General features: G+C 44.2%; 2 protein-coding genes across 2 annotated transcripts; both read left to right on the top strand.

Moving 5' to 3' along the window:
* The first annotated feature begins 7672 nt into the window (after nt 1-7672).
* On the top strand, nt 7673-32256 carry LOC114598792 (calcium-activated chloride channel regulator 2-like). Its single transcript, XM_028732883.2, has 14 exons — nt 7673-8247; nt 12716-12853; nt 14875-15025; nt 16218-16326; nt 17225-17393; nt 18907-19134; nt 19675-19902; nt 21085-21262; nt 21470-21576; nt 23992-24213; nt 24804-25074; nt 25635-25805; nt 27390-27626; nt 28822-32256. The coding sequence occupies exons 1-14, from the start codon at nt 7870-7872 to the stop codon at nt 29247-29249; spliced, it is 3015 nt and encodes a 1004-aa protein (XP_028588716.2). The 5' UTR covers nt 7673-7869; the 3' UTR covers nt 29250-32256.
* A 9132-nt stretch (nt 32257-41388) lies between these two features.
* Nucleotides 41389-60391, top strand: LOC114598789 (calcium-activated chloride channel regulator 1-like). The gene is made up of 14 exons (XM_028732879.2): nt 41389-41563; nt 43080-43220; nt 43970-44120; nt 45101-45212; nt 46436-46604; nt 48581-48802; nt 50209-50433; nt 50624-50801; nt 52334-52440; nt 53323-53547; nt 55105-55375; nt 56347-56514; nt 57405-57650; nt 59632-60391. Exons 1-14 carry the CDS (start codon nt 41402-41404, stop codon nt 60204-60206), a joined length of 2952 nt encoding a protein of 983 aa, XP_028588712.2. The 5' UTR covers nt 41389-41401; the 3' UTR covers nt 60207-60391.
* Nucleotides 60392-60773: the final 382 nt, after the last annotated feature.

Genomic DNA, 60773 nt, shown 5'->3' with positions numbered 1-60773 from the left:
TATAATCAACACAAAAAAACAGCGACAATTTGTTGTTGACAAAGGACAGCTGGACATATAAAGGGCCCCATTACCTTCAGTAGCTTAGGGCCTCATCAAACCTAAATCCGGCCCTGCTTACTCCTCAAATCTTCATAAAGAGCGCAAGCCAGAATCTGCACATGGGCCACTGACTCAATACTGCCATCTCCACAGGGAGATATTCTAGGAAAATGCAGGTTGCCTTTTGCTAGTGTAGGTGCCAGGGTGCTTCTGATCCCCCCCCCCAAAAAAAAACAAGTCTCATCCCAAGTATAGGGTTGCCATGTTTCAAAAAGTAAAATTCCTTTTTTAGGAAACTGCCAAAATTGTCCGGCTTTGGGGAGCAAACCCAAATGGTTGAGCTTTGAGACATCCCATTCCGTAATGGATAATTTTTCTATTTATACCCACACATCTTATTGGGTTGCCCCAGCCACTCTGGGCAGCTTCCAGCATATATAAAAATATAATGAAACGTTAAACATTTTTTTAAAAAACCTTCCCTATACAGGATTGCCTTCAGACAGCTTGGGGGCTCGGATAACTCCATACCCTCCTGACATTTCTCCAATGAAAACAGGGACATTGGATAAGGAAAAGTGAATCAAATCAGAAACCGGGACGGCATCTCTAAATCAGCGATGTCCCTGGAAAATAGGGACACTTGGAGGGTCTGCAACTCCTAGGGGCTGAGGAGACTTGCCCCCCATAAAATATTTGAGGCCCCCCGTGTATGGGCATTTGTGTGCATGGGCATAACCAGGATTTCGAGAAGGTAGAAGATCACACCCTGAAGTTGAGCTTCTTTTGGGAATTCACAGGTAAAAAATACCCCCAAGAAAGAGGACATTACGGAGGCTAGGGGGCAGACCCTCAGTTAATTGAGTACTTTCAATCATGTGTGTACACACTGCATCATATAATTAATTATGCGGGGTGGGGCTTACCTGTCGTCCCCCAATATTTTATTGGCACACCTGGGGGCAAGGCTGCAAAGAGAGAAAAATTGGGCAGGTGGAAGGTATCAAGAGAAAAAGATGTCCTCCTTCCGGTTCCCCACACTTCACCCTTGCAGGGATCCCCACAGTGTCGCCTTCATGCGCTTGCACAAGAAAAGGAGCACATGAGGGGGATGGCAGCTAGGGCTATGTACATGTGTGCATATGTCTGTGTGCACACACACTTGTCCTTGAGATCTATAGCTCTAGCTCAAAATATTCCAAAGCTATTAACTATTCCTGTGCATGATCCTTTAAACATACCTTATTAAACTGCACCTGCTATTCCAGTACAGTCATACCTCATGTTACGTCCGTTTCATGTTACGTTCTTTCAGGATACGTCCCGCGGCGACCTGGAAGTACTGGAAAGGGTTACTTCCGGGTTTCGCCGCTCGTGCTTGCTCAGACTCGCAAAATGACATCACGCGCATGTGCAGGAGCAGTGAATCGCACCCCGCGCGTGCGCAGACGCGGGTTGCATTCCTTTCATGTTGCGAATGGACCTCCGGAATGGATCCTGTTCGCAACCAGAGGTACCACCGTATTGCTCTTTACGCATTAACAACATAATTGCTGGATGTTGATTCAGCTCACTCTGCAAGTTTGCATGTAAAATAATGAAAAACCAGTTAGCTCAGTAGTACCCCAGGTGTGGTCTGGACACCTGCAGTAGACCCAAGTGAGAACATAAGCTGTGCTGGATCAGACCAAGACTCTCCTGTTTCTCATAGTGGCTAGCCAGAGGGGAAGCCCATAAGCACGGCACAACGGCAGTACCCATCCCCTGCTGTTGCTCCCCAGGGACTGGTATTTTGAGGTTGAAGGCAGAGGTCCTCCAACAGCTTCTTTAATCCCTTTGAAAGCCATTTCTGCCGGCAACCATGATCTGCGGCACTCTTTCATATGATCCAAGGGAACCAGTTTCAAGGAGCCAGATGTTTCTTGGAAGTTTCTGTCAAGAGGCAAGCTGCTTGTCAGTCTCCGTTCTGAAACCTAAATTGAGTTGCAGCAGGACACGGAAGGAAAAACGAAAGAAACTAAACAGAGAGGATCGGATTCCAGACAAGAGAATATTTGGGCAAAGGATCAGTCAAAATTTTGCCTCTGTTGCCAAATGTCTGCCGAGTAGGAAACTAAGTTGGCAAGGACTCCCTCAAGAATCACACGGTAAGAGAATTGAATGGTCCACAAACAAACCAGAATATCTGTATTTGGCAAGTCTGAAATCCTATACACATTTACTTGGGATTAGGCTCCATGAACTCAGTGTGACCTTTTTCTTGAATTGGCACGAACAGCATTGCATTTCCAAGCAAGAATGCAGATATAGCAGTGTGCTGATGTCCTAGCAATGCTATGTTAATTTTGGGGCTTAGGAGCCCCAAAAATGCAATGCTGATAAGGCCTCGTTGAGGCAAATGATGTAGGCATATATTCATTTTGGTCTTAAGTTGCCGTCTGCATAACTTTTGTACTGGCAAAATGTTATATACATATATGCAGGTGTTGGTGATCTTTTAAACACTATTCCTACAGGATGCAGATTAACAGCAGGGCAACTAACGTGGATGCTCTTTAGGGTTGCCAAGAGATTTCTATTTCAAGCCTGGATACCCTTGTTCATTATCCAATAGTACTCACCATCCTTGGTACAATTCGAACCTATCTTTTTTTAATATAAATGCCAATTCCATGTGTACCTATTTGGAGATCTGGAGGGCTAATACAGATTTATATGTGTTGATTTTTAGATTTAAGCACAGATGAATGCCGTATTCTCAGATGTGAGCTGACACAACAGAAGAAAATCCTGCTGGATACTGCCCATCTAGTCCAGGATCCTGTTCTCACCAGGGCCAATCAGATGCCGGTGGGAAGCCTGCAAGCTCAACATCAGCACAACAGCATTCTGCTAGTGGCGGATCTTGCAGTCTCAAATTTCAGAAGTGCCCTGTGCAACGGCAGAATTCAGCACCCCTCTGCCTCTCTGGCACTTCATTCTAAATCATAGCTGTGGCGCCCCCCAGTGGCACCCCCAAGGCTTCACACCCGTGTGACCAAACCAGCTTTGACCCCCCCAAAACCTGCCTCTTTAACACTGTCCACCTGCAATTCTCAGCTTGCAAACAAATCCTGCTCATGTTTCTTGCCAAACTTTCCTAATTTCTGCAACCTAATTGTGTGTGTGTGTTTTTTTTTTTGGGGGGGGGGGTAGTTTGTTTGCTAAAGCTCCTGTTTAAGTATTTTAAGAAACAAATTCTTTTAAATACTCTGCATTATAATGTGTCGCGGCATTCTTCAGATCCTTATCAAACTCTGTAAAAATAATCTTCATTCAGGTACGATTTAGGAAACAGGAAACTCCAAAGCAGCTCTTTGTCTGTTGTTTTAATTTTGGCAGCCGTGTTCTCTCGAGAGGATTCTCTGCTTCCAGTGCCTAGCAGAAACTTAATTTTTATATATTATCCGTGCACAGTCTGCAATTTGCTGAACACCGGCTGCTCTGATTCCAGAGGCACCGGTTTCCGTAACTGTTGCATAAAGACGGGGTGCCTGCCAATTTAACTCCCAATGTCACATACTCCCAGAAGCAAATAGCCAGCCACTGGAATTCTTGCCGGCTTCTGCTAAGCAATTTGGTTCCTCCCTAATTTGATCTGATCTCTTTCTTACTATACAAGTTGTTTGCAGTGAAGCTTCATAAAATAATTATATATTTTAATCTCCTCCCTGCCCAAAATTAAGGCTGCAAATGCACACTGAAAAGCAACAACGGCACCCTCAACACAGATAAACGCACTGTATATCACTGACTGAAAGAATCATGTAGTATAATATAAACAGTTGGCCAATCATTATTCATTTGCATATTCAGGAAGGGCTTATGGGCGTTTCTTGCTCTCAATGAACCCATTGCATACCTTAGGGAGAAAAATGGTGCAATGATCTAGCACTCAGCAAAATGCCCCTCAGAATAATTGTTTTACAAATAAAAATACTGTTTGATGTATGTGTTTTTAATCAATGACAGGGAGGATAATAATAATATAGAATATGCAATGCAGTTCTAAAATATTTTCAGAAACATTAATGCTAGAAGAGTGTTTCCTTTTACAGCAAGTAGCAAAGAGATTGCTCATCCTCTCTTCAGTGTCTGGTTCAAGTCTAGACTTGCCAGATGCCAGGGTTTACCTGGGTTTGCTGACAGTTCAGGTTTTGTTCCATGCTGATGAGTTAACGCAAGCACAGAGCAACCCGGAATTCCTGCAACTGCCGAGTCTCTGGAGAGCAACCACCACGTCTGCACTTTTGCCACTCACAGCACCAAGCAGGTGTGGCAGGGAGACTACTGAGAAGGTCCAGCAATGGTCAATGCAAGCTGTGATAGTAACTCAGGAACTATCAGATCCTAGGTCAGGTCAGGCCTGCCTTCAGAATGACCTATTTGCTGGGCATTAGGGACACGGGTGGCGCTGTGGTCTAAACCACAGAGCCTAGGGCTTGCCGATTGGAAGGTCGGCGGTTCGAATCCTCGCAACAGGGTGAGCTCCCGTTGCTCGGTCCCAGCTCCTTCCAACCTAGCAGTTCAAAAGCACATCAAAGTGCAAATAGATAAATAGGTACCACTCCGGAGGGAAGGTAAACGGCATTTTTGTGCACTGCTCCAGTTTCGCTAGAAGTGGCTTAGACATGCTGGCCACCTGACCCAGAAAAACTGCCTGCAGACAAAACACCGGCTCCCTCGTCCAGTAAAGCGAGATGAACGCCGCAACCCCAGAGTCGTTTGTGACTGGACTTAACTGTCAGGGGTCCTTTACCTTTACGTTTCCGTTTACCTGCTGGGCGTTGCTGCTCAACCCAACCCTCCCACAGCCCAACATGGGTGTGTGGATTGTAGCCTTTGTGTTTTGTCAAGGTATAGAGAGCATAAACTTCCCTAGCTAATCTAGGTTTGAAGACCCAAAGGAATAGCAAGCAATGCTAATCATTTACCCAATCTGAAGGTGTTTGACCATAAAATTCTTGCCATCTCCCTGACTGCTGGACCAGTGGAAGCACTGCAAAGTAGACCAGTCACTGGAGCAAATCTGAAAAAGAGACTAGGTTTTTTTTTAAAAAAGTGCATTTAATTATATTGTATTACCTAATAGCCGGGTCCTGGTAGTGTTGGGTTTTCTCAGAAAATGCAGCTCTGCTGTGGCGGACACTCCATGCGCAGCCTGATTCTGTGCATGGCTACTCAAAAGTTAAGTCCCACACTGAGACTTACTCCCAGGTAAGAGCACACAGGATTGCACCTGTAGCTTTTCAAGAGGCATCTGCAACAAAAGAAGAAAGGCCAGGTGGGAGGGCCAGATCAGGAAGGCTGTCAACAATTTTGAGAAAAGTGACTTGGGGACGCAATAAATCTTCTAAACAGTAAGAAATGCCACCGTGTCCTGTTCTTCACCAGTCTCCTGCCTTGACTGCTACAGCAGCCTTCTTGTCACTGAAATCATTCATTTAATTATAACTTCCTGCTTGCTGTCATTTGTAGCACAAACACCTTGTTTATTATTTTCAAAGCCCTTCATTGCCTTGCCCCCAGCCTGTAATCTTCAGCCCTCCAACCTAAACCTCCCCCCCCCCAATCTTGGTTCTTTAGAATCATAGAATTGTAGCACTACCAGCACCATAGCATGGTGATCACAATGTTCTTTGCAGCCGATAAATCTCATTGGGAGGTCTGATCTTTAGAATTGTTTTCATATGTGAAATTATTTTAAATATGTGGAAATCATTTTATAGTTGTTTTATTGTAAGGTAAAGGGACCCCTGACCATTAGGTCCAGTCGTGACCGACTCTGGGGTTGCGGCGCTCATCTCGCTTTATTGGCCGAGGGAGCTGGCGTACAGCTTCCGGGTCATGTGGCCAGCATGACTAAGCTGCTTCTGGCGAACCACAGCAGCGCACGGAAACGCCGTTTACCTTCCCGCTGGAGTGGCACCTATTTATCTACTTGCACTTGACGTGCTTTCGAACTGCTAGGTTGGCAGGAGCAGGGACCAAGCAACAGGAGCTCACTCCATCGTGGGGATTTGAACCGCTGACCTTCTGATTGGCAAGTCCTAGGCTCTGTGGTTTAACCCACAGCGCCACCCGCGTCCCTTGTTTTATTGTAGTGTTTCTTAAATTGCTTTCAGGTGTTTCATATGAAGCAATTCGTAAATGGGCTGCAGTAAATTAACCCCATCACAATGGCTGAAGCTCTCCTGCACCCTTTCTTTCTCTCACACACACAACCTCTCTCCAGGAACACCTCCATCTCTTACTTCAGATCTGCCTCGAAAACCCAACTTTCCAATAAAACCTTTGCCACAGCACTTCAATCGTCAACCCTTACTGGAATCTAACTGAACTTAAACTTCCTCTGCTTCTCTTTACCGCTACCCCAAATTGAATATTAACTTGCAAATTCCTTGGGGGCAGGAATTTCTGTTGCTACTGTTAGCAGGCCCAGTTTTAGCTGGGGCTGCTACCAAACACACACACACACAAAACTATACACACAAAAACAAGGTTACGGCTAAAGAGCCTTGCACAGACTTTTGGTCCTGGGTTTCTATGTGTAGCAACATTCCCCCAGGGGAAAGATGGGGAACCTCTGGAAGAAACCAGCTCCCATCAGTCCCAGCCATAATGGTCTGGAATTATGGGAGTTGTAGTCTTAACAACAAGGGACATGGGTGGCGCTGTGGGTTAAACCACAGAGCCTAGGGCTTGCCAACCAGAAGGTCGGTGGTTCAAATCCCCGTGACCGGGTGAAGTCCCGTTGCTCGGTCCCTGCTCCTGCCAACTTAGCAGTTCGAAAGCACAAAGTGCAAGTAGGTAAATATGTACCGCTCCGGCGGGAAGGTAAACGGTGTTTCGGTGTGCTGCTCTGGTTCGCCAGAAGTGGCTTAGTCATGCTGGCCACATGACCCGGAAGCTGCACGCCGGCTCCCTCGGCCAGTAAAGCAAGATGAGCGCCGCAACTCCAGAGTCGGTCATGACTGGACCTAACGGTCAGGGGTCCTTTTACCTTTACCTAGTCTTAACATCTGGAAGGCTGCCAGCTCTTCAAACCTGCTCTATGGCACACAATACTCCCGGAGGAGCTAAAACTGCTACCTGTATGAACCCACACCAAAGGGTCAGCGTACAGCTCCTTTTTTTGTAGTGACCCCCACAAAGCTCTGCAATACCACACTCAGGAATAGCATGTTCCTCCACGACTTTTGAAGTGGCATCTCAGGGTCTTTAAGGGCATTTGGCTACTTTGGTTATGCTCAGATTTTTAACATAGAATCATAGAACGGTAGAGTTGGAAGGGACCCCAAGAGTCATCTAGTCCAGCCCCCTGCAATGCAGAAATCCACGACAGATGGCCATCCAACCTCTGCTGAAAAACCTCCAAGGAAGGAAAGTCCACAATCTATACATATATATGTATTATACTGCCACTCATGCTATGTTTATGCATTCTGATGGTAAAAGCCACCTGGGACAAGCCGCCCAAAAGGCCGATTCAACTTGTTTAAATATAAGTAAATCTGCTCGACGTGGTATTACAGCTGCCAAGGTGCCAGGAAGATGCGCGTTCTGTCTTCCACCCTCGCTAGGGGACTATCTGCTTTAAGGCCGTCCAGTCAGAGGGCACATACCCGATCTATCAGCTTCCCTTGCGCCCATGCACGACTTTTCTCCGGGAGAGGCGAGCGCAACTTGGGATGAGGGCTGCGATTTCAGAAGAAGTTGCGTCCCGTCTGAAAGGGAGGACAACTCTCCATTTCCCCCGATCTCGTGAAGCAGCTGAAGTGAGAGAAGATGAAGAAATCCGAAGCGCCCGCGGGGGAGGGAAGACAAAAACAAAACAAAACCACAAAACACAAATCCCGTCTCCATACGACGCGCCTCGTTTTTGCAATCTCCAGATCGTTGCGCGCAACTGCAACGAAACCTGCCGCGCGTTGTTGTCTTGCGAAGGAAGCGCTGCGGACTTCCGACGTGCTCCTCCAGAAAAGGATGGCCAGGAAAAGCGACGCGGGGGCCGGCCCCGTGGGGCTGAGCGTGGGTCTCGCCCTCCTGCAGCTCCTCGGAGGGGGGGTCACCGCAGCGACGCTGAAGGGCAGCGCTTACCAGGGGCTGCTGGTCGCCATTCACCCCTCCGTCCCCCAAGAGGCGAAAATCGTCTCCAGCCTTAAGGTAAAAGATGAAGGGAGGAGGCAACCAGTGCTGTTGCCAATGGACCCTTCGCGCATCTGGTGATGGGAAGCGGACCCCAGGGGGAAGGGACCCCGCAAGGTCATCCAGTCCAACCCCGCAATGCAGGCATCGCAGCTAAGTCCTGATGGCTCTGCCTGCCTACGATTGTCATTTTACCACTTTGGCATCGCGCACACCTTCCGCGTTGTGGTTATGTATCGCCACCTGGATTGCCTTTGCGCCTTGGTGCTTCAGATTTTTCCTGCCCCTGCCCCTCTTAGTTTACCAGCGGGCACGACTGAGCACATTGAAGATGCTCCTATCGTGTCCCTGCTCTTCTGAACTCCGCGCGAGTCTTCAGTTGCAAGGGTGCAAATATTTTTTGTTTGCAAAACACAGCTCTAATGCTATAAAAATGTGGCAGGTTGTTTGTGCCAATTTCGCGACTCTCAACGGTTTAATGCGTTCAGGGGGATTTTTCTATGTGAAATCCACCAGTTGCACGTCCCCCCCCCCTTAAGGAGTTGGTCACGGTGCTCGTGGTGTTGCACAGACCTCCCTTTGCGCCTTTACGCAAAATGTACTGATGCATCTGTTCTTTAAAATTCTGTTCCGTGGCTGCACGTCGAGGCATCTTCCACAAACATGCGGTGTTCCTGAACACATTTGTTCCTCTGCACCTTTTGCAAAGTATTTTTCTCATTTCCATGCTCAGCAAGAGCTACAGCTACTCTCGTATTGATCAGATCCAAAGCATTCACGGAGAAAAGTGCGGAATCCCAAGGATGCTCGCTGTGATCTGAAGGTGCACGTTGAAAGAACAAAGGTCGTTAGGTCCACTGCCTGCTTGTTTGCATCCTTTTATTCAGCTGGTATTGGAGGGAGAAGTATCTTCCTTCATCTATGCACTGTTGTGTCACCGTCAACCTCTCTTATTCTGCCTAATGCTCCTTTAGCGAGTATATACACCAGGCACTACAGAACTGCCCTGTTGGCTTCCGCTGATGCTGACTTTGGGCGCAATCGCATAGTTCGTAAACGGGTACTTTAGTCTCAATAAATGCAGTTGGAACCTAAGACAGAAGGCAGCCTGCCTCTCCAAAGGACGGCTGCTGCTCAAGATCAAGCATTTGAGGGGGGGGGGGGCTCAGTGCCGGATTTACGTATAAACTAAACAAGCTATAGGTTAGGGGGGGGGGCCCAATTAGGTCTGTAAATTACCATATAGCATATATTCAACACAAAAAAACTGTAATAATTTGTTGTTGACAAAGGACAGCTGGACATATAAAAGGCCCCATTACCTTCAGTAAGGGATGCGGGTGGCGCTGTGGGTTAAACCACAGAGCCTAGGACTTGCCGATCAGAAGGTCAGCGGTTCGAATCCCCGTGACGGGGTGAGCTCCCGTTGCTCGGTCCCTGCTCCTGCCAACCTAGCAGTTCGAAAGCACATCAAAGTGCAAGTAGATAAATGGATACCGCTCTGGCGGGAAGGTAAACGACATTTCTGTGCGCTGCTCTGGTTCTCCAGAAGTGGCTTAGTCATACGCCGGCTCCCTCGGCCAGTAAAGCGAGATGAGCGCCGCAACCCCAGAGTTGGCCACGACTGGACCTAATAGTTAGGGGTACGTTTACCTTTACCTTCAGTAGCTTAGGGCCTCATCAAACCTAAATCTGGCCCTGGGGGCACTACTGACTTCCCCCGGCATGCTCTATCTCTAGGCAGATCTGGCTGCCATCCTAACCCTAGTTACCCGTAGGGCGACGAACCATTTCTGCCTGTCAAACAGCTGCCAAAAACTGAACGGTAATCTTAAATCCAGATATATATATATTTAATAGTAAAAAATAATTTTTGGGATCCTGATCCCCTATAGTTATGGATTTAAAATCTGAAAGTGTTCCCCCTCTTTTTTGCTGTACATCTGGACTGGATCTGCTCTCTGCTTCCAGCGGTCAGGAATTAAGGGAGTTTCTGTGGCAGACTTCACTGCAGCACACCCTGAAAATTATGAAGTTGCACCTCTTTCAGAATTCACCAGATCTTCTGGATCTGGGTGAGAAAGGTCATTGGATATACCTGCCCAGGGCTCTGCAAATTACGTGTTACTTCTCATGGCTTGTTCGCTCAGCTCCTACAACTTCCTGCTCCACTCCTCTCTCCTGGCTCCTCCCCCCCCCCCCCCCCGATGTAACTGGTTCCAGACAGGCAGGGACTTGTAACCCTACTTACATTTTCAGGAAGTCATAGACTATGATCCTTGGAAGCTGATAAATCTATTGTCAGTGAGATGAGAAATGCAAAGTTGTTCCCCCACATATCCCCTGTGCCCATGGGAATAGCCTCCTCCTAACTGGAGAAATGGTGCTTTTATGCCAATCTCTTCTAGCATTGCTGTTTAGCAACTATAGCAATCCACATAAATATATAAATTAAATAAAATAATAATTTTATTATTTATACTCCACTCATATGGCTGGGTTGCCCCGGCCACTCTGGGCGGCTACCAGAAAAAACACACAATCAAACATTAAAAACTTTTCAAGACAGGGCTCCCTTCAGATATCTTCTAAAAGTTGTGTAGTTCTTTATCTCCTTGACATCTGAAGGGAGAGTGTTCCACAAGGAGGGCTCCACTGCCGAGAAAGCCCTCTCCTTGGTTCCCTCTAGCTTCAATTTTTGCAGTGAGGGAACCACCGGAAAGCTCTCAGAGCTGGACCTCAGTGTCCGGACAGAACAATGGGGGGTGGAGACGCTCCTTCAGGTATACTGGGCCAAGGCCATTTAGGGCTTTAAAGGTCAGCATCAACACTTTGAATTGTGCTCAGAAACATACTGGGAGCCAATTAAGGTCTTTCAAGACCGGAGTTATGTGGTCTCGGCGGCAGCTCACAGTCACCAGTCTAGCTGCCACATTCTGGATTAGTTGTAGTTTCAGAGTCACCTTCAAGGATAGCCCCATGTAGAGCGCATTGCAGTAGTCCAAGCGGGAAATAACCAGAGTATGCACTACTCTGGCAAGACAGTCTGCGGGCAGGTAGGGTCTCAGCCTGTGTACCAGATGGAGCTGGTAGACAGCTGCTCTAGACACAGAATTGACCTGCACCTCCATGGACAGCTGTGAGTCCAAAATGACTCCCAGGCTGTGCACCTGGTCCTTCAGGGGTACAGTTACCCCATTAAGGACCATGGAGTCCCCCACAACTGCTTGTCCCCTGCCCCCCCAAACAGTACTTCTGTATTGTTGAGATTCATCCCCAATCCATTATCCTCCATCCATCCTCCAACCGCCTCCAGACAATGTATCAAGGAAAGGCTACGAAGGAGTAGTTAAGAATGCAGTCCTGAACACACTTACTAAGAAGTCAACCCCATCGGATCAAGTCCGCCTTTGGAGTAAACATATGCATAGGGTCACATTGTACAGAATGCTTCTAGAATTAGCCATATTTATTGTGAGGAGAACAGATTTGTGTTTCCTTGGCTCAAGAATGCGTGTGAGGTGAATCCAAATGTTTCATGATAATGGCAAGCTTGGTTTGGAAATCCCTTTGGATTTCCTAGTAGAATGGACATGCCATATCGACACTGTGGTGCTTGAACCCTTTTGTTAAGATGGTGGATTTAAGGAGTTGCCTGGAAAGGTCTAGTTTTAATGCGAGTGAACCTGCCGCAACAGAAGCCGGTTGTTTTTGCTGCTTCAGCCCATGTTTACAGTTGTGAAATTATGAAGGCAATTATAATTGCCCAGACAAGCTGTGTGCAGTGTGTGTTTCGAATCTGGCTTCATGCACACTGCACGAAAGCTACTGCTTTGAAAGCGTTGTGAAATTGATAAAATAGTCCTTGTGTCCTGGCTCTCTGTGGTAGAATTTCTATGCAGTTTGAAGCACAACAGCTTCACCTTTAGCTATGAGGATCGAAGGAAAGGTTTGCCACTTTTCAGTTATCATAAAATGTTTTCATAAGCAGCAAAGCATTTCAGGAATGCACATATCACTACCAAGCCATTTTCTGGCATTTCTTCTGTCTCCCTCAGCCCTGCAGCTGCTTATTATGGGTTGTTTTAGTCTGTGTTCGCTGTACACTCCTTGCACTTCCAGTGCTGGGATTTTTTATCATCCAACGTGCATTATGTATCCTGTACTTTGTTATAAAATGCCGCCATTTAATGTGTTGTTTTGCAATCCAGCTTCATGCTATTTGGGGTCTTTAAACCATTCCTAACTTCAGGACCTCTTTTTCTAGAAAAATAGCACTGAATAGGACAAATTATTAATTAAAAATTTCTGGGTTAACATAATCTTCACTATTTCTCAAATCAATGTTCCTTTCCCTTCCCCCTCTGAAGTTTCATTCCAGTCTGACTGGATGATTGCATAATAATCTATGAGTTTACACTTTCCTCCTTGCATGAATTAATGATTCTCGCTAATCCACTTTCCTATCATTTCGTTCTCTTATTAGGAAATGATTACTGAAGCTTCCTTCTACTTGTTCAATGCTACACAAGGAAGGGTTCATTTTGGGAGTGTCAAAATTTTAATACCTGCAACATGGGAAAGAAACAATTACGCAAAGCCAATGCAAGAGGCGTACACAAAGGTACGTATTAAGGGCAGTGACCTGGGCCTGCTGTTCCTCATTTCTTCCATCCATCTGCCTCCAATTAAAATATTTGCTGAACACCGTAAAGGTAAAAGGTAAAGGTAAAGGACCCCTGGACAGTTAAGTTCAGTCAAAGGCGACCATGGGGTGCAGCGCTCATCTCGTTTCAGTACTTGGGCTTTTTTTAAAAATGTAAACATTAGTTGGATCTAAAATTCCCAAGATTGTTCTGATCCTAATAGATGCTGGTTTGCCATAAAAAGGTAAAGGTACCCCTGCCCGTACGGGCCAGTCTTGACAGACTCTAGGGTTGTGCGCCCATCTCACTCAAGAGGCCGGGGGCCAGCGCTGTCCGCAGACACTTCCGGGTCACGTGGCCAGCGTGACAAAGCTGCATCTGGCGAGCCACAGCCGCACACGGAAACACCGTTTACCTTCCCGCTAGTAAGCGGTCCCTATTTATCTACTTGCACCCGGAGGTGCTTTCGAACTGCTTGCATATAATACATATATTTTTTTGTTTGGCTAAGCATATCCAGATGTATATAATCTTGACCTGTGCTTTAATCTTATTTTTAGCTTATCATTGATTTTAATTATCTTTGTTCTAAATAGTTGCATTTTTACTGTTTTTGCTGATTATCTCATTATATAATAATAGTAATAATAATAATAATAATAATAATAATAATAATAATAATAATAATTGAATGTTAAAAACAATACAGCTTTAAATATTAAAAACTTCCCTAAACAGGGCTGCCTTCAGATGTCTTTTAAAGATAGGATAGCTGCTTATTACCTTCACATCTGAAGGGAGGGCGTTTATTCTTCTCCGTAAACCGCTTTGAGGCGTTCTACAATCAAGTGGTGTATAAATTTTACTAATCGAATGAATAGCATATCCTGCCCTATGAGTTTATTTGCTTGCATAGTGAGTGAATCTCAAAGCCCCCTCATTTATGGGGGGAACATAATGTGCAAAGTCGTTTCAAGATTTGCTCAGAACAAATATTGTACGCTCCATTGCTAATAGCACAAAGAGCAGGTTATTTCTGATCACATGGTAAGTACAGCTAATACAGTACAGTGGTACCTCGGGTTACAGACACTTCAGGTTACAGACGCTTCAGGTTACAGACTCTGCTAACCCAGAAATAGTACCTCGAGTTAAGAACTTTGCTTCAGGATGAGAACAGAAATTGTGCGGCGGCGGCGCAGCAGCAGCAGCAGGAGGCCCCATTAGTTAAAGTTGTACCTCAGGTTAAGAACAGTTTCAGGTTAAGAACAGAGCTCCAGGACGAATTAAGTTCTTAACCCAAGGTACCACTGTAGTTATCTACTGCCCACACCCACAGTGCATTTGTGTGCCTCTTCATACATTCCGGCTTTTAAATGCGCTGTGTTGATGCTATCATTAATCAGGGGAGCCAACTTGGGTTATGGGTGCCCAGTGTGTGTGACGTCATGACGTCATGCACGCCCCCTGGCCTCAGAACCTGACTTCCGGTGGCACCTCTGAGGCCTCAGAAATGCTGTCCGAGGTCTTGCAAGACCTCAGAGGTTGTGGGGCCCCCCCCTGTGGTGTGGGTGCTGAGCACCCACAACAACATGTTTGTGGGTGCCCAGGTACCCAAAGCCCCCTATAGTTGGCACCCCTGTCAGTAATTAACAAGCAATAGGACTTACCGTATGTTGAGACTTCATTCCTCTTCACGTTTCTCTGGGAGTAAACCCCATTGAACTGACTGGGTCTTATTTTTGAGTAGGCATGCATAAGATTTCACTGTCAAGTGCAATCTTCATAGTATGACTAAAAAGGGTGCAGTTTAGTACTTTTGCAGTTCAAAAACATGTTTACTATATTCCAGCATGTCTATTCGGGGGGGGGGGGGGAGTATTATGAAATCTGGCTATGACATGTAGGTAATTGTTGGACTGAACTCCTGCTTTTATCAGTAATTAATAATAAGCGTACCTATTCCAAACCTGCTCATTAAACAAAACTTTCATTTTAGGCAGATGTCATTGTTGCTCCTCCTTATTGGAAACATGGACACGATCCATACACATTACAATATGGAGGGTGTGGAGAAAAGGGAAAATACATACATTTCACCTCTGGCTTCCTGGTAAATAATGATTCGATTGGAATCTATGGACCACACGGTAAATCCTAAACAAATAATTATTATCTTTCTTCTTCCGTTACCTTTTGTGTTTCAAAAAAGTACAATTTTAAAATCTCACACCTGCATCGTAACCAACAAAGAATATCTTTAATAATTAACAGTAATGGTGTCTTCATACATGCCTCTTTTTAGTTTTTAATAAACGTTTATCACACTGTGTGTGTGTGTGTGTGTGTGTGTGTGTGTGTGTATATTGCATACCATATGCCATTATGATAAATCCACCTATAGATAACATTCAGTATCAACACAAGGGAACTGGTCCTTCCAAAAAAAAAACTCATAGCATTTTAAAAACAGAAATAAAGTACTGGTTGTTGAATCTTGAAACCATTTGAATTGGGACATAGAATTGTGGCCCTACATACTGTATTACTTTTCAGATAATGGGGGGAAATACTTGATTAAAAGCACCTTAGTGGGTTTTTTAAAAAGGAAATTTATTAAATGGCATGCTCTGTTTGCTAGAGGAAATTTCAAATATTTTCCTAGCACCACAGCAATCGAGAGATAATACAATCTCTCGATTGCTGTGGTGCTAGGAAAATATTTGAAATTCTCCAAAATATTCCCTTGCGATAAAGGCACTGACAAAGTTGGGAAGGTGTCAGCTGCTGAAAATTGGTACAGACTGGTGCCATTGGCAGCCTTAAGACACTTGGACAGCTGCATTTCATAAGCTGCAATAGGCATCCTAACTGGGCTGGGGCTTGGGGTTTCACTGCAATCGATAGCCAGGAAAAATGTCATTGGGGTTCCCTGCAATGACCTACAATTTAAAGAGTGACTGTTTAAGGGTCTCAAGACCAGATTTGTGTTTGGGAAGCTTGCAGATTCAACTTTTGGGGGAGGCTCAACCAGTTAGGGCAGCCTTTCTCAACCTGTGGGTCCTCAGATGCTGTTGGACTACAACTTCCATCACCCTTAGCTAGCAAGGCCAGAGCTCAGGGATGATGGGATTTGTAGTCCAACACCATCTGGGGACCCACAGGTTGAGAACCGCTGAGTTAGGGTGTCAGTACAGGAGCTTGAACTCTTCCTGTCTTACAAGTCAAGCACATAATCCCCTTTCCTGCAACACTACCTGCTCTGTAGCGTTTGCTGCTATGGGACTGTGTTAGATTACTACCAAATGTCACAATGCAATTTTTGTGCTTTTATATATACAGGCAGGCTTTTCGTCCACGAGTGGGCCCACCTTCGGTGGGGGGTATTTGATGAATATGACAGTGAAAAGCCTTTCTACATATCGAGTCAAAACCAGGTGAAAGCCACCAGGTAAATTTTGTCTATGTGCAGGTGTGTTCAAACTAAACAACTCTGTATATAGTTTGCAAAAAACACCTTATCAATAATGTGCGGCATTTCAACACCTTCTATTACATGGAATCTTAAATAATATCTACAATGCCAAAATAATAATGACATGTGCCATTCAGTATCTCAGCCAAACAGTTCGAATATTCCTGAATTAAATTCATGAGAGCGATTCTCTCTGTATATACTTGTGATGGTGCGATCCTGACAACGAGATGCCTGGATTTCAATCTCTCTTTCGTGAATCTTCTTCTGGTCAGCCCAAAAAGGAACTCTGAATTGTACATAACGTTCTTGTAATAACTTCATTCAATACAAACCATAAACAAGGACAAGAATTGTGGACGTAAGACAACTCGCTTACATATAATGGCAATTCAATGCTCCACCAAATAAATCGCCTCTAACTGTGCTCTTTTTTGTAAAGACTGATGCAGCCGCAGCCACAGGTGTGCTTTTTTCAGAATAAAAATTACCTGCTTTGTGTTTCTTTAAAGGTTTTAAATGTTTGTTTTCTTTTGCACTCACACTCCCTTGGGGAGCACAATATGTTGTTGAGAGCCAGTGTGGTGTAGTGGTTAAGAGTGGTAGTCTCGTAATCTGGGGAACCGGGTTCGCGTCTCTGCTCCTCCACAGGCAGCTGCTGGGTGACCTTGGGCTAGTCACACTTCTCTGAAGTCTCTCAGCCCCACTCACCTCACAGAGGGTTTGTTGTGGGGGAGGAAGGGAAAGGAGAATGTTGGCCGCTTTGAGACTCCTTAAAGGGAGTGAAAGGCGGGATATCAAATCCAAACTCTCCTCCTCCTCCTCCTCCTCCTCCTTCATGTTCATGTCCTGATTGCCTTGTGCCTATTCCTAGGTGTTCTTCTGACCTAACGGGAATTTATGTCTGCGAGAAAGAATCCTGCACTGAAGGCAGCTGTGTCATTGACCAGGCAACAGGACTCTTAAAAGAAGGGTGCACTTTTATACACGACAAGGAGCAAAATGCATCATCTTCCATAATGTACATGCAAAGCTTATCTTCTGTAAGTACAGTTCAAGAGAGATTGTACATGACGTTTCCTGTACTTCAGGGATGGGGAAACTGTGGCTGAACTGCATCTCCCACATCTCTGACCACTGGGCATGCTGGCTGGGGGTGGTTGGAGTCCAGCAGCATCTGAAGGATCAGTGCCTGAAGGTTGCATGTAGAAAAGGGGGCTTACCGTATTTTTCGCTCTATAAGACGCACCAGACCACAAGACGCACCTAGTTGTTGGAGGAGGAAAACAAGAAAAAAAAATAATTATGAATCTCAGAAGCCAGAACAGCAAGAGGAATCGCTACGCAGGGAAAGCAGCAATCCCTCTTGCTGTTCTGGCTTCTGGGATAGCTGCGCAGCCTGCATTCGCTCCATAAGACACACACACATTTCCCCTTACTTTTTAGGAGGGAAAAAGTAAGTCTTATAGAGCAAAAAATATGGTATATCTTCATAGGTGTTTAGGTGATGATCTTGAACGTATTGCTCATAAAGCCACTTCCGCACTAAGATGGAGGTGGGGTTGCAGGCTTCACGGCCTCTCCACACGTGCAGCGGCCCCGCGTGATTGGAGAGGATTCCCGGCTGCGTCACCCCCTAGCCGGCCAGTCAGCTGGCTCGGGGGTGGGGCCTGCCGTATAAAGGCAGGATGCGGCCGGGGATCTCCCTCTTTGTAGCCTGCTAGCTGTTCCTGCTTTTTTCCGCCCTCCCACCCTATAAGGTTTTCTTTCTGACCTTGCTTTGGACCTTGGTTGGTCGCCGTTGAGGGGCCTGGTAGGAATTTTTCCACTTGGCAAATTGGCACCAGCCACTTGGTTTTCGCCTACCTCATAGCAAATCGTCACAACTTCCTGAGTATTCTGGGCAATCTGTTTTTGTCATTCGCAATCGTTTGTTTCCAGAAGAAGATGGGATGGAAACAGCACTCGGAGAGCTGGGAGCCTTTCTCTCTAAGCCCTTGTGTGTGTGCGATTTCTGTAGTTACTAATGGAGATGTTTTCTGCAAGTGTTTGACACAATCATAGAATTGTAGAGATGGAAGGGACCCAAGGGTCATCTAGTCCAACGCCCTGTGATGCAGGAATCTCAACTAAAGCATCCCCGAACAATGGCCATCCAACCTCTGCTTAAAAACCTCCGAAGAAGGAGAGTCTAAACAGCACTCTCAGAGAACAACCTCCCGAGGGAGTCAGTCCCCCCATCAAACAGCTCTTACTGTCAGAAAGTTATTCCTGATGTTTGGTTGGAATTTCCTTCCTTGTAACTTGAAGCCATTGTTTTGAGTCCTACCCTCCAGAGCAGGAGAAAACAAGCTTTCTCCATCTTCTATGTGACAGCCCTTGAGATATCTGAAGATGGCAATCACATCTCCTCTCAGTCTCCTCTTTACCCAGGCTAAAGGCTCAGTTTCCAGATCCTTGATCATCTTGGGTGCCCTCCTCTGTACACGTTCCAGCTTGTCAATATCCATCTTAAATTGTGGTGCCCAGAACTGTCTTGCTGTTTTCTGTTTTCAGGTGTTTGAATTCTGTGACTCAAGCAACCATAACGCTGAAGCTCTCAATGCCCAGAACAGGATGTGCAGTTACAAGAGCACATGGGATGTCATCATGAGCTCTGATGACTTTAAATCCGATATTCCTCTGACCAGCAAAAACAGTCCTTTGCCCCCAACCTTCTCACTTTTACAAGCGACAGACAGAGTGATCTGTTTAGTCTTGGATTTTTCCAGCAGCATGGATGAGGTAAAGTCTTACTCTTTGAGGCAAAAATGAACACCTGCTCTGAAACTGAAATTCCCTTGCTTTGCTTTTCAAAAGTGCTATCGATTACAGAGTTTATTAAAGATTACCGATGTCAGGTTAGTGTCGGAGAATAAAAAATTTGTTTTTATTAAAGTTTTTTTGTATTACAAAACAAACACAAACAGGGAAAGGCACATCTATCGTCTCTACTTTCAATTCATGGTTTTTTTCACAGTTCATTTACGTTTAGTGAGAGATACTTTTGTCACAGACATCTTGCGGTTGGGAAGATATATGGGGCTATTGTTATTCCATTTTATCCTAACCTCTCGCCTTACCAAGAAGAAGAATAGACTTTTAATGATACCTCTTTCTTTTTTCCCAAGTAAGTCTTCTGCTGGGAGAACCACATGCAAATTTTCTGGTTGTAGGAGAATTCTTGAACAGGCAGTATACCCTGCCTGATATTGTGTCCGTGAAAACATGTTGCATTATTATTTGTGGGTGAATGAATAACAGGTGATATTTTACCTCCTACAGAACAATCGAATCATTCGGATGCGTCAGGCAGTAGAAGTGTATCTACTGCAAATTGTGGAAGAGAACTCCTACGTTGGGGTTGTCACATTCAGTGAAGGAGGAGAAGTAAAATCTCAGATCCGGCAAGTAACGAGTGCTGATATACGGAAGCAGCTTGCTTCCGACTTGCCAGTTGCTTCATACGGCGACAGAGCAAATGTTTGCACGGGTGTACAGCTGGCACTGCAGGCGAGTCCTATTTATTATTGCCTCTCTTGCCGCATTTCGGCTCATAGGAACATTTTTGGTTTTTGGTGCAGGAACTGGAACTATTCTTGCGGGGCAATTGTGCAGTCACCCAGTGTTTTTGAACAGAACTTCCAAATGCAATTGAAAAGAAAAGACTTTGGAAAGGTCCTCTATCTAGCTAACAAGAGACAGCAAATCGGGAAAAATAGAAAACTTAAAACGGAATAAAAATAAACCGAAATGAGTCCCACATTAAGTGTTCAGACTCATAATCCTTGTTTAAGTTGCAGTCTTTTATGCGTGGAACTTAATAAGATGCACCTGGTCTTCCTAGGACTTAATTTCTGGGTTGACATGCACTTCCATAAAAACACAGGAAGGGAGTTGACAGCATGCAAAATTGCAACAAAATAAACAAGAACATAGAAGATCTTGCTGGGTCAGGCCAGTGACTCATTTAATCCTGCATTCTCTTCTCACAGATGCCTGTGGGAGGCTTAGAAGCAGGGCTTGAGCAATAACAGCACAATAAAACTACCCGCAAAAAACACACACAACAACATAGTTTGATGAGGGTGAAGTTCTGTACCTACAATAATAAATTGGCTCTCACTCAGCATCTGCTGTGTCAGAAGTAGGCGGACTTTAGGCTCGAAGATTTCCTCCCCTAAAAACTTGAGGTCTGGCACCCAGAGCCAGGGCAAAACAGTGGCTTGAGTCAATTGTGTCCTGTTGTTAAATAAGTCTTATTTAGGAATACTAAGACTGAGATAAATAAGTGATGAGCATAAGGCTAGACATGGCAGATATTATTATTATTATTATTATTATTATTATTATTATTATTATTATTTCATAGTTATTTTTTAGATTTGCTTCCTCCCTTGCTCCCATTGCTGATGTCCTCAACATTTATAAAACACAACAATTCAAAACACAAACAACACAAAACCCTTACTATTTAACAATTAAAACCATCAAAGAAATGGATGCTTTTCATTGCCTTATTTTTCTCAAACGTTGTCAGTATACAAATCTTTGGAAATGCATGACTTTAGTCCTGTGGATATGAATCACAGCAATATAGTGAAATATTAAGGAGTCTCTTAACTTGTGACGTTTTCTTTGCCAAGATAATTTACCGAGTGTCCTTCATATTAATGGTTAATTATTTGCTTCCAGGTAATTAAAAAACATGATGAAAGTGTTTCTGGTTCTGGAATCATCTTATTGACCAGTGGAGGCGACAGTTCACTTAGCAAGTGTTTCTCTGATGTCATTGACGCTGGCTTAATCATTCATACCATCGCTCTGGGGCAGTCTGCATCCCAAGAACTGGAACAACTGGGCAAAATGACAGGTAAGACTGTCTGTTTTAGCAATAGCAAACACCCTTTGCGGTTGTTGCTCATAAAACAAACAAGAATATTTCAAAGGAAAATTCAGTGTGAGCCAAAGTCTGGACAGCTCCATTAATCTCTGAAATAACAACTTAGTCAAATGAAGTTAATTTTTTATTCATATTTTAAGATATCTCCTTGTACTCTCCTTGTATTCTCTTTTTCAGGGGGGCTGAGTTTTTTTGTCACTGATAGACAAGATTCAACTGGTCTAATAGACGTCTTCAGTGCCATTGTAGCAAGTGATGGAGATACCAGCCACCAGCCTGTCCAGGTCTGTTCATGTGGATACTGTATATCTTGCTGTTTTACATTATAAGGCGAATACATTTTAATAGGAGGCATGGAGAAAGCAGTTCTGGAGCCCACACGTTCATAAGCTATGATTTTAGAACATTGTTTTAGTTTGATAAAATAGAATGGGTGCCCCTTATATCTCATACTGCAGCTCTAGATTTTATCTCAAATTTTGTATTATTTGAATTTGATATGACTGCTTGGACAACAATTAGTCAATTGTGACGGCATATTGGGAAGAAGGCAGATGTAATAAAAAAAGAGAGAGTCTTAGAGCCATAGATTTGGAAGGGGCCACAAAGATCATTCTGTCCAAATCTTTCACCCAACGTGGGACTTGAACGCAAGGCCCTGAGATTAAGAGTCTCATGCTCTACTGTTGGAGCTGTCCCTCAGGTATGCATGCGGTGAGTTGCACTGTGAGCTTAATTTCCTCAGGCTGTAAAGTTTGAATGGCATTGTGGCATTACAAACAACTGATCGCTTGTTCAGCTCTCAGTTTTGCCTCTGTCTATGTTTCAGGTGGGATATGTATCTTTTGGGGTGTGTGTGTGGATGAATTAAAGCAGTATACACACAATTTATCCATTTATCTATTCATCGCCACATTAAAAAAATAAAGTAACAACACCCAGAACAAAAAAAAACCACAAACTTTTTTTGAAAATTGAGGGAGGAGGAAGTTTCTTTGCGATAACTATCTTTCCCAGGCCCACCAATCCAAAGGTGCCTTCTACTTGAAGCATAAAAAACTATTTTAAGCATAGAAAACACAATGAAAGCATTCCAGAGTCACACCCACTGCTGTAAAAGGGTTACACTTCCCTTTCCTCTCAGTTCACTAATTTCCCATCCCACTGTCCTGACCAGCTCCTTTCCTAGAACCAGATATTCGTGTTTTTTAAAAAACCAAATAAACTGTGGTGACATGTTTAATTTGGCCCTTTGTCATTCCTGTCCGGAATGTGCAAATCTTTCAACTTACCTTAATAGCTCAATTTACTTAGTTATCAACTTAATTATGTACATACTTGCTCTGCTTGTTGATGCAGCCCATGGCAAGTTATAAAAGGGCCTATAGGTACCTAAAGAAGGTAAAAGGTAAGGACCCCTGGGCAGTGAAGCCCAGTCAAACTTGACTATGGGGTTGCGGCGCTCATCTCGCTTCAGGCCAAGATGACAGACAGCTTTTCTGGATCACGGGGCCAGCATGGCTAAACTGCTTCTGGTGCAACAGAACACTGTGACGGAAATCAGAGTGCACAGAAACTCCATTTACCTATCTACTCACACTGACGTGCTTTTGAACTGCTAGGTTGGCAGGAGCTGGGACAGAGCAACAAGAGCTCACCCCATTGTGTGGATTCGAACCGCCAACCTTCTGATCAGCAAGCCCAAGAGGCTCAGTGGTTTAGACCACAGCACCACCCACATCCCTATAAAAGGAACCAAGAGCCTAGGGCTTGCTGATCAGAAGGTCGGCAGTTCGAATCCCCGTGATGGGGTGAGCCCCCATTGCTTGGTCCCTGCTCCTGCCAACCTAGCAGTTTGAAAGTACATCAAAGTGCAAGTAGATAAATAGGTACCACTCTGGCAGGAAGGTAAATGGTGTTTCCGTGCACTGCTCTGGTTCGCCAGAAGCGGCTTAGTCATGCTGGCCACATGAGCTGGAAGCTGTACACCGGCTCCCTCGGCCAATAAAGCGAGATGAGCGTCGCAACCCCAGAGTCGGTCATGAATGGACCTAATGGTCAGGGGTCCCTTTACCTTTAAGCACAGGGAAGAATAACAATCAAGGCTGTAATCCTGAACACAAGTATGAATCTTCCATTCCATTGAAATCCATGAATTGCAGCCTAAGGGTTGAAGTGCTGTTTTGTGATGTGCACTGTCTTCTTTTGGGGGTGGGGTGGGGGGCTGGGGAGGGAGAATCCAGAAGGAACTTAACTGCTTACTCGCTCTGCAATCGCCATAGTACTCATCTGCCAGAGTGAGCAAAGAAAGTATTTTTGGAACATGGCTGTGGCTGAAAAGGTGTGGATTTTGTTTCGGGGGATTTCTGTGCCCCTATCTGGCTTTGTTAATTTGTTTTAATTGCTTGTCACCTGTAGTGTTTTTAAATGCGATAAAGGATCATTACGATGTCAACGTGTGCCAAATGGAATATTTCAACTGCTTTAAATTGCTACATGACAAAAGAGGATATGTTAAGCAGGCAGGGACAGTCTTGGCCCTCCAGATGTTTTGGGACTACAACTCCCACCATCCCTAGCTAACAGGACCAGTGGTCAGGGATGATGGGAATTGTAGTCCCAAAACATCTGGAGGGCCAAGTTTGGCCATGCCTGTGTCAAAGCAAATGGGAAGTTATCATTATTCTGGTTTTGTACAGATTGAAAGCACGGCTGAAAGGGTGAAGGGCAATGGTCAGATTGAAAGGTCAACGATTATTGACAGCACAGTAGGAAACGACACATTTTTCGTAGTGACATGGCTGACAAAGGAACCCAGGATCGTTCTTCATGGCCCTAGAGGAAAACACTTTACAAATGGGGAATTTGATGTCGACCCACTTTTGCGCACAGCTCGCCTGCAGATTCCGGGGATTGCTGAGGTAACAGTGAATTGTCCTTCAGTTGTTTCTATCGGGGACTTGCCTTTGGATGGAAAAAGCATATGAATCAATCTGGCTAACCTGATTCATAAATATACACTCACACCCCGCTCACAAACAAAAACAATTCTCACTACAGCTAACCAAAGACAACCAACCACACCTTAAGCCACACCCAACTTCTCTCACCACCAAGGAAATACATCAAGTGAATAGGAAGAAAACCCACACAAGGAACGCTAACACAACCCCTCACACACACTAAGTAGAATAATAGAAGCATAACCACCCCACCCCACCCGACTTGCCACACCCCCTTCTCCTCCCTTTCCCCCTTTTCCTTTCCCCCCTTCTTCTTTCTAATTGTTTAAACCAATTCGTGAACCAAGAACTTATACACTGACCACTAATAATAAAACACCTGTTCTAGATATTTTCCCACATTTATTATGCTATTTTTGTGATATACAAGTGGCATGAGAAAACTTGGTGTACTTATTTCTACAGCGTTACTCTTGTTTATAAAACCCAATAAATAAAAAATCTATTTAGGCTGAACGCTTTTGAGCATATATAAATTTGTTTTTCAGGCTGGGGATTGGACATACTTACTCACTAACTCTCATGGGCTCCCCGAAGTCCTCACAATGACCGTGACCTCGCGAGCCGTAAAGTCTGACGTGTCTACCATCACCGTGAGAACCCACACGAATAAAGATACAAACGCCTACCCAAGTCCAATGATTGTGTACGCACAGGTTAATCAAGGCTTCTCTCCCATTCTTGGTGCAAATGTGACTGCCATTATTGAGCCAGAGAGTGGAGATCCAATTATCTTGGACCTTTTTGACAATGGTGCAGGTAACATATGTTTTTATAAGTTTATTTTTTTAGTTATAGCTGATGAATGGATCAATCTGCTTCAAGTCAGATTCCTGTCCTGTTTGCACATCAATTTTTTTTTAAAAAAATCCACAGGTAAAATGTGTGTTTAAGTTGGAAAATGTGTATTTTATTGCCAAAAAAAGTACTTTATCCTAAAACACATATTTTAAACACATTTGGGTAAGGTTTTTGACTGAGAATTGCAAGGGAAAATTTGGAGAAGTGCAAAATATGAATGACAGTTATAATCCAATTTGTCCAGAAGGTATAAAGGGAAAATCAATTGTATATGAGTTGAATGGCAATGGAATACAATGGCGTATGAAGTGAGAAGTGTGTCCCATAAGGCTTACCGTCAAGTAAATATGTATAGATTTGCAGGCTTAGTGGTACTTTTCACCATTACTTAAACAATATTATATTTTAGGGATTTTTTTTGTGGGGTGGCAGAAACTGGCTGATTCAAGCACAGACTAAGAGGATTTTTCCAAAGCAGATTAAACACTTTTTGTGTTTGTATTCCCTCGCTGCTGCAGGTGCAGATACGATAAAAAACGATGGTGTGTATTCTAAATACCTCTTTTCTTTCGCGAGAAACGGAAGATATAGCTTGAAAGTCCGCGTCCAGAGGGACAGCCAGACAATTAGCCCATACCCTGCAATACTCTGGAGCCCTGCAATGTATATTCCTGGTTACATAACAAATGGTAAGGCTTTGGGATGTCAGTCGTCAAGCCGTGCTCTTGAGCACTTGTTTACCTCCATGGACTTGAACAGAAGGTGTTCTCAGTGTATTACATCTTCAGCGAGAAGAAGCCCTACTTTGCACAAGCACCGCTATGGGAATATTTAGGGAGACAACTATGTCATGGCCACAGGCTGGCTCTTTGAATTCTCTTCATAATCATGTGGAAAACTCTCACCAGGCTGTATTAGCTGTACTTCATGGAAAGCTAAACCTAGTTTTAAAAAAACTCGTCGACACGCAGATCCAAGCAGTTTACATGAATGGTCCATTGGGATGAAATATTTCTAGATGCATACATCCTAGAAACATTCAGCCTCCGTAGTGTGTTTTGTAGCTTTATTGTGCTGAGCTCTCCTTTCTGCCCAACCCAGTTATCCTCTCTGAAGGATGCTGAAGCCTGTTAAGGTCTCAGACAGGATATTTTTCTTTCCTTCCACTTCTCCCCCCCCCCCCCATTTGGCACCCTCAGCATTCTGTGGCCAAATCGCCCCCATCATTCTGTAGAGGTCATTGGGCATAGGTCCTTCTTTCAGGACATTGGTTTCTAGCAGCTTTTAAAATAAAAATTAAAATTGCAAGCACATATATTGTTACATGAAGGGACGCGGGTGGCGCTGTGGGTTAAACCACAGAGCCTAGGACTTGCTGATCAGAAGGTTAGTGGTTCGAATCCCTGCGATGGGGTGAGCTCCCATTGCTCGGTCCCTGCTCCTGCCAACCTAGCAATTCAAAAGCACGTCAAAGTGCAAGTAGATAAATAGGTACTGCTCCGGCGGGAAGGTAAATGGCATTTCCGTGCTCTGCTCTGGTTCACCAGAAGCGGCTTAGTCATGCTGGCCATATGACCCGGAAGCTGTACGCCGGCTCCCTCGGCCAATAAAGTGAGATGAGCGCCGCAACCCCTCAGTCGGTCACGACTGGACCTAATGGTCAGGGGCCCCTTTATCTTTTATATTGTTACATACAGTACTTGGTGAGTCTCCATAATATGAAGAAGCCCATACCTTCTGTGTTGGGGTAGCCCCATTTTGCTTCTAAGGGGATAGGCATCGGACGAACCAAACTCAGTATTAGAAGGAATGGAGATGATTATTGCTGCTACTGGCTAGCAAGGGCTTTCCAGGGATAGAGCCACGGGCATCACAATGGCTAACCTGGCTGGGGCAGGGTAGCAGCAAGGTCAGGATTGTGTGGTTACATCAGAGGGACCATCAGTGGCCCTCTGAACCAATCCAGCACTCCCCTCTATTGCAGCCACGAGGTCTCAGCCTCACTCCAGCCCTGCAGCAGCAAAACCAGTGCTCTAACCCACCATGTACCATGTTACTGGGCATCCCCAAAGCTGTTACCTTAGATGGAACCTGGGTGTTTCTCCATGGAAAACACGGGTTCTACCAATGAGATAGGGACCCACTGCTGTCAGGTTGTTTATTTCCTTTCTGGCCTACTTGCCCCAAAGTCCATTAGTTGCTAGTTCATTGGAAGCATGCTCAGCTGGTCTTTAGTTCTCTTTTGTGTATTTGTTTATGTTTGTGTGGCATAGGTACAATCCAGATGAATGCACCGAGGCCATTGATGAATAGTGAAGATTCGCACATCAGCTCTGGGGGCTTCAGCAGAATAGCTGCTGGGAGTGCTTTCACCATATCTGGAGTTCCCACTGGCCCCTATAAGGATGTGTTCCCACCATGCAAAATTACTGATTTGGATGCCAGAACAGAAGAGGACAAAATTGTTTTAACCTGGACAGCTCCAGGGGGTGACTTTGACCAGGGACAAGGTAGGTTCAGTGCTTCTTATTTTCTTTGCTAATGAAAACTGTTTAAAAGTAGGGTGTTTTAAAAAAACCAACAACCCCAAAAAACAACCACCAGTGTTTCCCAAACTTGGGTCTCCAGTTGCTTTTGGACTACAACTCCCATCACCCATAGCTAGCAAGACCAGTGGTCAGGGATGATGGGAACTGTAGTCCGAACACAGCTGGAGACCCAAGTTTGGGAAACCCTGTTTTAAACTACGTTGATAAAATCTGCAAGCAAATCCATATTGGATGTGCACCGAGCTTTGGATATATATACTTTTGAGACCCATAAATATAAGTAAAACAGAATTCCAATTCAAAACGACCCTCTGCACATCTCTGCTGTAACTTGGACTCTGGAAATCCTATATGTAGAGGGAAACTGGAAACCAAACAATTCCTTCCTTATTTGTTCCTTCTTAAATATTATCATAGCAAGTATTGGCGGTGATCCTCTCTTAGTTAAACCTGCTCTTTACTGCAGTAGTTTTGCCCCAGTAGTCTCAGTTTGTGGATCAGTTGCTCTGCATGCTTTTATACATATATAAAATGCAGGAATATGCAACTATTCCATACGGGGATCAAACCTGCAACCTTGACATTATCAGCACCATACTCTAACCAACTGAGCTATCCAGATAGGAATGCCTTGCTGATGTAGCCAGAATGGCTCTATCCATGTACAAGGAGGGAGATATCAACAGGCTTGAGAAAACCCCAATATTTGCAGATTATTATTATTTTTTTAAAAAAATATTTTTTGGGGAAACCCCAAAATAAACTTTTAAGGACTGGGTATGCCGACAGTTTGTGGGGGCTCCAGAGTGAAAGAGGGTAGCAGCACATTGCACAGTATAATGTTTTGTTGCAGGGCCCACTTGCCCTCATGTTAATTCAGACGCAAATTTGTATCTGCCTCTGAGTGCTGACAATGGTAAAAATGCCCTTAGTGCCCTATTGTGTCCTTAGACTGAAACCATTGTTTTTTGCTAATTATATCCTGTTCGGTAGTATTGTCTGCTTATTTTGGTTGGCCGAGGCTGCAATTCTGTGGGCACTTTCTTATAAATAGGCAATAGCTTGGGGTGAAAAGTGTTGAATCCTGTTACTTCCAGACAACTGCAGGAAAAAAACAACACTTTATAACCTTTTGTTATCTTGGTTTTTTTTCCAGCTGCAAGATACGAAGTGAGAATAAGCCAAAGTTCTCTGGAACTGAGGGAAGAATTTGAAAACGCTGTACCCATAAATACCTCCAGCTTGGCACCTCAGCCAGCAGGTTCCAAGGAAATGTTTGTGTTTAAACCAGAAGCCTCGGCAAACGTCACCCTAATTTACATGGGCGTCCGCACAGTGGATAAGTCTCTCTTGTACTCTGACCTCTCCAACATAGCCCAAGCACTTATTATTCCTGGGGAGGCTACTCACATTGCTCCTGCCAAGTATGGTGCCTTAGCAGTCGTTCTGACAACATGTGGGCTGCTGTTATTGGTTGCTTCTTGCCTTATTGTAAGCACCGTTCTATGGACTTCGAAGAAAAAGAAGAAAGTAGCAATTGATGAAGCCATACTATCACATTCAGATTCAGCATTGGCAGTTTAGGTGTTTTCTTCTTTTGAAGTTTAGTTGTTGTTTAGTCATGTCCGACTCTTCGTGATCCCATGGACCAGAGCACGCCGGGCACTCCTGTCTTCCACTGCCTCCCGCAGTTTGGTCAAACTCACATTCGTAGCTTCGAGAACACTATCCAACCATTTCGTCCTCTGTCGTCCCCTTCTCCTAGTGCCCTCCATCTTTCCCAACATTAGGGTCTTTTCCAAGGAATCTTCTGTTCTCACGAGGTGGCCTCAGCTTCAGGATTTGTTCTTCCAGTGAGCACTCAGGGCTGATTTCCTTCAAAATGGATAGGTTTGATCATAGAATCATAGAATCATAGAGTTGGAAGAGACCACAAGGGCCATCGAGTCCAACCCCCTGCCAAGCAGGAAACACCATCAGAGCACTCCTGACATATGGTTGTCAAGCCTCTGCTTAAAGACCTCCAAAGACGGAGACTCCACCACACTCCTTGGCAGCAAATTCCACTGTCGAACAGCTCTTACTGTCAGGAAGTTCTTCCTAATGTTTAGGTGGAATCTTCTTTCTTGTAGTTTGGATCCATTGCTCCGTGTCCGCTTCTCTGGAGCAGCAGAAAACAACCTTTCTCCCTCCTCTATGTGACATCCTTTTATATATTTGATCTTCTTGCAGTCCATGGCTCTCTCAAGAGTCTCCTCCAGCACCATAATTCAAAAGCATCAATTCTTCGGCAATCAGCCTTCTTTATGGTCCAGCTCTCACTTCCATACATCACTCCTGGGAAAACCATAGCTTTAACTATACAAATATAACATAACCAGGGAAGAGATCTTGGGATTATGGTGGGTCGCTCGATGAAAACGTTGACCCAGTGTGTGGCAGTAGTGGGGGGAAAGGAGAAATCTGTGTTTAGTGATAATTAGGGACCAAAATGAGTGCTCACGCCTGCCTTTGTGGGCGCCCTTTGCGGGACCGCATGCAGCACTTCAGGCCACGTGGGATCCACCAGCTGGTTGGGCTGGCCTGCCTCCCTGTGTTAGTCATTGAAGTTTCCCGCCAAACCTCAGTTAGCCAATCAGTTCCGCAGGGAGGTGGAGCCAGTTGCTTAAATAGGAGGTGGAGCCGGCAGCAACCATGCGGTTGGCTCCAGAGCTTCAGGGTCCCCTCTTAAAGGGGTTTGTAAAATGGGAGTCACTGGCCATACACTGAAAGGTTGTCAGTGAATTCCTCTGCATTGCGGGGATATGGGGTGGGCTGTCTGCGTACACAAGCATCTTGCTGTACACCCTCCCATTTCCCATTCACCCTGAGGAGCCCCAGTTCCTCTGGCTGAGGGGCTGGGAGGGATACACGCCCAATGCCTAAGCCAATGTTTTCCTACATCTGAAAGATTTAATAAAGTTGTGTCCAATTTTTAATTCCATAACACGTTGTCACAAGTCATTATTCCTTCTGGTGGTCTCTCGGGGCCGGGGGGTCTCCGCCTGGGCACGCAAATAAAATAGCTGATATGATATTTATAGAAATCTAAGATGTGAACGGGATGCGGGTGGCGCTGTGGGTTAAACCACAGAGCCTAGGACTTGCTGATCAGAAGGTTGGCGGTTCGAATCCCCGCAACGGGGTGAGTGACTGTTATGTTGGGGGAGGTATAAGGCCCGCCCACTCCCAGATTCTGCTAGCGACTGAGCAGACATGGCCTTGCGACGCTCTGCACTGTAAATAGTTTGTACAGATAATAAAGCCTGAAAAAGACAGGTTGGAGTCTTGCCTGTTTGCTCCTGAGGAACCACACCAGCACCTGACAGAAAGGGTCTGGGTTTCTTGTGAAATCAAAACCTCACTGCAGCCCACAAAGCAGCACCATCCTCTGGCAAGCTTGCCCCCAAAGCAACTAGAGAAGGGGCTACCCTCTCATTCCCCAGGGTGTGGAGAGGCCAAATGCAGGGTACTTCAGAAGCCACAAGAAGTTGAACTCCCAAACCCGCCTGGCCTACGTTTATCACTGCAGACATTGCTAGAGTCACAGAACAGGTAATACGAGGCCCCCTTTCTAAGACTAGCCAATAGCTCGCAGGCCACTCTCCTCCAGAAGATGTTGTCCCAAGAAAAACAACACTGCATCCCTCGGCAGCCACGGACTCCTATGGCTGCAGCGTGCAGGGCCGTCTTAAGCATATCCGACACCGTGGTGCAAAGATCCCTCCGGCGCCCCCTGTTTCCCAGACCGCCCTGGCACAACGCGCCAGTAAGCCCAATAGGAAAGACGGCTCTGGCAGCGAGTGATTCCCCCTCCAATCGTGCTGTCTTGAGGGACATGAGATCTGCAGTGCTCATTTCTCCTCAAGATTTCTGCTCCGTCAAGGCTGGCAAAGTGCCCTTGAATTTCAAACCGGAGCTCAGCTCATTTTAGGGAAGGTCGGAATGGGTGTGTGCGCGCTTGAAGCAGAGACAAGCATGTTAGTTCACGTCCTCTAGGAAAAAATGTCCATAAATCATGTGGCTGTCACATCAAGATAAAGGGAACAAGGGTAGGGTCCTGAGGATTGCAGCCTTTATGTGGGAGACAGATTCCTGGACTTTCAGCAGATGCATGAAGGATTGCCCAGAGCAGACAGATACCTGCCTTCCTACAAAGGGGAAGAATGTGAGCACAGATCTGTTGCATTGTCCCCTTCACTGCTCTGACACTTTTTTTCTGGAGAATAATCGGCCTGCCAGGATTTGTTTCTTAGAGATTTTCCTGCTTCGCTGCCCCACTGCACAGCTGTATCTCTCCAACCCTCTGAGCAGGTGGGTAAGCAAGTTCATTTCTTAGCTCTTCTACTCTTGCTAGCTGTTGAATAATGAGATCCAAAAAACACTTAGGCAAAGCAGTTCGAGTTTCTGTCTATCATCAAATGAGCCTCAAAAGCTGTGTTTTTTGTATATTGTTGTTGTTTTGGTGATGTTCACATTTTAGGGCCAACATGCATGTCATGATAAAGATGCTTTTACAAAAGTGAGCTTAATTGGACCATTTTTATTTTTAAGGAAGCAGCTGTGTGAAGTTCTGATCCAGGGACTCAGCTACGCTCAGTCAGTTGTATCGTTGTAACTCCGTTGTAAAGATGCGGCGCCAGATGGGGCTGTAGAGCACAAAATGTGTTTGTGCAATTTTACATAGGATTGTTTTTTTCTTTTGTTATAACGATCTAATTTATGACTTATTTATAGTGTTTCCTCCCCTGTGTGTAGATCCAGCCCAGGTCCATGAGTTTCTCACCAAATATCCCCCCTTTGGTTGCTATGGGTGTCTGAAGGTGCTGTCAGGTGCTGAAGGGAGGATTTGGGGCATCAAGGTGGAACAAGGTCCCACATGCCTTCCCCTTCAAAATTTATTAAGCTGTTATTTAAATTGCTGTTGAACGGCAGGTAATAACAATTAATAACATTTGTTGTGATTAATAAAAAGTGCATTTGTTGTGATTAATAAAAATGCTTTAAAAGCATTACTGAGCTCATAATACAATTTTGTGTGTGTGTCATTGTGTATTTTCTCAATTAATGGAGCCTACAATTACAACAATTAGTCTTTCCCTATTTCTTTGAGGTAACAAAGGGGAACCCCATACTTGTAAATGTGGGGAATGTATGCATTTTGTAAATATTTCTTAGCTGGAGAACTGTCTTGCAAAATTCCGAAAAATGTGAATTTAACAGGATAGCCAAGTTATGGTTCACTTACTGTTTCGTAAAGTGCAAATTAGGTAACATTACATTTAAATATGAACTGAACTGAATTTCTCCCACAGTAGGACAAAAGTTTTTTTGCTTGTCTCCATCCAAGTGGATGTTGATTCCCCCCCCCCCTTATTCACTTTGGTTATTCACATGAATAATATAACTTATACCTGGTCCCGTTGCTCTGGAACTGAGATGCGATGTTGGAGCAGCAGTTAGCAATTCAGTGTGGCACCACAGCATCATGCAAGTGATATTTCAGGGCACAGAGGGGTGGGGAGCATTGGGGCTGAGTGTGGCCCCATAGTGCAGAATCCTAAGCATCAGAGGAGTACTTCTCATCCTCTATCACCAGTGCATAGCAGCAGTATTTGCAGAAGGAAGGCTGGCGCTTAGAAAAGATGAGCCAGTGCTGGAAAATTCTTCACCATATGCAGCCTTCTAAATGTTATCATCCAAGACCACAGAACGGATTTCCCTATTTTTTTGTTGTATTATTTTATTTTTACTTGTTTTACCTTTCAATCATAAAAAAACAAAATGCTTTTACAGTGAGGGGGCAAAGTATTTGATCTCCTGCTAAATTTGCCCATTTGCCCTCTGACGAAGAAATGTCCAGTCCATAATTTTAATGGTATTTATTGTAGCTGTGAGAGACAGAATAACAACAGGAAAACCCCCAGAAACCCAGAAGACAAAAGTCAGAGATTGATTGAAGTTACTTAAAATGGGGTGGGGGGGAATCCCCTAATATAACAAATATATTGTGGATTCTACCAAGCTGGGGAACTTTCCAAGAATTTGGGCATCTACTTCCCTCTCTTTTAATGGGGCTGTGGATGGGATAAATTTCATTTCTTTTGAAACAAAAAGTTTTCAATTTCCACAGCAAGATATACTGAGATGTATGTTTTGTATCTTAACTTAAAACACCCAATATTTCATCTGGTCCCATACTTGGTTACTTTTTAATTCTGCATTGACAAAAAACAAAAACAAAAAAAAATCTGCTTTGTTTCTTAACCTAACAGGACATTCTATGGGATGAACATCCCACAGAACTCTGAAAAGGAATGTGTCAATTCAACTATCCCAATGTTTAATATTTCATTCCTATTTAAACAAAGATCCTGTGTTTCCCCAGCACAGGCTCAAATGGATCAAAGAGAAAAGTTATCTACTTATCTTGTTTATTTGCAAAAATGGAAGGCGGTGGGGAGGGGGACAGGAAGGAAACCAGAATTTTTCTAATGGTCCATTTGATGCCATTGTTAGCATTCTCCCCCATCTAGATGCCCTCATCACCAGGAAGGATATAGGGCTTGTCTCAGTGCTTATCTCAAAGTTCTATGGCAGGAAGAATGACCCTCTGTAAAGAAAAATGCTTGGCCAGCATCTTTTTACCTTCTATGGCCTTTAGCCCAGGCCTAGAGCATCGTTATGGCTTCCTGAAAGCATACTCTGGCTTGCACAATGCATTTGTTATATTGGTTCTTTTATTTCTGTACAGCACCTCAGAACCCATCAAAGAAGTCGAAAAAGTACAGTGGTACCTTGCTTCTTAAACTTAATCCATTCCAAAACCAAAGTGTTCCAAAACCAAGGCGTGCTTTCCCATAGAAAGTAATGCAAAATGGATTAATCCGTTCCAGACTTTTAAAAACAACCCCTAAAACAGCAATTTAACATGAATTTTACTATCTAACGGGACCACTGTTCCATAACATGAAAGCGATAAGCAATGTACTGCAGTCACACAATCAATCAGTCAGTAGCTGAACTGGGTTCCATACAGTCACAAAAACAAAACAAAAAAGCTGCAAAAACAAAAGCACAAAATAAATAGACAGACCTCAGCGTAACACTCAAAACGGCAGTGTGGCACTCAAATTGGAAGCTTAACACTCCAAATGGAGCACATTCAGCTTCCGAAAAAAGTTCGCAAACTGGAACACTTACTTCCGGGTTTGCAGTGTTTGGCTTCCAAGTTGTTTGAGTACCAAGCCATTTGAGAACCAAGGTACCACTCTACACAATTAACAGTAGCTTTCCCCCAAATGGCCAGCATCAGCACATAAAAGGGATGTGGTTCTGCACAGGAGTTTTAGCCCACTTCTACCAGGAATTGAATGGGAGTTGTGTTTTAACCCTGTGTGTAAGAGAGGGCTCATATTCAACACTTCCATTTCTCCAGGGAAACCAGGTCTTTATTGCTGAATCGGAGCAAACATCAACCAGGTTTTCTGCTGATTGACAGTTGCTCCGTGTCCTGAACCCCTGGACTACCTCTCAGCAAATCAGTATAGCAAGTGCAAAGTCCAAAGTCCGGGGCTCAAGCCACACAAGCAAAGTCCAAAGGTCAGGAAACGCAGTCCAAGGCCAATCCAAGTAGCCAAGTCTGAAGTCCAGCAAGCAGAATACAGTCCAAAGTCAATACTGAAGCACAGTCCCATAGGGACGAGAGATATCCAAAAACGTTGAGTAGTAATAATAATAAATAATAAAATTTTATTTATATCCCGCCCTCCCCAGCCGAAGCTGGGCTCAGGGCGGCTAACAACAATCAAAATAATCCAACATTCTAAAAACATTCATTATAAAATTAATTAAAATCAAATTAAGGGCAACCATTAAGCAACATTCTGTGCAGATTGCCAGAGGAGGGGGTCAGGCTGCGCCCTGATCAAAGGCCTGGTGGAACAGCTCTGTCTTGCAGGCCCTGCGGAAAGATGTCAGGTCCTGCAGGGCCCTAGTCTCTTGTGACAGAGCGTTCCACCAGATTGGAGCCGCAGCCGAGAAAGCCCTGGCTCTAGTTGAGGCCAGCCTAACCTCTCTGTGGCCTGGGATCTTCAGGATGTTTTTATTTGCAGACCGTAAATTTCTTTGTGGGACATACCAGGAGAGGCGGTCCCGTAGGTACGAGGGTCCTAGGCCGTATAGGGCTTTAAAGGTTAAAACCAGCACCTTAAACCTGATCCTGTACTCCACCAGGAGCCAGTGCAGCTGGTATAGTACCGGATGAATATGATCTCGCAGCGAAGACCCCATAAGGAGTCTCGCCGCGGCATTCTGCACCCGCTGGAGTTTCTGGGTCAGTCTCAAGGGCAGCCCCACGTAGAGCGAGTTACAATAATCCAGTGTTTCCCAACCTTTTTTGGGCAAAGGCACACTTGTTTCATGAAAAAAATCTCGAGGCACACCACCATGCCAGATGGGGAAAGGTCACTTTTTACTTATGTAAAAAAAAATAAAAAAATAGTAACAGCATAGAAGGTAATGGTTAGGCTAGCATCCCTCTTCCAAATATGCTAGGTTTTTATTTGCAGGGACTGTTCTACATGGGAAAGCATTCAGCACTGTCATTCTCCCATCTGCCATCTGAATTGGTACTATTCTGGGTCAACTTACTCTGCTGCATGTGTAGATGAAAATGGCACCAAGTGTGGGGGAGGGGGCAGAACAGGTTTCAGATACAGGATATTAAGCATACACGTACTTCAGATTGAACTGGTTGCTTGCTTTGCAAGTTTTCATTTCCCAAATGACTGCCTTGGCAAGCGCAATACCTACCAGGCTCAACGCCGGTCTCGCGCTGCCGCTTCCCGCGCTCTCAAGGACCCGGGAGGAGGAAGGCGTGAAGGGAATCCCGAAGGCGCGAAAACCTCGCGCATGCGCAGGCCTTCCGCCTGCGACAGCCCAGTAGGCCGGCCGAAGCGAGCGGCGATGGGATGTGGGAGGGAGCTCGCTCGCCGCCCCGCGTGTGCCTATGTGGGGCACGTTACAGCCCCGTGACGTCAGCGCCACGCAGGCAGCCAGGCAGGCAGACGGCGAGAGCCCCGCGCTGGGCGGCCTCTCCTCGCCGCCGCCGCCCCGCCTCTCGCCGCCTGACTCGCCCGCCTCCCTCCAGGCAACATCTCGCGGCACACCAGGCAACGTCTCGCAGCACACTAGTGTGCCGCGGAACACCGGTTGGGAAACACTGCAATAATCCAGTCTGGAGGTGACCATTGTGTGGATCACAGTGGCTAGGTCAGGGCGAGAGAGATAAGGAGCCAACTGCTTAGCTTGGCGGAGATGAAAAAATGCCGCCTTTGTTATAGCTGTAATCTGCGCCTCCATAGAGAGGGAGGTATCGAAGATCACACCCAAACTCTTAACGGACGATGCTGGCACTAACTGCACCCCTGCAAGAGATGGGAGTTGCCCCCTCAATCCCATATCGCCCCGTCCCAGCCAGAGGACCTCTGTCTTCGAAGGATTTAACTTCAACCGGCTCCCACGTAACCATCCAGCCACAGCTTCCAGACATCTGGTCAGTGTGTCTGGGGCTGAGTCAGGATGGCCATCCATCAACAGATAGAGTTGGGTGTCATCAGCATACTGATGGCAACCCAGCCCAAAACTCTGGACAAGCTATGCAAGGGGGTGCATAAAGATGTTAAAAAGCACCGGGGAGAGAATCGCACCCTGAGGCACTCCACACACCAAGGAGTGGCACGATGACAATTCCCCCCCAAGCGCCACCCTCTGTCCCCGACCAGAGAGAAACGAGCGCAGCCATTGAAGGACTGTGCCCTGGATCCCCACGTCGGCAAGGCTGCTGACAGGTCTAGAAGAATCAGCAGCCCCGACCCGCCTTGATCCAGCTGCCTGCGGAGATAATCTGTTAGGGCGACCAGAGCCATCTCGGTCCCATGACCAGCGCGGAAGCCAGACTGGAATGGATCGAGAGCCGATGTAGGCTGCACAAATGTAGAGAATTTTCTTCCTCAAAAACGTTTTGACAGAACCAGAGGCCTCTTCACTGAGGACCTCCTCTTAAATGCTAGGCTGGTGCGTTGAAGTTGCTCAGCAACTGGGAGAGACCCAAAGGGAATGGGATGCTTTTGCCAGGCTTTTCTTCAAGCATGTTTGCTCTACTCCCTTTTCCTCATAAGGTAAAGGACTCCTGGATGGTTAAGTCCAGTCAAAGGAGACTATGGGGTGCAGCATTCATCTCGCTTCAAGCTGAGGGAGCTGGCGTTTGTCCGCAGACAGCTTTCTGGGTCATGTGGCCAGCATGACTAATCCGCTCCTGTCACAACGAGATACTGTGATGGAAGCCACGGAAATGCCATTTAGCTTCCCACCACAGCGGTACCTATTTATCTACTTTCACTGGTTCAACAAAGTCTTCTTTAGAGTAGACCCATTGAGATTTGGGTCAACTCGGAGTAGCACTAAACTTGAGTACAACTCATGACCTGTTAATTAATAAAACAAATAAACAAACATGAAAGGGGACAAACCTCTCTTCCACTTGATTTACAGGAAATAGTTTTCACACACACCCATGAGGTCTTCCAAATGTTTTCCCACTATTGTTTGTAATACACATATAAACACGCTCTGAAAAGACAATGTCTTATTCAAAACAAGCCTTTTGAAGGTTAGATGGGGTGCTTGGATTGTGGCTTGTGTCCAATTTAGGATTAAGTAAACCACTCATCAGGGCAAGGATTTTTAACAATGGGACTTGCCCTTCTCTTGTTCCCCTCTGCCCCCTAAATCTGTTCTGGGGGTCCTCCAATCCTCTACTGCAGATTTAAGCATGTGTGTGTGTGTGTGGCAGTTGTGCAAGTGGAAATCCTTGTGCTGACAGGACAAGAGAGTTGGATACCAACCTATCTGAGAGGACAGAAAGACAAATGAGGAAGACAGAAAGACACACAAACATTGTGACGTTATGTGCATCTCCCCCAATCAATGATATTTTATGCATAATTCCATAGTGAGAAATGTGCCATTTGTAAGCTTCCTTACATAATATTTTGTGTTTTGGCTAATATTATTGAACTCTAATTAACATTAAACTATGTTAACTGCCTTGATCTTCCTTACAGAAATAGTCAAGAAGTATGTCACCTATAGTTGAAATGCTTCCTTGTTAGTCTGCTTTAAAATCTGTGACCCGTTCCCACCCTTTCCCAAATGTATGGCAATATACATAAAGAACTAATGTTTCATGGACAAGTGTCAAATTTACGGCAATGTTTATTGGAAACTGGGGGAAAGGGTTTTCTGGCAAATGTCCTGTGACCAATGTAACGTGAGACTAATGTACCACATGAAAATTCATTAATAGATACCCACCAATAAATACCTCCCAAGCAAGACCCTATACTGTGCACTCGCAAGTTGCTGCTCAGCATCAAGTTTATGTGGGAAGCTAACTAGGCTTTGGGAAGGAGGTGGGAGAAGACTCTGGGACCTTGCCAGAGCCCTCTTGCCACCTTCTCAAAACCCAGCACCTCACTTACCTGGGTTTGGAAAGGCAGCGTGAGGGCTGTGGGGGGGACATCAAATGACAAGTACTGCCCCAAAAGGCATTGAGGGCAGCTTGTTGGACCACACTGTCCCAGATTATGTCAGCAGCAAGGCAGGTACAGGGCTCAATAATTGCTTCTACTGTATAATGCTGTCCACCTACTCTTGGGGTTTGAACTTTCTTCCGTACTTTGAGTGGGCATTACTCATACTTGCAGGTGGCTCTGGAGAGTCATGTGATGAAAGTCCTTCTGCCTGTGGCTCTTGTGCCATTCTCTTTCTCTCTCTAGCTACTGGCCTTCCCGGGGTGTCCAAATTGGCCATGGTTTCATTCATCTTAGTGTCTTCCTTTATCTCGTCTCTTGTTTCAGCAAAAGTTTGCTTTAGTGACCACCCACTTTCTATTGACACACCATAAAACCTGGACCATCCTAAAGTCTCTGCAACCATTCCAGGGTGGCCATTTCCCATCTTGGCTTTGTGCCATTATGTTTGAATTTCTGGGTCCATAGTATTTTGGCTCTTTCATCCTAGTGGGATTTCTGTTTTAATTTTCCATTGTTCCAGCTTTGTTTTACTTGGCGGTGATCTCCTGCTCTTGGCTTCAGGATGGAGTTCACAGCAGGTACCTGGATTTCAGCCTTTTGCTCATAAGGATCATGATTCCATGGGTGCGTTGCAGTAGTTCAGTTGCAGATTTGCAGCTTGTGGGTGTGGTAGTCCCTCGCGACTGTTTTGATCCTGCCTAAAGCCATTTCTGTAACTCATCGTGTTGCCAGGATACTTTCTAATCATGTGGAACCTTACTCCAGAACAACAAAAAATGGATTAGCTGTTGGCTATCAAGTGAATTGTGTTAAGAGGATTCTGAGTGATATGGAGTAAAATGTTGGCTAATGATATAGCAAAAAACTTTATATCAAGGTTGGGCAGTTAACTATCTATCTTGAGGTAAGAGACAGTGGCAGGAAAAATGTGTGGCATGGTAATAGTAGGAAGGCAAGGGTTGATTGTCAATGTATTGACTTGGTAATGGATTGGATGAGAGCCAATAAACTGAAGCTCAGTCCAGATTAAGGCACTGTTAGTGGTTGGTTCATCATCTGTATTTTCCCATAGTTGTCCAGCATTGTCCAGAACTTGGCCTCACCAGCTGCAGGGCTAGGGGGAGGTAGACCTCAGGCGGCAACAGAGGCTCTGGCTCCATCTGCATTTGGGGTCCCTGTTTTGTGCCCTCCCAGTCCCATTGGGCACTGGTCATCACTGGTTTGACCCCTGCTATATTTCTAGTTCTTGGCTCGCCATCAAGAATAGCTCGGTCGCTAAAGCACAAGACTCTTAATCTCAAGGTCATGGGTTCAAGCCCCATGTTGGACAAAAAGATTCCTGCATTGGAGGCAGTTTGATTCGATGGCTCTCGTGGTCCCTTAGCCAACTCTACAATTCTGTGACCCCTGCTTTATTTTTGGTGCACAACCCCCGTCTGCAAAAGAGGGTACAGATTTGAATGAGACATAAAGTGTTCGCAAATTTTATGCAGATTTGTGTCTTCTTTGGCAGGTGCAGAAGAAGGCTGAATATATGGTATACCCCACCCTTTTGGCACCCCTGGGCACCAAATAAGACAAAGCTAGGGAAATATCACTTGGATTAAGGTGAAGTTTTTCTTTTCAGGGTGTCTAGCTATAAAAGAAACCTAGAAGTTCCAGACTGCTGCTATTTTTGACTCTAGTTTCGATTTCTTTAGAAATGCTTGCAATGTATTAGTGGTAACCGGCAACGATAGAGTTAAACATTGTATTCGAGGATTTTTTTTGTTATGAGTTGGACCATTCTACACCTTAGTTTATTCTTGTGGATGCTTTCGCTTTCCTAGGCAGTTGTGTTTGCCTGTACATCAGCAAACACCCTTGAGTTCTGAGCCTCCAAAGTGAGCATCCATGCCTTTTGTTAAATAGGAAGTTAAAAGTATTTACAAGGATTTGAACAAGGAAACACCAGGTTGGGGATTATTTCCAGAATTCTTTGTCCTTTCAAAACAGGTTTGTTTGGTTTTTTTCTGTCTCTCTATCCCTGCCAAAGCTCTTGCATTAACAAGCCTCTCTGCTGTTATTTATTTCTGAAATAAAGAAGTGCCACAAGGAAAGATGGCGCTTAACCACTGGCTGCTGCTGCTGCTGCTGCTGCTGCAACTGCTGCACGAAGTGACAGGTACCAGGGTAAAACTCAACATGGGCGGTTTTGAAGACGTCGTCATCGCAATCAATCCCCAGATCCCAGAAGACAACAAAATGGTGGATGCCATCAAGGTAAGATAGTTAAATGTTTCTGAATGTATTGAATAAGCGACTTCAGACAGTGATATTCTAGGAAAATGCAAGTTGCATTTTGCAAGCGTGGGGTGCCAGGTGCTTCTGACCTCCCCACACCACAAGTCTTATCCCAAGTGTACAGGTGGGACTTGTATAGGGTTGCCATATTTAAAAAAGTAGAATTCCTGACACTCACAGAGCTATTAAGCTTTTTTGTAGGAAACCACCAAAATTGTTTCTGAATTCTGCATTTTGCAAGCGTGGGTGTCAGGGTATTTCTGGCTGCCCCTACACCCCACAACTTTTTCATCCCTTTCTAAAAGGAACATTCCACAAAGTTGTTGAGCTTCTTAGCAAGACCCCAAAAGCTCCACCCAAAGTAGTGATTTTAAGTTTTTAGAGCTGGTTTCCGCTGGTTCGGCAAAATTCCACCCTGACACCATTTTTACACCCAAAAACCAGGTCATGTCAGGAATGTTCCTGCCATAGTGCAAGCCTAGGTCACTTGCAAGAAAAAAAAATATTGATAGCCTGGAATATTCCTCTTCCCTATGCCCTACAACTGGGGTAGTTCGTTCTATCTCCCCCTAGCACCTCCTTCCAGTGAGCACATTTAGTCCTCCTTCCTTTTTGAGGTCTCTCACCATTGCTTTTTTTGTTTTTAATTTCTGCAATACCTTGGGTGCTCCCAAGCCCGCTAGATTACTCTTGTAAATGGGCGCTTTCCATTTTGGCTGCCCGAGCAATGGCAATTACAGCCTGAGTGTTGGAAACAGAGGGAAGGGTCTGTGCCAGAACTGGGTGCATGTACTCTGAGGTAAATGTACTCTGAGGTAAATGTTGTGCAGGTTTTGACCATTAGAGGTTAAAATGTCCTGTTCATAGGTTTCTTTAACTAACCGGAGCGCTTTGACACCAGTTTTCAGGAAATTGTTCCAGAAATGGGGTGCTGTTTCTGGGAAGTGCTCTCCCTTCCTCTCAGTGGCTTTGCCTTAGCTCACATGGCAGCTGCCCCCAGTGGAGGAAGACGCTTTCTTTGCTCTAGGCTTCAGCTTCCTGCCTGGCATTGCAATAGTTCAATCTGTTTGGGGGCCCCATGGCCAGCTCCATTGAAGGAAAAATATACAAATGTCCCACTTCGTAGGAGTTGCTTCAGATTGCTCTGTTAATAAGCAACACAGAAGAACCTTTGTCACTAAACAGGGCTGATTGTGCACTCGAGGTTGTTGCGCAGTGTAGACTTGTACAAACAATATGGCGGCCACTTAAAAACAAACAAAAATGGCTGCCCTCCTGTCATGTACAGCTTCCCCCACTATTTCCTCCTTCATACCAGGAATAGCTTTGCATACTATGTCAAGCAACACTCAGTGGCACAGGAGGATCCACCCCAAAAAGTATGTGAATTGCATCTACCAGCTTTTTGAAGATAGGGGTTCAAAGGGCACATTCTGTAAACACAAATGCCAATAACTAGCCATTGACACACAAAGGTCTCTCCTTTCCCTGTTAGGACATGGTGAAAGAGGCATCAACTTATCTCTTCAGCTCTACACAGCAAAGATTTTATTTCAAGACAGTGAAAGTTATAATTCCTTCCACATGGAAGCCAAAAAATGAATATCAAAGAGTAACTACAGAATCCTATGATAAGGTAATGCTGAAGAATATATTAAGATTTAAATATACTTGTGGTATTTTTAAAAAGATTGGGGCAAATGGAGAGATTGTGGGGGGGGGGGTACAAGATACTGTATGATCTAATAAAAAATCTTTCTTATTTATTTATTTATTTATTTATTTATTTATTTATTTATTTATTTATTTATTTATTTATGATTAAAGTTCTATACCACCCTTAATCTGAAGATCGCAGGACTCTTTACAATACAATGACACAAAAATATATACCAAAATAACAAACAAAAACACCCCCCCCCCCCAGTTTTTGCCTGGTGCCTAAAGATAAGTACTGCAGATGCCAAGCAATAATATCTATATTTCCCACTTTTGGATGCAACTGGATTTATTTTTGAGTAAACATGCAGATCTGGGCTGTATACCACTTAATGTTCTGACAGACGTGATGCTATCTAAGGCTGGGTTAAGGTGGTTGGGGGCCTTGGTGTGTTCTCACACCCTTCTCCCCAAAAGGAATTCATGACATAAGAGTACCAGAAATACATCTCGAAATCTCTTTAAAGATAAATGAATTTACCACACCTGATTTCGTGGGCTCACTTATAGACAATTATATTCTTAATAAATACCTGAAGCTATTCCTTGTATAGTAGCATTGTCTAGTAAGCTTTCTTTTTCTTTTTCTTTTAATGGAAGCTCAGAGTATGACAGGAATTTCTGGACTGTCCACCTCTATATCTTCTTTGTTCTATTTTATTTTAGGCAGATGTCATAGTGGCGGATCATTACTTGAAACATGGAGATGATCCCTACACCCTACAGTATGGTGGATGCGGGGAACCTGGGCTTTACATTCATTTCACTCCTAACTTCCTGACAAATGACAAGTTGCAAAATGCTTATGGTCCACGAGGTAGCACCTGTTAATTTAGATTAAATTGTCTGGGTTTTTCTTTGCGTGGACAGGCGGAGTCCCCAGATCCATCTAGGGGCTGCGCGCGTCCACGCAAAGGGCGCCCCCCCGTTTTAAGCGGGGAGCGGTCATTTTAATTATTAGAATTGCTAGTCAAGTTTTCAAAAGGTAATAAAGATAGAATTCCTAAGAAACCATTAAGACTTTCAATACAGTTGCTTAATCGCTCTAAAGGCTCCTAAATTTGCATAAGAAATCTGCAATAGTTTCACATGAGGTTCATCAATACATTTTCAACCCCGAAAAGCTATCTTGCTGAAGCTATCTGAGCCTCTCTTCCTGTTTCCCATGTTACCACAGCTGCTTGTACACCATACATTTAAAGTACAGTGGTACCTTGGGTTACATATGCTTCAGGTTACATACGCTTCAGCTTACAGACTCCGCTAACCCAGAAATAGTACCTCGGGTTAAGAACTTTGCTTCAGGATGAGAACAGAAATCGTGCTCTGGCGGCGCGGCAGCAGCAGCAGGAGGCCCCATTAGCTAAAGTGGTGCTTCAGGTTAAGAACAGTTTCAGGTTAAGAACGGACCTCCGGAATGAATTAAGTACTTAACCAGAGGTACCACTGTACACGACTTCCTACATACAGTTCCCAGGAAGTTGTGTGCTTTGAATTCAGGGGGCGTAGTAAGACCCACCTTGTCAGATGCAACTGTCGATTAAAGGGTCATCACCTCATTGGCTTCTGTGATGTAGGGAGACAAACAGGGACTTCTCTTCTGAATCAGATTGAAAAGTTGGCTGCCCCTTCTATACTTATTCAATTGCTGATGTGATTTCACAGTATTTCAAATTTTATTTTAGTGTTTTTTTTAAACAGGATGTATGTTTGCTATAATTACTAGCTGTGTGTCGTACATTTAAAAAAACAAAAAACTGTGTCACAAATTTTAGCTTTGTTATTGGTGTTCTACAGGCAGGGTCTTTGTCCATGAATGGGCTCATCTCAGATGGGGTGTCTTTGATGAATACAACAATGATGCACCTTTCTACACTCCTGGGGGAGACAACTTGCCTGAAGCAACAAGGTACAAATACCTCCAACAAATGCATCTCTTCTTTAAGAAGTGATGTTTGCCTTGGGCTTGCTAGTTTTTTAGTGTTGTAAATTATTGCCTAGAGAGCATCCTTGGGTCCCCAGATGTTGTTGGACTACATCACCCCTAGTTTGTAGGACCAGTGGTCAAAGGATGATGGCAGCTGTAGTCCAACAACATCTGCGGATGTTGAGAAAAGCTGCTCTAGAGGATTAAGCTGTAATTGGAAGATATACAAAGGAAATCTCTTATGGGACCCAGGTTGCGCAATGTCCTGCCTGCTGGTAACCCCAGCTAGTGGCCACTTGTGCTCTGCCCAACCCCTTAACATCAACCAGCTTATTCAGTGGGTGACAAGAAATTTTCCATGCCGGGTACCACCTGACCTTGCTACGCCACTGATTCAGTCTCTCTGAAGACCATTTTCAGACTCTAATTATGATGGCTTATCAGCTTTACTCATGAAAGCAATAAGCAATCCCTGTGTGCTGCTAGGTCCCACTCCCACAGCCTCGGCCCTGTTTCCCTAAGGAGTGTTTCCACCCCCATCATTCAGCCCAGACACAGAGGTTCTGCTCCGGGGGCCTTCTGGAAGTTCCTTACTGCAAGAAGTGAGGTTACAGGGAACCAGGCAGAGGGCCTTCTCAGTGGTGGCGCCCGCCCTGTGGAACGCCCTCCCATAGATGTCAATGAAATAAACAACTACCTGACTTTTAGAAAACATCTGAAGGCAGCCCTGTTTAGGGAAGTTTTTAATGTTTGATGTTTTATCGTGTTTTTAATATTCTGTTGGGAGCTGCTCAGAGTGGCTGAGGAAACCCAGCAAGATGGGCGGGGTATAAATAATAAATTATTACAATATTATTATTATTACTCCTGCCTCCAATGCAGGTGAGGGGCAACAACATTCCTTTCCTCACCCCGCCCCACAACCAATTTCTTCTCTCCTGAGAAAGCCTAGGTAAGGTTTTGAGAGACCCATGGCTACTTCATTAAGCCTTCTTTCCATTGTTAACATTCAGGAGTCCTTCCAGACATAGCAGTTAGCACAGAGATAATGCTTGCTGTTGTTTCCCATAGGCTAATTTTAATCAGCTCCTCCTACCAATCCAGTTGCAACATGTTGCAAACTGCATAGCATAGCAATCATGCCACCAAGTGATTGTTTATTGACTTTTAAATTGACTGTATCTGTTTCTTTTTACATTCGTTAGATGCTCAGCTGGTTTCACTGGTCAATACATATTCCCGCTTGGTGGAAAAAGTTACAGAGATTGCAAAATTGACCACCGAACTCAGCTGTATGAACATGGTTGCCTGTTTGTTCCAAAAAGACATCAAGATACTGCAGCTTCTATAATGTACTTGCAAAGCCTCCCTTCAGTAAGTATGATGAATCTCAGATGGGACTTACACTCCCCCAGTGTCTGTCTTCAAAAAGGCACACCGTGACTTTATGTTTCTAACAAGCCTGCTTGAAGTATTGGCTTTTATTTGAAGGATTATTCAATCAGGTATGCCTTGAATAAAATGAGCTCCCAGAGGAAGCTCATCCTGTGTAAAAGTGTGTGTTTTCTTATAGATAGTCTTGTCCCCTATAAAAATGGCCTCCAGTGAGTGCCAAAGGAGGCAGCCATTTCCTAGGGAAGGAGTGATTTAGAATTTTCCAAAATTCTCAAAATGCACTTCAGAAGAGACCCTTTTTGTGTGAAAAACAAAACAATGGCTACTCAGATTCTCCTCCTCCGCAAAAGAATTTCACATCATGTACCCACCCTACCCCCAAAAAGCAGCTTTGGAGATGTATAAAATGTTTGAGAAATTGTCCTTACTATTTCAGTTCAGTGCCGGATTATCAAATAGGCAGAGTAGGCACCAGCCTATGGTTCCCACAACAACGGATCAAAATATTAATTTAATCCTGAAATAAAATTACAACCCAGCTTTCTTAGTTCAATGTTATCCCACGAGATTTTGACTGCCTAGGGGCCTCCAGGGGGTTTAATCTGGCACTGTTTCTGTTGAGCTACTTGTTTATCTCTTCTCTTACTCAACTTCCTTCACCTTCTGACTCTGTATTTCTGCAAACTTTGGGTTTGCCCCTAACCCTCCTGATACCTTTCCCTCATGCAAGAATGGCGCTTTCTGCAGCGTAATGACCAACATTCAGAGAACTGAGTTTCCTATTCGTATAAACAAGTGAGGCCCTGCAATGAAACGTTGCTTGTTTTTGTGTGGTGGGGTAGCCTTCAAAGCTTCCCCTTCTTAGGCAAGAGACTGCCCAGAGTGAAAGACTAGGTAGGTGACCAAGTGAGTGAATGAGTGAATGAGCCAGTGAACAGGCAGATAGCTAGAGAGGGCAAGTGAGTAAATGGACAGCCAGCAGGTGGCTGACTAGTGCCCAAGTACTCCTCCAGCTGGTCCAGGTTAGAACTAGCTATTTCATTCTGGCTGCCGGTCTCATAGTTAGGCCAACTCTTCTCTTCTTGAGTTGCAAGGGTGCTGGGTATGTAGCAGATGATCTTTCCCCTTTGCAGGATGCCCAGACCTTTGACACCAGTGAGGGGCCTTTCTCTGCTTCCCTTCCAGGTGTGAAGGTATCTCATTAACATGTGCTCTTTTGCTGAGGGATGGAGGTGAGGGGAAAAGAGTTTACTGGGGAACTGCTGAAGCTTAGCTAAGATGCCAGGACAATGCTCTTGGGTGTAGCTAAACCCTATCTCCTCCTATTCTTATTTCTATAACACAGAAGACACCTTTTCCATCTGAGGAAGCAGGCAGCAGGGATTTGCTTGACGAGGCAGCTTAATCCCCAGTGCTTTAGACAAATGACTTTCATTCTTCCTTCACCTGCAGGAGTTCAGGCAAAAAAACCCCAGAGCAGAGTGATGCAGACATGTGCAGCCTGTTTCTATGTAGGGCGTTTTTTGTGTGTGGCTTTTAAAATTATTTGGGGGTTCACCCAATATTTCCCCCCTCAAGGATTACCCAAGTTGTCTTATACCTCCCTCTTGTGTATGGCTGTTGCCATTCCAGTAACATAAAGGCTGATGTTCTCCCTTGCAGTTATGTATAGATATTAACCCATGACAGGGAAAGTGAATATCTCTGTGATCCCTGGATCAGTAGCTAAACTAGAACAGACTCTTTGGAGATTATTTCTGTTACATTTTTGTGAAGTTTAGGGCAACATACGTCTAGAACTAAAAATCCATCAAACACCCTGTAGCCTTTTTTTTTGTCTGTGTGCCAAGGAATGTCAATCTTTGCAGCACCTCTTTGTAAGGAACGGCACTTATGAAGTAGGAATTGCTAATGAGGTTGTGATCTTGACCTGTCCTTCCCTATCTTTTATTTAGGTTACTCAGTTCTGTGACAAAAGCAATCATAATATTAAAGCAACAAATTTGCAGAATAAAATGTGCAACTACAGGAGCACCTGGGAAGTAATTATGGCCTCTCCCGACTTTGCCAGTTCATCTCCAATAATGGTTCCCCCACCTGATCCCACTGTCTCCTTGTTGCAAAAACAGGAGAGAGTTTTGTGTCTAGTGCTTGATGTTTCCAGAAGTATGGATGCGGTAAGTCTGATTTCCATGTTCAGAAGATCTATTTTGAGACAGTTCAGAAATTATGGTATTAATGTCCATAGCGAAAACAAGTGTCAATACAGCACTGGCATTTATGTACTGTGAGGCTAAATTTTGCTGTACCTCAGTTGTTGGGAACCTTTGACCTTCCACATATTGCTAAACTACAACTCCCATCAGCCCCAGAAGCATGGAAAATGGCAAAGCAATGATGGGAGTTGCAGTTCAGCAACCTCTGGAGGGCCACACATTCTCCACGCCTGGACTATTTGATTAGTTTATTTGGATATTTATCAAACTACAGCAAGTTGTTCGTAGAGGTCAGAGGTTCTAGGGCAGGACAACTTGGCTGTTGTGCAAGGCAATCACTGCCTGCAACCCTCAGCCTAATGTCACATTGATGCAGGGAACCCAGAGGGAGAGATGGACTGTGGGAGGTGAAAAACATGGGAGTGGGGAGGCAAAACAGATGGACGAATAGAAGCAGGACAAGGAAATCCCACTGCAAGCATTCAGTTTAGTTGTCTAGTCTTTCAGGGTTCTCGATACTTCAGGAAGCTTCAACAGATAGAGTGGTACCTCGGGTTACAGACGCTTCTGGTTATAGATTCCACTAACCCAGAAATAGTACCTCGGGTTAAGAACTTTGCTTCAGGATGAGAACAGAAATCGTGTGGCGGCAGTGCAGCCACAGTGGGAGGCCCCATTAGCTAAAGTGGTGCTTCAGGTTAAGAACAGTTTCAGGTTAAGAACGGACCTCCAGAACGAATTAAGTTCTTAACCAGAGGTACCACTGTACTCAGAGCTCCCTTCTGCAGAAATTCACAAGCCTAGAAGAGCCACTCAGCTCTTGGGGAAGGGGGCTTAAGAGACACCAAAATAATTCGGTTAAATCACAGGGTTTGAATAATCTAACTGATAAGCAAAGAAAAACAAGATTGTAGAATTGAGTTGATATTTGCCCAGGAGATAATAACATAGGCATTTGTATAGCAGCCACAAAAACAGCTGTGACTCCTGGTCCTTTCTAACTCTACAGTTCTGTGGTTCATTATTACATAATGAAAACATAATGGAATAAATACTATTCAATGACACAATTGATGGGACAAGCCCCACTGAAACAAACGGTGCTCTTGTGCACCTCCCATCTATTTCAATGGAGCCTGTGCATGAAAATGTCCAGGTGAATTGTGTCCTAAATCACAACACGGATGAGATTATTCGGATATTCATAAATGTTATGGACTTGTCTATAATATTATATGTTTATCAAGCCTTGTTTTTATAGAGTATAGTTAACAACTGTGTTTTCAGTCATCTTCATCATTTGCTTCCCGGAATGCACTGGCAGACCTGTGACTGCTGCTGTTGTTTTGTTTTTAATTCATTTGCAGAACAACCGCACTGTTTGGCTGAAACAAGCTGCAGAAATATTCCTCCTGCAGATTATTGAAGCGGGGTCCTGGGTTGGAATAGTTGCATTCAGTAGCACAGCAGCAGTTAAGACTCATTTGAAGCAGATCAGTAACGACAGTATGCGCAAAACACTCACAGAGTACCTGCCTACCAGAACTACTAGAGGAACCAACATATGTTCTGGACTGCGGTCAGGATTTCAGGTGAAGAATTTTTTCCTCAGATTCTTTTATTCCTATGCTTCTACTTAGTAGAGTGACCAGATGCAAAAGAGGGCAGGACGCCTGTGCATATTGTTACAAGCGGAATTTAAGCCTAAAAGGCTGCCCTGTGGCTTCTGTGTTGTTTGTTTCAATATCGCTGCTAAAAAATTTAATCCTCTTTTCCATACAGGTGTTTCTACACAAGTATGGAAGTACCAAAGGCTGTGAAATCGTTCTCTTGACAGATGGAGAAGATACAGCTATAAGCTCTTGCTTTGATGAAGTTCAAAGAAGCGGGTCTATAATTCACACCATTGCTTTGGGATCAAATGCTACAAAAGACCTAGAAACATTGGCAGACAAGACGGGTAAGTGAGCAAGAATAATGTCTTGCAAGACTCTTCTATGCTACCTGGTAGCCAGTTGGTGTCTCCCCAAAAAGTGAGTTCGCTCCAAGGCCCAGCCACTTCGCCAAGCTACTCCCAGCCACACAATATTCCTCCTACTTGCTCCGTCCACAGAAATGTTTATTTCAGCCATGACAGCTAAATTAGATTGCCATATTCAGAACCTGCAGGGAATCCATTTTGGTTCTTCTTGTAAGTATTCAACTGGCATTTGGTTGCCACTGCTGGAAATAGAATGTGGGCTTTGACTGAGACAACCCATTGCTCAAGGATGCAAAACTGAGGTGCAGGCTAGTTACTGTTACTGAGAAGCCCATCCCAAAACTCCATACAAGGCAACTCTCCATCTTCTGTCTTTCCCTCAACTCTCCAGTCATAGTTAAGGATTGAGTGGCCTCTGTTTTGTCTGGCTTTTAGCTCATTGTTTTTACTATGCTATAACTTGGCATTTTGATGACTCTTCTCCATATTCTTTAACCAATAAATCTTTATTGGAGAACAAATCTTTAACCATAGTAACACACATACTTCTTGCTCATTGCCCCTAGTGAGCAAGAGTGGCACTGCAATTGTGTCAATTGAAATAACCTAAATAGTCCACAGGCATGATAGGAACATGTGTGTAAGAATTAGGTATACATGTATTGACACATGTAAAAATATGTAAGAGATCTGCAATCAGCTTTTTGATATAATGTTTTCACACTGTATTGATGCGTGCATTTTATTAAAAAAAGAAACCTAGGGGAAATTAGCAAAAACGCTTGCAAAATTTATGTAAATTTGTATCTATCAGCTTCTTTCCAAAATCTGTTAATTACTCAGCAGTACCCCTGGCCTCCCTTTTAAATGTGTAGGGTTGTTGTTGTTTTAAATGATGCTCCTTACAATCCAAACTTAAGATTTCAAATCTCACAAAGTTAGTTCCTTGCAAATGTCTGGCCAGATATAATTTAGATTTAGAGGAACTGACAAAAAGGGGGTATTCAGATTCTTTTTACTACCTCTGTATAAGAAATACTATTTCTATTTTCACAGAGGCCACAGATCCTGACCCAACTATAGAAAGGTGCAGCAAAGGCCTGCTGGGTGTGCACAGTTCCTAACATTAAAAAGCAGCACCTGTAATTATGAACTGTGCCTGCACAACCACACCTGCACATGCCACTACAAGGCACAATGCGTACAGTGGTACCTCAGGTTACAGATGCTTCAGGTTACAGACACTTCACGTTACAGACTCCGCTAACCCAGAAATAGTACCTCGGGTTAAGAACTTTGCTTCAGAATGAGAACAGAAATCATGCAGTAGCGGCGCAGCGGCAGCAGCAGGAGGCCCCATTAGCTAAAGTGGTACCTCAGGTTAAGAACAGTTTCAGGTTAAGAACGGACCTCCAGAAGGAATTAAGTTCTTAACCCGAGGTAGCACTGTATTGCATTTTATTCCACCTGACAAAATAACTATTCTGATTATTCCTTCAATCATATTTCAGGGGGTCTGAAATTTTCTATCACTGACAGTTTGGATTCCAACAGCCTCATCAATGCTTTCAGTGGACTTTCTTCAGGAAGTGGAGATATCAGTCAACAATCTATTCAGGTTTGAACTGCAAAGATTCAAGTATATCATCACTATCACTATCACTATCATTGCTATCCCTAACATCATCATCATCATCATCATCATTATTATTATTATTATTATTATTATTATTATTATTAGCTTAAAATTACTAGGCAGCATAAAAAAACTAAAGACAACACAGAGTGAAATCAATTCTACAGTTCATATTTTGCTATTGTAATAATGAGGGAGACCCCAGGTAGAGTTCAAAGAGAAGGGCAAAGGGCCAAGATAGATTTTGGCGGAACTAAAACATTTCACAATGTACCATTCTGAGTTCAAATCAACTTTATTTTTCTCTGTCTGGACAAATAACAAATTGGAGAAGAGGTTTCATTAGGAAAATAGCATATGGGGAAAGTGTTTCCTTAAAAACCACCCCAGCACCATGGTTCCAGCCCAGAATATTGTATCTCCTTGGCAACCCTTTGCCAAAATGTGGAAACTGGAGATTTGAGTTGCCTCATCTAGCATTGTCCAAATATTGGCTGGCCATTTCCAAGGCTGTTGAGGTAGAGGTGCGATTGTTTCCACCTGTTTCAACGTAGCTGCTTATCTGCCTTCCTCCATCTCTTTAACTTTGAAATATTGATAGAAACTTAATTTATCACCACTGGACAAACCAATATCTGTATGGGGCAAGACCTATCATGTCATGACTGTACCAGCATTTTTATTAATGGCTGAGTATTGCGTATTACTTGTCCAGCAGAACTAACCACTGTGAAGGCACCTTCTAAACAATGTACCGCCACTCATTTCTTTACACCTTATGAAAGGAAATAAACCATATGTATTCAATTTATAAAACTTTTCAGATACTGTATACTTATTTCTCCCTCCTCCTCCCACCAACAGCTTGAAAGTAGAGGGCAAAGCGTCGGTTCCCAAGACCAGCTGAATGGTATTGTAACCATTGATAAAACAGTGGGGAATGACACTTTCTTTGTGGTGACGTGGGGCACATCCCCACCGGAAATTCTGCTCACAGATCCCAAAGGAAGAGAGTACACCAAAAAAGACTTTGCAATTGATAATACCAACGTCCGAACAGCTCGCCTCAAGATTGATGGAACCGCAGAGGTAAAAACTGAGCTCTTCTCAAACTTTTCTGCTTGTCTAACCAAATGGGGCAATGCGTGTCTCATTGCATTTTTTTGGAACAAGTGCCAGCAAAGGGTTCTGCCAATACAGCTAAAGTAGCATATAGATTATGCAACCAGGGAAGAGCCATTTGCTTCCAGAAGTCCCATATGTAGCATTCTGCAGTGGTCAAGTACTCTTTTGCTTATTTGAGTGATATCAAGATCTTATGTGTCTTGGTAGGATGAGATGGTGGAGAGGAGCATGGGACTTTGAAGGGGGGCTGATCCTTGAGGGAGGTGGCAAACTGAGAGATAAAAATGGCAAACCTGTCTCTCCGCAAGTTGTTGTTGTTTAGTCGTTTAGTTGTGTCCGACTCTTCGTGACCCCATGGACCAGAGCACGCCAGGCACTCCTGTCTTCCACTGCCTCCCGCAGTTTGGTCAAACTCATGCTGGTAGCTTCGAGAACACTGTCCAACCACCCCCTCCTGTGTTGTCCCCTTCTCCTTGTGGCTTCAATCTTTCCCAACATCAGGGTTGTATTTGTCCATGGAGTTTTCTTGGCAGGGATATTGGAGTGGCTTGCCGGTTCCTGCTCCAGGTGGATCACGTTTGGTCAAAACTCTCCACTATGACCTGTCCATCTTGGGTGGCCCTGCATGGCATAGCTCATAGCTTCTCTGAGTTATTCAAGCCCCTTCACCACAGCCTTGCTAATTTGGCTCCTTCCTGTAGCAAGAGAGAGAGATCAGCTTCCCTATGGCATCACTGCTCACTTACTAGGCTAAAGCCAACAGAGAAAAAAGTTTTACAAAAGTGTGTGTATTAGGAATGGAATAGCAGAGAGTTTCACTGTGAGCAGACAAGGGAATAGAAATTGCTACTGTGTTGTGCTCAAGGAAAGAAACCAGGCAAGCAAATGCAATCAGTATTCACCATTGTTGGTTGTGTTAGTCTGCAAACAATACATAATTGTAATCATTTTAATAAAAAGACACCTACTGTAAGAGGTATAGGTTGGTTGCTCGAGAGCAATCAGGCAATATGCCTCACAAGTCTGTTTTAAAGCTTTCTTATCGGTGATAAAAACCTTTGGAATGCAGAGCGCCTCATTCTTGCTCATTCACTGGCAGAATCTGAGAGTGGGCGGTCCTTAAACCTTCCCCAGCAGAGTAGTTTTTTGACCCCCAGTCTGCGCCTCCCCTCTCTGCGTGGCAGCCTACTGCGCAAGGAAGGCGTGGGTAACGGAGGACCTCTCTCCTCCCCGCTTTGCTCAGGCAAGGTGTCCTGGCACCGCCTCGCCTCCTCCGAGCCCTGAAGCTCCTCTCCACTAGAGGCGTGGCTACTCTCCTCCGCTGAGAAGGTGCTGCTTCCCACAATCTCTGGGGGCTCTCTGTAATCCATCCGGCTTTCCCCCTCTCGCCCCTGAGCCGATGGCAGTTCCCTGACACCTACCTTTATCAAAGCACAACAGAAACCATAGGGCATGGAAATGCGTTTATAAACACAACTTAGATACTCAGTAGTCTTCTGTATTTCAACACTTGATTTTCAGACAGGAGACTGGATTTATTCAATTCAGAACACACATTCGGGAGCACAAGTCATATCAATAGCGGCAACCACTCGAGCAGCATCTGCCTCTGTGCCTCCTTTGATTGTGAAGCCCTACACGAAAAGCGATACCAATAAGTTTCCTAGTCCGATGGTTATTTATGCAGAAGTCAGCCAAGGATTCTTGCCTGTCATTGGTGCAAAAGTCACAGTGACGGTCGAACCAGAGATTGGAACACCAGTAGAACTGGAGCTTTATGATGATGGTTCGGGTAAGCTTATTTTGAAGCATTTATGGAAGTGTGCATTAATTTTTTTTTCAAAAGCAAGTTTTTCAAAAGTCAATTTTCATGGACTCTTTTGAAATGGAGTAAATGTATAATTATTGCAAATCCAAATATATGTATTGGACTTGGCTTGTACTATGTGGCTTGCTATACCTGCCTTTGTGAACTGCATATAATGACCTCATTCTGGGCTCTGTCCCAAGCTCCATCAAGTCATGCAAATAGTGTCTGTGAAATGTTGGGGATCATGGTGACCTACCAATGTTTGGGAAAAAGAAAACATCTTTGCCTGGTCCTGAAACAATGGCAACATTGGTGCCAGGTTGGTGTATCTGGGAGAACATTACATAACCATGGGCCACTACACTTAAGTCCTGTCTTCTTCTTCTTCTTCTTCTTCTTCTTCTTCTTCTTCTTCTTCTTCCTCTTCCTCTTCCTCTTCCTCTTCCTCTTCCTCTTCCTCTTCCTCTCCTCCTCCTCCTCCATCTTCTTTATTGGATTTATATGAGGGAGGTCATTGCCAGCCTCCAGACCTCCCTCAGAGATTGCACACAGGGAAGCGTCCCAGATGATGATCTCAGGACCTGGGTTCATATGTGGAAAGGGGGTCCTTTAGATCTATTTATCCCGGTAATCCACCAGAAGTTTGATAAATGTGCTGATTTTGCTGGGACTGTCTGGGACTGCCAAAAACTGAGCTCATCAGGAGTTCAGCAGGCCACAATACATGCTGGTGTGTTTGGTTGGTCCCAAGTTTTGTTGGCCTGTGTTTTATTGACATCAGCTATTAACATTATGATTCCATACTACCACTTTCAGAATCATCTATTTCCACGGATACAGCAACACATACTGTGAAATGAAAATAGGTTTTGTAGGTTGTTGGGTTTGTTTTTTTAATGACCAGAAGTGTGACAGTTGCTTCGGATGTCACTTTTCAATATTTATGTACTCAGGCGCCGATATTCTCAAGAACGACGGAATCTACTCAAGGTATTTCACATCATTCAGAGGAAACGGTAGACACAATATCAAAGTGCGTGTCCAAGGAAAAGACCAGACCCTCAGACGGTCCCGTAGACAGAGTCAAGCTTTATATCTAACAGGATTTGTAGAAGAAGATGGTAAGCAAGTGTTATGAAATAGCTCTACTGCTGGTATGTTAGCTCTGTGGTTCTCCAAGTATGAAATTGGGGATGGATCTACACACAGGGGGGAAATGCTATGAGTAAGTCATAAATTAAATTGTTATACTGTAACAAAAGGGGGGAAAACGGATATCTTATAAAAAAAAAGAAGAAGATTAGGAGGATATCAAAAGAAAAAAAAAACAAAAGGGGGGAAACGCTATGGAAGATCTCAAGGAAAAGGTTTGTGCTCTACATCGCCATCTGGTGTGCATGTTTATAACACATTCAAAACACTGTTTTTTGACTAATGCAGCTGAGTCCTGGGTCTCTCAGTAGAAACACAAGCATCTTCCTTCCCTATCGTTGACATTATGTAGATCTGGACCATTGAGTATACAACTCTGATGCACCCACACCCTTCTCTCCTATATTATTCTAATCTACTGTTTGCTTCCCAAATTAGTGGGTAAACGGAATTTGTTATTTGAACCGATGAAACAACCTAATTCTTACTAGGGTTTAAAATAAATACTCTGCCATCCTTCTTTTGGTCCTAAGTGCACAAGAGTGCAGCCTTAATTGATTTATTGTTTGCATATACTTATACTTCGAGCATTTCAGATTCTCTTCTGTTTCCACTAGTTGCCAGCACAAAGTCTAGAGCAAGTTGCCATTTTCTTGCCATAGTATTTCTAGCCAATCATATGCAATGCTGCCTGGTTTTGTCTTGCATGTAGATAATTTATATGCCTCTCAGTTACATTGATTTCTCAAGTGGTACACGAGGAACTCAATACAATGAAAATAAAAATCTGTTAAATCTGTAAAGCACCAAGGAAGTTTAGATGTTTATAGTTATGGCTCTTCTTCCCCCACTTTTGTAGGTCAAATAACAATGAACCCCCCCAAACCTGAACCTACAGATGATGAACTCCAAACCAATCTAGGAAGCGTCAGTAGAGTTGCCTCAGGTGGTTCCTTTGTAGTATCAGGAGTCCCTTTGGAAAACACCATCCCAGATGTTTATCCACCCTCTAAAATTTCTGACCTTGAGGTAAAACTAGATGAGGATGATGATCATTTCTGTTTGGCATGGACGGCTCCTGGAAATGACTATGATACAGGACAAGGTAAGTGTGGAAGCCTGCTTTAATCAACCCACAAGTCTGCTTTGCTTACAGAAAAGATATTATTATTGTTGTTGTTGTTGTTGTTGTTGTTGTTGTTATAGTATAATGGGGTGGATGGAGAATTTACACCAGCCACCTCTCCCTGTAATATCCTGGAGGTAACATTCTACCCCAAACTGCCTCCCTCACCTTGGCTTCTCCGCAACTGGCACTGAGACAGAACTGCCTTGATATAAGCATGGAACACAGATCTCCTTCTAACAGGATCCAGAATACCATTGGGTTGCAAAAGCAGCATAGCCCAAAACCAGGGTTGTCTCAACACTGTCACCTGCATGGCAACATCCTCCCAAAGTTCCTGCATAATAAAGTAGCAAAAGTCTAGATTCCTGACATACCATGTCAGGAATGGGAGAGTTGAGTGGCTGTTTTTCTTCTGTGGAATGGGTACCCTATGGTGCCCATGACAGTTTCTTACATTTTTTAATCATCACTGTTTATTAAATATGTATACAGTGGTACCTTGGTTTCCGAACTTAATCCGTTCTGGAAGTCCATTCTTAAACTCAAACCGTTCTTAAACCGAAGTGTGCTTTCCCTAATGAGGCGTCCCACTGCCGGTGCCCTTCCATCATTCAGATTCCATTCTTAGACCGAGGTAAAGTTCTCAAACTGGGACACTACTTCCGGTTTTGTGGAGTTCATAAACCAAATCGTTCGTAAACAGGACTGTTCTTAAACTGAGGTACCACTCTACTGCCCTTCATGTGAAGAACCCAGGGGGGTTCACATTAGAAAAAAATGAAAACAAAGTGAGAACACAAAACACATAATAAATCAAAAACAAGAAAAACCCTATAACACCCTCTCCTCCCACAAACAATTTAAATGGCTGTAGAATGTTAATCATCCAAATGCCTGGTTGGAGAGAAATGTTTTCACCTGGCATCATGATCGATGTGACATGCTCAAGCCGTCTTTCCCCAGTTAGCAACCTGGGGAAGTTTCTGAACTGTCTTCCGAGGCAGCCCTATGTATAACACATTGCAGTAATCTAACCTAGAGGTTACCAGAGCATAGATGACAGATGTTAGGCTATCCCTGTTCAGATAGGAGTACAGCTGTGCCACCAGCCAGGGCTGAGGGAAGGCACTCTGTGCTACTGAGGACACCTGAGCCTCAAGCAACATTCGAAGGGAATGTAACTCCACCTAGAGCAGGTCACCTTGCATAAATCCAGTCCAAGGAACCGTCCACTACTAATGTCTCAGTCTTATCAGGATTGAGCTTCAGTTAGTTGTCTCTCATCTAGCAGTCTACAACATTCACTGCCACACCTGCAGAAGTAGAGCTGTGTGTCACCAGCATATTTCTGACAACATACTCCAAAACTCCAGATTGCCCCACTCAGCATGTAGGTGTTAAACAGCATATGGGATTAAATTGAACCCTGAGGAATCACGCCTTGAAGGCTCCATGGGGCTGAAGACCACCCCCAAAGCATCACCTTCTGGAAGCAACCATCCAAGTAGGACTGGAACCACCGCAAAGCCATGCTTCCCACCCTCAACTCGGACAGCCCCTCCAGAAGGAGACCATGGATGATTGTATCGAAAGCTGCTGAGAGGTTGAGGAGAACAAATAGGGACACATTTCCCCTGTCTCTCTCCCAACAGAGGTCATCATACAAGTGTGACCCCCCAAAAAGGTTGTGGGTATCCGTGACATAGGCCAATATTCTTACACTGGCATGAAATTACAGTTAACCTCAACAAGCAGCCTGTGTGAACGGAGAACTTGGCCTTAGAACATCTCCAGGGCTCTTTGCGACATGCAAAGATGCAATGGCAGTTATGCATTCAACCCAACGTGCAGAGAGTTCCCTAAGGAGTTTGTAAATACACGGAAGCAGATTTTTGTCTCTGTTATTCCGGAAGACGTAGGTCCTAATGGATGCCTGTTGTTTGTTTTCATTTCACAGCTGAAAGATATGAAATAAAAATGAGTGAAAATCCCTTGGAATTAAGACATGGAACTTTTGATGACGCCACTTCTGTGAACACTACTGGACTTGCAGTGGAAATTTCTGGGGTCAGACAAATGTTTCGGTATAAGCCCCACAACTTCACGAAAGAAAATGGCACCTCCATCTACTTTGCAATTCGTGCCATTGATGGCAGCAGCAACATTGGAGAAGTATCTAACATAGCAAGAGCAGTTGTGCTTCTTCCTGCGTTGCCACCTACTCCTGCTAGTCCAGTCACAACTTCTACTGCTCACACTACTGCTCACACTACTCCAGCTGACAAATACTCTGTTTCGCCTACCCCGGATGACAAACATACAACTCCCTCTAATGTGAAACCCACCTGTGCTAATGATACCAACACAATAAATACCACTATGGAAACTGTGATCATCGTATGTGCTTCTGCAATTATAATTTGTGCTATTGTGAGTATAACAGTTTGTGTTTTACGTAAGCAGAGATACAGAAGTTATGACACTTGCATGGATATTACTGCTGTTAATAAGAATGCCCTCACTATTTTGTAAAGGATAATATATTTTATTAACTGTTTTAATGTTTATAAACAAAATATTGAAACAAACAAGAACAAACACTACTCAAAACAAACATAACCTGGGTGTCTGCCCACAAACTCTTGGCACTAAGACGAAAATGAGAGTGCTGGAGATGATTTTACATATTCACAATAAAAAATAACAGTGCTTTATAAGCCTCATGTGCTGTTTTTGTCTCAGCATCTATATTTTAAAGCCAGCAACCAATATTAAATGGGGATCATATACAATCAAGTATATAGATTTTTGAGAGACAGGTGGAAGACTCCTGGTAATAAACTATGAGAGAGTACCATGTAGTATACTCTCAAATGTACTTTCCATTTTGACTCCCTGCAAACATCTGGTTTTTCCTCCATTATCTTTTCCATAGCAGCCAACCCCTAAACTTTGACCCACCGGGCTTTGAAAGTAAATAGTGTATGGTATCTCTAGTGATGCGCTATTTCTAATTGGAATGCTCCCAATACAAAAAAGGATGAACGTCTTGTTGCTTGTGTTCCGTATAGTTCCTGGCTGTAACAGAGCGAAGGCCGA

Source organism: Podarcis muralis, chromosome 5 (genome assembly GCF_964188315.1).
Source record: "Podarcis muralis chromosome 5, rPodMur119.hap1.1, whole genome shotgun sequence".
Classification (NCBI taxonomy): domain Eukaryota; kingdom Metazoa; phylum Chordata; class Lepidosauria; order Squamata; family Lacertidae; genus Podarcis; species Podarcis muralis.
This window is presented reverse-complemented; position numbering and strand designations above follow the sequence as displayed.

Coding starts and splice junctions, on each gene's coding strand:
- LOC114598792 (XM_028732883.2), top strand. CDS start 7,870: ATGAAGAAATCCGAAGCGCCCGCGGGGGAGGGAAGACAAAAACAAAAC. Junction 25,075..25,634: donor CCTTTTTGACAATGGTGCAG/GTAACATATGTT, acceptor TCGCTGCTGCAG/GTGCAGATACGATAAAAAAC. Junction 27,627..28,821: donor TGACTTTGACCAGGGACAAG/GTAGGTTCAGTG, acceptor TTTTTTTTCCAG/CTGCAAGATACGAAGTGAGA.
- LOC114598789 (XM_028732879.2), top strand. CDS start 41,402: ATGGCGCTTAACCACTGGCTGCTGCTGCTGCTGCTGCTGCTGCAACTG. Junction 50,434..50,623: donor GACTGCGGTCAGGATTTCAG/GTGAAGAATTTT, acceptor TTTTCCATACAG/GTGTTTCTACACAAGTATGG. Junction 52,441..53,322: donor TCAGTCAACAATCTATTCAG/GTTTGAACTGCA, acceptor TCCCACCAACAG/CTTGAAAGTAGAGGGCAAAG.